Below are 72,089 nucleotides of genomic sequence, written 5' to 3'. Positions count from 1 at the left end.
AATTCAAGTTTTTCCTTCAACTCTCTCTCTAATCTTACCAACAAGAAGAATATCATCAACAAAAAGCATACAATAGGGTATATCGTCTTGCAAATCTCTACTAAGAATATCCATACTAAAGCAAAAAGATATGGGCTTAAAACTGATCTTGATGTAATCCAACGGAAATAGAAAAATACTTGGTCAAAGCCACTAAGATTCTAAGATTGACCTCCATCATTCAAGATGATATTTGACAAAAAAACTGTCTTAATCTGAAGAAAAAGATTGAGCATTTGATTCAACGAGGCTTCATAGTCTACTTCCTGTAAGACAATCTTAGGCCTCCAATCTCACAAGAAAATCATAAAATCCAAAGCAAATAAGTCTTCGAGACCATGGAGACTATCATAACAGGACCACCACAGCCTTTCCCTTCTCTTGCTCAAAAAGAGGCATAGAGGATAATAAAATTGCTTTTACAACTCCAACTTTGATAGGATATACCACCCACATTAAGTTTCTCTTATCATTTCTGCTGGACTTTAGGCTCCTTTCACAAATGCTATAAAGATTCTAATCAACATAGAGTCTATGAATATATAGCCGAAAGTTTGCATATGTTGCACAGTAAATGAGTCAAAAGTTTGCATATTATGTAAATGTTGTACAATTGGAATGTTGTCTGTGATTAAAGAATGATGTCAGAGCATAATGCATGTATCCTCGCAAAAGGCACACAATAGCATACCTTGGAGATAATATTTGCAACAAAATTCAAAACACTGGATGAACGCATAAAGCCTTCTTTGGAGCAGCATATCTTACTTGACAATGTCTTCAAACTAGTTCAAGAAGATAGCAAATGATATAATTGATCATTTCGAACAAATGAAATGCTCTCTATCATAATGCACACTTACTACTATGACCATGTGAAATAAGTAAGCTATCCATTTGGACAGCTCTTAAACTTGTATGACTCAATATCCTCTTTGACCAGACCACTTTTCTTCATTTGTTCCCGTAAATTCAAGATTGAACTAGTGTCATTCTGCTTAAGGTAGCCTCTAGCCAGGATTTCATAAACAACCACATCAGGAGCTATTCCACATCGCACCATATCATCAAAGACCTCTCTTGCTTCTATCATAAGTCCTTTGCAGGCCAGGCCCCAGATAAGAGTACTGTATGTAAGCAGGTCAGACTCTGCTCCTTTCAGATGCATTGTTTTGTGCAGTTTGAAAGCTTCGAAAACATCGCCATCTTTGCAAAATCGGGCAATCAGTGATGTGTAGCTGTACTTGTCTGGAACCAAACCAACCACTTCCATCTCTAAAAATGCCTTCTCAGCCTCACTTCTATCTCCTTTCTTGCACAGCCCATCAATGAGAATTGAGTAAGAAACCTCGTTGAATTCTCTAGCTTTCAAAAAATGCTCTTTTGCTTGCTCTAAAAGCCCATGCTTGCAGAGGCCATCCAATAGTGCTGCAACGGTAAACACATCGGGCTGTAACTTTCTCGCTAACATCTCTCCATACAAATTCAAAGCCTTCTTCAAATTCCTGGTCTTGAAACAAGCATCCATCAGAGCAGTCATTATAATATTATCTGGAAAAAGGCCGCTATCTTCCATCTCCTTTCTCATCTCAATCGCTTCATCCAACCTGCCACAACTACAAAGTCCCGATATAGCAACTCCATAACCCTTCATATCAAGCTTCAATCCAGTGACTCGCATTCTACTCAAATATCTCATTGCAGCTCCTGAATCACCTTTCTTGAAGTGCCCATCCATCATTGAAGTATAAATCACAGCATTTGCTTCAATCCCTTCCTTGTGCACCTTTCCAAAAACCTGCGCTGCTCTCTCCATCATTCCTTTTTTACAGAGCCCATCAATCAGAGCAGTACAAGTAACAACATTTGGAAACTGTGCCAGTTCCAGCATTCCGTCGAATAGCTTGAGTGCAGAATCCAAACAACCATTCTTGCAGTATCCGTCAATCAAACACGTAAAGATAACGACGTTTGGAGAAATTTCAGAAATTGTCATGTCATCCAGTGCAGATTGGGCAGAATCCAGATTGCCCAGCTTGCAGAACATGTCGATAAGGATCCCATACGTGACCACGTTGGTTAAACGGGACTTCCACATCAACCCCAAATATCCAAGCGCAAATCTTGGCATCCTATGCTTGAACACGGAGCCCATCATGGTGTTGTACGTGATGGCATCAGGCCGTGGGCCGAAGGACCGGAGGCTGAGCACTAAGAGAGACGCCCGGAAGAGATTTCCATCACGGCAGTGGCCGTCGATGAGGGAGTTGAGAGTGACGAGGTCGGGAGAACAACCGAGAGCGGGCAGGGAGGCGACGAAACGTTCGGCAGCGTGGGGCTGGCTGAGGCGGCATAGAAATGCGACGACGGAGTTGACGGAAGGAAGTTGAGGGCGGATACCATGGGCGATGAAAACTGGGAGGAGCTTTAGAGCGAGGACTCCGATGCCGGACCCAACGAGGCGGATGAGTTGGAGGTTGCAAGCTGCCGCGTTGGGAGGCTTGGTGGAGCTCAGAGCTGCGGCGAAAAACTCTAAGATTTCTGTCGCCATTGGACTTGAGGAGGAGGCAAGAAGGCATCTTCTTCACTGTCTTCCGTCTATGTTTTGGAGATTCGGAGGAAGAATGGACCTGCAAGACGGAGGTCTTTGCTTATAGTGAAGGGGTTTTCTGGGTTTTTGGTGGTTGCCGCCAGTTCTAAGATGAGAATAGGCGAATCAGACGGCCGAGACATCCCTTGAATGGTTAACGGTTCTCCAAAGCAACGCCTATTATAGTTTTAATTATAGGTTTGATTGTGAACTTTTTTTCCCCTTTCTAGTATATAGCCAAATTTCTTCATTGTAACTTGGTACTTTAATTTAGGGTTTTGAATAGAAACCTAGGGCTGTCAATATTTGACTCGACACGAAAACCCGATATGGAAAATCCGGGTTGGACCTGACCCGTTTGAAAAACGGGTCAGGTTCGGGTTCGCATATTCGACCCGTTTGAAATACGGGTCGGGTTCGGGTTCGCATATTAGATCCGTTTTCAAATGGGTCGCGTGCCGCGCTGCCGCCGTGCTGAACCTGCTTGTCGCGCCTGCCGTGCCGAACCCGCCGTACCGAACCCGCTGTCGTCACGCTCCCGCTGCCGAACCCATGTGCAGCGCCTGCTGCCAAACCCGCGTGCCGGCCGGGTCGGGTTCGGGTTGAAATGTCCGACCCGTTTGCAAAAACGGGTCGGGTTTGGGTTGACCCGTTTAAATCCGGGTCAACTCGGGTTCGACCGGAACCCGACCCGTCGACCTGAATTGACACCCTATAGAAACCCTTTGAATTTTTTTTTTTAAGTTTTTATGAATTTTCATCAATTCTTTTATGACATAATGTGTAAAAAAGTAAGATGAAGTTACTTTCATGTAATCTATTATTATGTCTATATATGTGATGGATTTTGGTACAATGATTTTTTTTTTAAGGAAAGGAAGCATGACAGTGTGATCTATCAAAATAGGTGAGCATAATGTTGTACTTTTCAAACACAATTTAGTTGATATTATTAATTGTGATTTTATATTTCATTGCACATTTATGCACATATTGTAAAGAAGCAAGCCGTTGTATTAAAAGTATGCACTGTGTTCTAATCATAATGTATGTGCAATACATGGCTATATACTTGTCATATGATTGTAAATAAACAATGATATTAAATTACATGTATTAGCATTTATGTTTACTGAGAATCATATTTTTATATTACAAGAACATAATTGTGCACTTAAATCAAACAAAATATAGTTGTCATAACACCTATGTACTTATGTTTTAATGAGAAATATTTAACAATGTTACAAAAGAACATGTATATGCTTTTGTTTAATATCTATTTGATATGCTCTAATGGGTTGGATTTATCTCTCAATTGGTTTTGAGGAATGAAAAATATAGGGAGAAAACAAAACATAACGATCCAATGAGAAATTGACCCATTTGGAGGAGACCTCAAGATGAATACGAGGACAACGATTATGATTCACTATCCTCCCATCTTTTGGAGTACATTAATGATTATAATGATGTTTATAATCTAACAAACACACAAATATTTTGAGAGCAAGGGGACAAAGGCACTAGTTTCATCGTAAGCACTCATCTATGATGGCTTTAGAATGTGTGTCAACAAATAGGGCATCAAAGAAGGAACATCTTTGGGAGAGCTAGTGGCAATTTGGTAAGAATTCGAAAAAATGGGTTGTGAAATATGGTTCATGTAATGTGATAGATAGGTAGATGGACTTGATACACCCATCAACAAATTTAATATGACTCGTGGAACAAGCTATAAACTGAGAGTATATATATAGACATGAGGAGGTGTACATATTAGATAGAGGAACATGTTGACTTGAAGAGTATGCTCTCTCTCCTTATGAACATTCATGCTTTAAAATGAAGGGTTCTTACCTTTAGTTAGTGTTAGTAAGACACCTTAAATGAAGCCAATTATGAGGGAAGTTGCATTGAAGGATCCAATTATGTCACGCCTTATAATTTAAACTAGAGCTATCTAATTTCTTTCAATAATAAAATACCATTGGAAATAAATCTATTGATCAAAACATCAATACACATTTATTTCCATTTATGCTAAAATCAAATACAATAGCCAAATCATACAAATACAACATATTGTTTATCCACCACAAAAGAAGAAGTAAAGAAATAAAATAATAGTCAACTTTGAAGAATCATATATATGACTAATCTCACTCTCAATCATCTTTCCTGATATGAAATCATTAAATCACATATAATGAGCTTAAAAATCCAAACAGGTCATCAAAATCTTATCACTGAACTCAAACCATGAAAAGAAAATAATATGCATTGAATCATTCGATTTATAACAATAGCGAGCAATATGATCATGAATCAATACATAAATAGTAAAACATAGGCTATAACTATAAAATTAGTAAAATAGTATAGTATGTATGTCGAAGCGGTAAAACAATAAACAGTCATTCTTAAATCATACATCGTAACAATATTATACAAATATTAAGGAAATCATATAAATTATCATCTTACTTTATTACACCAGTATTTGTATTATCATCTTAGGTTACATGTTCAATAATAAGAATCATGTGCTAAGAAATAGAAAATCAGTATAGTAAAAGTAAATGCGTATAATTAAAATAATTAGTGCAATACATCATTATCTTATATGTGCCTAGACGGGTAAGGAGTTCATGCTTATGTGGTATTTTTCTAGTAATTAATATATCAGTAAGCATTGTCTCAGCAAATATAGTCATCACTCCTACCTATCGACACATTAATTAATTGTTTATAACTCATAATCAATAAATCAATAGAGGATAACATCACAAACTATATTATTTAAAATAATGTTCGTCGATCCACCATCCTATACATGTATAAAACATTATCTAGCCAACATCAGTGAATAACCACCCTTTACTTTTTCTCACATACTCTATTATCACAATATTGTAAACATAATAACAACCAGGTATTACTCAGTCGCAAGTCCATATTTATTTTTCATGCTTGCATTAACAATATGGTTATATTAAAATACCAAAATTATTATTCCTATTCAAATAATACAAAATGCAATAATTTTTATTTCAACCTATGAAAATACGAAACCAACTAGTCAAAATAACTAAAATAATTGATACAAAGTTATACCTAAAGTTATGCAATGAAAATTCACTAAATAAAAAAAAAATGATTTGGGAGAAATCAAACAGTAAAAATTAAAATCTTCAAAAATAGAAATAGGATAGAAGTCATCGAGAATGATCTAAGGAATTAAAATGAACTAGCACCAAAAATCCTAATTTCTCTTCCCTCTCTCCTCCCCTCGCCTTCTTTGGTTCCGTTATGGGCAAGCCGTGCAAGTGAGTGAGGGAGAGTGGACCGAGTAGAGTATATATATATATAAACTCATTCAAGTGCGTGATGCCGCGGCGCCCACGTGACCTAACGTTGCTGCGCCCGAAAGCACTTCATCACTGTGCTACATGGAACTTTTTGGAAATTCATATTATTCAAAATTAGGGCTTTCTGGGGAAGAAAATCATGTAGGGAATACAAAACAAGGATAAAACACAATGAAAATAAAGAACAACAAAATAAATGTTTAAAAATTCAAAATTGAGAAAAAAATCACCACCACAAAGAAATTCACTATGAGAATTGAGAGAAAACTATATATATATATATATATATATATATATACTCTTTTTTTTTTCTCTTCACCCTTATGTCGTTCTATTACATGAATGAACAAACAAAAAAAAACTCACTAAAACCACCAAGTGACACAACCTTTCATAAAAAATCAAGAAAAGAACTACCAAGCCCACCTCGCAACGTCGCAGAGCCAAATTTGGAGCGTTGTAATGCTACACTCTTTGTCTCCAATTTTCCTAACAGTGACGTAGCACCGGGGTCTGGAGCACCGTAGCACTCTCTAATAGCACCACAACACCAAACTTTAGAGTGTCGCAATGCTCTGCTCTCTGTTTGCTTCTGAGCAAACTATACATTGCCGTATTGCTAAAGTACAACGATGTACGATTGTACAAAATTGAGATCCAAAACAACAGTACAACTCAGTTGATCAACACAATAAACACACGGAACAATTATTTTTAAATCAATAAAAGCTGGGCTAGAACATTCCAAAAGAAAGAACATTCTTTTGCCAGTCAATAATACTAATACTTTACAAGCAAGCTGATTGAATAAATAAAATTTAGGCCCCCTACATTAATAATTAATCAAAATTTCAATTAAACTTTGGTAGATAATTTAGCTAAAAATCAACTTGAATTTTCAACCCTATAAATCTTTCTAATATATATATATATATTCACATTTAAAACTGGCCGAAAACAAAACGCATCTAAAATGATCCCTACAAACATCTTAAATGCATTATCCTTTGACAAATGTCAGAAAACTTCGGAATCCATTACCATCAATGAGAAAATCCTGCTTCATTCCTCTTTTGGCTCAGCAAATCAAGAGATTATTTTATGCGGATATTGGAAGGAGAAAATCGTTCGGTTGTCTTTACGAACAGTAAAAGCTCAATAAACTAAGTAAAAGCTCAGTTCACTGCATTTTTATTGTTCACAGTGACAAATCGGACGATTCTCTCCGTTCGGTATCCGCACAGAATAATTTCTCCAGCAAATCACAGATAAAGCCAACATTTTGCCCAAAAAAAAAGCGTACCTTCATACAAGACTAAAATTAACAAAATTCATAGAGCACAATAGAGTGTACAAAGCAAAAAATGACAACGCAACTACATAAATTTCAATAGCAGACATAAAACAATAGCATTCACAAAATGATTCAATTGCTTAATAGCAGAAGCCTGTGATGTGCTTCCAGCAGGACCACTTGCAGGAGAAACGCCAGGTAAGCTGAAAGTTCCCGGAAATGAAGTCTTTGGTGTAGGCATGGCACCGCCCGGTTGCGATGGAATGGGAGATGGCGATGGAGCCAAGAACGAGTAAGGGCTCACAAAAGTTGGTGGAGGAACCACAGAAGGAAATTGTAGTGGCCCTGAATCAGTAAAAATAGACATGAAAATTAAGTCGATTGGGTTGGGGTACATATAATCTGTATTGTGAAAAAGTGACAGTAATAAACCTGGGCAGCGAGGTTGAAGAGAAGTAGATAACCTGCAAAGTAACTAAATGACTCAATTATTGTTCCTTGGCAAGTTGAAAGCAGCATTTAATATGTATAAATATATTCAATTGAAGAGAAGCTCACGTTGTGAGGATTGTTCCATTTACAAAACCACCATAAGAGCAGGAAGTGACGTTGCATCCAGCACTAGTGGCTTGAGCAGTAACATTTCCCAGTATTAGGTTGCTTCCTCTACATTGCATGCTTGAACAAGATACTGCCAGAGAAGCTGGGGTGCAGTATAAGCTACAAGGATAGAGATAGTCAGAAAAGTTTGTATTGATAAAACCAAACAAGATTTCAGAAGAGTAATATAATAGTTAACTTGAGGTTTCCTGGTCCACAGCTGCACTGGACACAATGACTGGCAGTTATAGCGTAGCTACCATTTGCTACTGTCAAGCCATGATCGGATGCATATCTTGGGAAACTAGATGCACAGGCTATAGCAGAAAAGAATCAGAATTAAGACAACCAGAGAGAAGTTCATAAACAATAGCGTTAAAAATGCAAGTTAAAGTACATATATCAGCCAATGTTTAAAATTGTGTATTCGGGTATTGAGGCGTTTTTCATTCATGAGGCGAGGCGTAAGCCTCAAGACGTTTTGAGGTGTAAGCCTCAAAATCAAAAGATTGCGTAAATATAAAATGATAAATTTTTTATATACTAATGAGTGAATAATATAAAACATAAAAAAACATAAGATATGAAGTGAAATCAAAATATCTCAATAATAAGACAACATGAAATATAGTTCAACTCAAAATTCTATCTTTCCCAAATCCCAGTATTCTTTTCATTAACATATAATTCCAATTTCCAAAAATAAATAGCAATAACATATCACATAAGAATTCATAAGTCATCAGCACTGTCATCACTAAGGGGTTCTTCATTTGAATCATCATTATGGTGAACTGCTCTCTGCCCTTCCTCCTCTCCTATAGAGTCCAATGTTGGGCATTTACTTCAAGATTTATGTAAGTTTTAGTATACATAGCGTGAGGCGAGGCGGGCCTCAACCAAGTTGAGGCGCAAGCCTCATAAAAAAACTCGAGGCGTAAGCATTGAGGCGTTTTTTACAGGAATTGCGCAAAGGCGGACCTCAAGGCGAGCCTCATATTGCGCAATTTTAAACCATGATATCAGCTATAATGAATACAAAAAGCAAATTAACTAACAACTTAGAAAAAAAATTATCTGTATTTCGATCAGGTCATTAAAATTAAGAACCTGCTAATTCCAAAGTAGGGGTAGGATATACAATAAAAAGTACAAAAAACACCCAGCTATGACTGTAAATGAAAACTTCAATGAAGTTCTATTTGACTTGCAAGAATTGTTACATCAATGAAAATGTTCCGTCTCTATGGAAATAAGATAAAATATTATGAAAGCAGATAAAAGGGTGGACAGATAGATACAAACGATAAAGCTTCAGTGGCTTATGCAAGTAGAATTCCCTTGGCTCTCATCTCTTCATTTGATTGTGCTTACTTGATGCATCTGTTTCATCCTCGAGAATTATATATGAAGCTCATCATAAAGCCAGAATTAGGAGGCAATACATCTTTCTTCTAGCAGCAATGGCAATAAATCATCATCACTAGGACAAGTTCACTTGGGTTTACTAAGTCAATCCTTCAATTCAAACTGCACATACAATCTTAAGCAATCCTAATACATGATAAATCTAGTGGTACACAAATTATTCATATTGCTTATTTTAAGTGCAACAAAAAAAAAATCATATAATCTTTGATTCCCCTCATAAAATTATGACTTCTGCAAGAATCTAATAAACTACCAAATCCTAATTATAAAAAACATTTAAAAAGTTGAGTATGATGAGATCCTTTCTGGTGATGATTTAAACACAAGAAAAAACAAAAAACTAACATCCTACATGATCTAGCATATATTCTTACAATGAATATGCACTAAAATAAATTAGAGTTTGAATATAAAATATAAACTAAAACTAAATGAACTTGTTTTCATATATATTAGCCATTAGATGCTTTGTAGTCGCTGTATTTCCTGGGCATGCTTTATATAATCTTGCTGCATTAAGTGCTGATCATTTGCCATGTTTTTAAAAGATTTTTTTTTAACACATAATGAAATGTGGGTTGCATGCAAGTTCATTATAAAATTTGAAAATATTTCATTAAGTGCTATGATTTAGCTCATATGTTGCTGGCACATGATCAACAATCCATGTATTTCTCTGTATCCCTACAATATATTTACATTGCAATCACTAGAAAGGAAGGATCTAATATTTTGGTGCATGATTTATCTTTAAACATTATTGTTAGTTCATCTTTAAATGATGCAACTTTTTTATTGAATTGAGGCACCTAAAGCCTCTAGTACTAGTTGTTTAGGTAGAGTTTATTTATGTTTCTACTAAGCTTGTACTAGTAGCCACAATAAATATCATAGATATTTTGAAAAGGAGATATGGTCGTTCTTCAAAAAATTCTACAATTCTTTCAATGGAATGCACTGTGATCCTTCAGCGATCTTGAGGGATTTCACCACTCTTATTCTTAAAACAAATGTTTTTTTTTAAAACATGAATATAATGTAGTAACATAACATCTGATCAAAATCCCTTTAATTTACTGCTAATTTAGCTTAGACATGCCAATCTCTAATAGGTCAATCACATTGAGTCAAACTAGGAAACAAGAGAGCTATATCAAAACGATTTTTATATTTTTCTAATCCATTCATCATTTATAGCCAAATTTGAATTATCTAGTTTATTTTTTGAAAATAATATGAACATAATAAGGAAAATGATAAGGATGCCTCCATTCTTCAAAGGATTTTATTTCCTTTATATATAGACCTTTGTGTGGAATTTCATTATCAATATTAATTATTGATATCGGAATGAACGCAAGGAAAAAAAATTTACTACAACCTTAGTTCATCCTAATTTTTTAGTATTGAGGATTCAAAAACTTGATGTATTGAGGATCTGGAACCTATAGTTTTCGATTCAATATTTTGACTTTATTGAGAAATTTTGTAATCAACAATATTAGTTTTCACTAGTCCACTGCATACCCAACATCACATTTCTACTTAATGTAGTTGTGATTCAAGTACTAGCAGAATGAAGGATGGCATGAGAGTTTCCAATCAAAACCATAGTGTAATAAAATGAATTTGGTATCCTGCAGGAAAACAAACACCCATATCATCTATATTTTCTTCATTATATAATAAAAGAAGCGCCACATTTACAATTACTATTCAATCAACTCAAACATAGTTCATATGGAAAGCTACAGTTCACGATCACACACCAATAACACTAACAATGGTATCCTACAAACCTAAGAGGTTGTTTGTCACACATAGCCCAATGCTAGTAAAGCAAGGCCATCGGGATATCATAGATACGGCATAAGAGGTGAACTAGAAAATCCACCATAATAGGATGCTAACACACAACCTATGATGCACCGACACTTCTCCTCAAAGAGGCGTGCAGTGTCCGACATGACACTCGTCCGACACGTGTCGGACACACCGAAAACGTGTCGGACACACCGAAAACGTGTCCGATTAAAAAATATTAAATGCAAATTGGACACGCATGTTGGACACGCGTATCTTAAATATTTAATGAATTTTTTAAAATATAATTTCTTGTATTTTGTGGGATTTAAACTAGATTTCTTATTTTCTATCCACAACATCAAATCAACGTCCGCACTTAATGCCCAATCATCGAATATTCTCATTTTAATTTCTTTTTGGCAGTGAAGGTATTTTTATCTCCACTCTCGGTGACTGATAAATGACATCGACGCCTGAAATATTAATTGTTGTTTTTTGAAATTTACCAAAAAAGCTAATGTACATACTCGGTACCGCTCTATACATGCTTGGTACCGCTAGGTACAAGCTCGGTACTGTTAGGTACATGCTCGGTACCGCTCAGTACATGCTCGTTACCGCTAGGTACATGCTCGGTACCGCTCGATATCTTTCCATACAAATAACTTATGAACTTTAAAAACAAGCAAAACTTCAAAATTACTCTTACCCTGGCAAGTCGAACCCCACTAGGGGAGAGCCCCATTGGACCCCGAAAGACCGATATATTGTTGTATTCATGTTGTCTCATTATTGAGATATTTTGATTTCACTTCATATCAATTATAATTTCTATGTTGAAGGATAGTAGTTCAAATAGAGAATATCCATTATGATTTATGAGGAATATAATCTTCGTCTTCTATCAAGGAAAATCTCACTTTATATGACATGAGATAATAAGATGTGGGATGTTATTGGAGATGAGTTCGAGTGCCTTGATGATATGAGATTATTGGAGGTTGCAAATCTTTCTCTAGATGAACCAAAGTTTGAAGCAATGATATTCAATGATGATGATGTTGCTGGTCAAAAATCAACATCTGAACATAATTCTATCATTCCCTCTATTGAGTAGTTGGACCTTCATGTTGTACTAAATAATTTTTTACTTATATTTTTGTGGTTGTACTGATATTTTATACTAAACATTTTTATGTTATAAGCTAAACAAGTTATCATGAAATTGATTTATTATTCCTTGTCATTTTTAATATAATGCAGTCTTAATTTCTATATATTATATTAAAAAATTATTATGTCGTGTCCACGTTGCACCCGTGTCCTATATTTTTAAAAAATGTCGTGTCCCGTGTCTGTGTCGTGTCGTGTCCGTGTCGACGTGTCCGTGCCGGTGCATCTTAGCACACAACGAACCCCTAATGCATATCCTCTAGAAGTAAATTTTAATCAAAAAATGATTTAATAAACTGAAAGTAATCAGAAATCTTTTCATAACTTCTTTAAAACTTTTGTGATGACAAATACCAAGTTAAAAAATAAATATATTTGCATAAATCATTTTATTTTACATTAATCAAGAACAAAAGAAACATATGGGACCATACAAGAAACATTAGAACCGGTGAATATCTCAATTCAAATTTGGGATAAAACGAAGCCGATAGGTTAGTTTGCGAAACTTGGGAAAGTAAATGTCATATAAGTATGGTTCTAAAATCATTTTGCCAAGAGAAGTAATTCAGCAACTCAACAATTCGTACACATTCTCCATAGATGAGAAAACAATCCCCTATTCTAGCCAAATAAAAAAATTCATTAAAGGGGTAAATTAAATTTTAATATACTTGAGCTACCACACTGTTATATGCTACCACTCTATAACGCGTTAAAAGAACAAATAAGTAAACCATCCTAACTGCTTTTGGAGAAAAATACTGCAATACCAAGACGAAAATTCTTAAAAAGGATCACAAAATGACGAATATCAAGCAGGAATCATCAGAAAAAAAAGGTCATCCTATAAATAAAAAAGCAAGAAAAAACCTGATAGCTGCAGCTTGCAGTAATAAGCATAAGAAAATAAAACTCTTTAATGTCCACTCTATGCAACAAACCAATCATCATTACCTGGCAATGGAATTGCAAGTATATCACCAGCCCTGACCACCGGACTCCCCATCGCATTCACGTTCATAATATCGGTAACCGTGGTGGAGTACCTTGCAGCAATGCCGGGGACGGTATCCCCAACCAACACAACGTAAGACAAGTAGATCGCAGGAAGGAAGTTATCACTGGAGTTGAAGCAGGTGCAAGGGAGAGGGATAACAAGTATCTGGCCGACCTCAAGCACAGAGGGGTCGGTGATGGAGTTAGCTTCACGGATCTGGTCGGCGGAGGCAAGACCCGCATAAACGGTGTCCGCAATAGAGGAAAGAGTGTCGGAGGGGCGGGTCCTGTAGCGAGTGGAAACGGACTTACGGATGCCGTCGGTGCAGGAGCAGATGGTGGGGATTTTGGTGAAGAGGCCGGCGGGAAGGATGTGATTCTCAACGTCGGGGATGGAAATGTCGATGGCATTGGCGTTCAGAAGCGCAACTGGGTCGACCTGGAAGAGAGCGGCGACTTCAGAAACCTTAAGCTCGGTGTAGAGTGTGTAGCCCACCAAGGCGTTGCAGGAGTCGGAGACGGAGCACGGCTCAATGGTCGATTTAGAGGGAACGAGAAGAGGGAGGGAGAGAAGATAGAAGAGAAGGGTGGGAATAAGTAACGCCATTAATGTAGGGAATAAGGAATGCAATGGGTTAGGGTTTAGGTAGGGGACGCAAAGCCGCAAAGGGGGCTGCTTTGCTCGCTGGCTCCCACTTTCTCTAACTTCTTCTGTGTGCAGATTCTCTACATCGAGCTTTGTGCGCGGCCAAAGGAGGTCGGAGCAGAATATAGCTGGCAAGGCCCCCAACGGTCGGAAAGTGAAAGGGACGATGGAAGAGTGAAGCAGGGAACTACGAACAGGGAAGCGTTATAGTATTAGTAAAGAAAAAGAACAAAAAAAATTTGCCACTAGCGGACGTTGATTCGGTATTGCTGAATATTTTTTTTTAGTACTCGATATTGCTCGGTATTATTCGATATTGATCTTTTCAGAGTGGTATTTCTCGTTATTATCAAACAATACATAGCAATACCGAGTAAAAATCGAGTAACAATCCTCTGACCCAACGTCAGAGGACGTAATAAAAGTTTCGTTGGTTCAGCAGTGGCTATTCGATAGGGAAAATTATTAGGTTCGGATATTCAATTAAATTTTGATACTTGGATTGCGTTTTGATTGTACTTTTTGAATGTGTCTTTACTACACTTTGACTGTTCTTTGACTATGCTTTTTGACTGCCCTTTCACTGTGTTTTGACTGCGCTTTACCTGCACTTTTGGCACGCTTGGCTTAAAATTTCGCAGACACGTGTACATTATACATGTCAATATTTTATTGGAGACCGAATCTATTTCTAGGTTCGGTGTCTGGACCTAATAATTTTCCGTTCGATGGCGAGCACCAATGCGAAATGGAAAAAGATAAAAAATTCAGTCGAACTTACCCACCAAATTTGGGTAAATTTTTAAAATAATTATCCTTAAGAATTTAATTAACTATTAAACTAACAAAATAAATAAATTTAGAACTAGGCAAAGTCGCTAATTCATTGGGAGACTTTGCCTAGTTCTAATTTTTTTATTTTATTGATTTAATAGTTAAATAAATTCTTAATGATATTTATTTTAAAAATTTACCCACCAAATTTTCATGAAAAAATAAATAAATAGATAATGTAACGTTATTATTATTAATTTTCACTAATTATTACTAAATTTATAAAATATTTATTTTAAAAATAGACTTCTGATATATGAATATATATAATAAATCGTTAAATATCTAAAAATATGAATAAGATTTAGTAAATCATGTAAATCCAATTTAATAAATTTGAGAAAATTTGAAATCTAAAAAAGCTCTATATAACAACAATTAATTTTGTTGAATATAAAAAAAACATATTTGACTATTTATTTAAGGATTTAAATTTTATTGAGAGAAATAAATACTGAAGTTCATTAAATCTTATGAAAGGTGAAATTTAACAAATCTTAAATTTAATAAACAATGGTGGTAAAATATGATTTGTTAAAATGATATGATTCAAATCTCCTAAAATACTATTTGGTAGGATTTAAGCTAAGTAGTTTTTTATATTGACATCCAAAATAACATAACAAACATGCTAGCAAGAAAACTTCAATGCTTAACCTTAAAAAAAAATAATGTATCTAGTTGTATGATAATAAATGAAGGAAATATAAAATGAGGTCCATTCCGACTTAGGCTTCATTTGAGACGATTTTCTTATTGCTTCTTAAAATATTGCTCTTTAATTTTTGTACCAGAACATTGTTTTAAGAATCAATAAAAAAGCCGTCCCAAACGAAGCTTTAAATTGCATTAAAAAAAATTTATTCAATTGAAGAAGGGTAATTCAAAAATACTTCTTTTTATAAAATAGTAAATAAGTTTGTTATATGTTATGCTTTGCATTTTAAATGGACATTGATCTACTTAGTAAATGAATAATCAACACAACATAATAAAAGTTAATTGTCAATAATCATGAATTGCATCATCTAAAGAGACATCATACATCTGAGGGAAGAGCTTGCTAAATGGAGCAAGTTTAAGCCCGCCTTTAGCTTGTAAAATGTTTTGCTTCCTATCATGTGTATATTATTGTTCAAAACTCATAGACTTAGGCAATGAATATAGAACAATGATGTTATCACAATCAACATATCCTCCCTATTAAGGAACTTGTCATTGTCATTACAAGCATGAAGTTTATGAGTGTGGTCATATGAATATATTTGATATGAAACTGGTTTTTTATGAACTTTCGTCGAACTTAAAATTTTCATCCTTCATAAATTGATGTCGATGATGGATCCATGGATACTTTAAGCATGTAGCAGCTAGTTAATACTAGAGCTTTTTAACTTTATATTTAAAAAAAAATTTAAAGGCCTAGATTTGAATAAACTTTCATTGATTTAGAATGATCATTCCCATCATTGTTAAAAAAATAGGAAGCGTATTTTTCTTGAAATTTAAAGGGCTTTTTTTACAATGATTGCCCTCTCTGATTATGATTGGTCATAAATATATCCCTTACTCCTTGGCCTATTGGTTGAGAGCTTAGGCTTCCAACTAAGAGGTCCAAAGTTCGAGTCCATGTGTATGCGTTGTGTGTGTGAGTTTGCCTTAAATGGCCTAAATGTCCAAAAAAAAAAAAAAGAAAGTTTCAAAGTATCTGCCTTTATGTTTGGGAGCTAAACTTTGCTAGCGAACCTCTCTGATTATGATATTATAATAATTGAACCCATCATTGAGATGGATATGACATGGTTTTTTGGATTCATAATGAGGTGGCATACATTGTCATGTCCAAAATCTAATTTAGACTAATTTTTTCCAGTATATTTTATTATAATTTTATCTATCAGTAATAAATAGCAGAAATAAATTCTATAATTTAAAACATCAGTGTACATCTATATTCAATTGACCAAAAAATAAATCATATACAACACTCATGAATCATATAATCATAATATATCATTTTATTCATGAGTACAAAAGAATAACTAAAAAAAAAGGAAACAGAGTCTGAGGAATCATGATTAGTCTCACACTAAAACCATTTAAATCACATATAATGAGCTAAAATATCCAGTAGGTCACTAAAATCCTATAACTGAATTCAAAACACAACAATGAAGCAGTATGCATGTCGTCAATCAATTCATAATAGTAACAATTTTATGATCAATAATCAATATAGAAATAGTAAAATACACATACAGTAGAAGTAGAATTTGTAAATAATAAAACAATACATTGGGGAAACCAATAAATCAATATGCGTGTTGAATATATAAAACAGTCATCGTAACAATACGATCAATCAGTAAAACAATCGTATAAAATAGTAAAACCAAAGCATTGATAAAGATTGTCGAAATCATATCCATGCAGTAAAACCTTTTAAAAATGTACACATGTTATCCAATTATTCTATACAAATATCAACTTAGTATCTTAATCACATGCTTAGTACATCATGCGCTTAGTATGTCACATAGTCAATGTTAATATAGTGAGTCGATAGTGGCAACAGTAACAGTTCAGTAATAATATCAGTGTTTATATCTATACCAATAAATTCAGTGGTCATAGCAATAAAATAATGCAATAATAGTAAATCCATATATTGACAATAAATCAATACAATATCAGAAAATATGTACAATAACAATGAATCTGTAATATGCATTTGAGTAGTCACACTAAACAAGTACGAAGTTCTAGTTATCATAATCTTTTTTTAGTAATTAGTAATCGGCATCGGTAATCATTAGCTTAGTATACATAGTTGTCACTCTTTGTCCATCGGCACATTAATAACTTCTTATAATTCACAATCATTGTATCAGTGGAGGATAACACTCAATTATAAGATTTAAATGAAAGTCCGTCAGCCCACCATCCTATATAGATCAATCAATCTTGAATAAACGTGTCAACCACTCTTTACTTGTATTTTACACACATTATTATCACAATATTATAATAGTAATAGTGATCAACTATTACTCAATCGCATATTCAATTTCATTTCCAAAGCATTGCAGTAAATAAAATATAATTGGGCATAATTCAGAAAATGTCAAAATGTTTTAACGGTGGGCAACAAAAAATCCTATTGAGAGAAAATTAATATTTTTCAGAAATGAATCAAATAACCAGAGATCGTGTATAACAATATTCTGAAGCTTTAATCGAGCTAAAACACTATTTTAGGTATCAAAATAAATTTTTTAATTTATAAAATTCATTGCTTTTTTGAAATCATCTGACAAAAATATTAAATAAATATTCGAAACGTTTATAATCTTAATCTCTACATTATATAAAAAAGTTATGAGGTGAAAGTTTTATTAATAGAAAATTATCCTCAATTTTTTATATCGAAAATGCAAATTTGACAAAACAATTAAAAAAAAATCAAAATATTGAAATAAAAAATAGGATAGTAGTTTCTTACAATGAAACAAACAAATCTACCAACATGATCGACTAACAAAAATTGCTCTACAGCCTCCAAATCATAAACTCTCTTTTCTCTCTCCTCTATTTTTCTCTTATCTTCCCTAACTCTTATGTTAGCCGATTTTAGGAATTATGATCAAGTGGCTTATTTATAAAGAAATAATAATTATATAATTTAATCTATTTTTAGTAAAAAATTCAAATATTTTTTTCTTTAAAAATTATAATAAAATATTCATAAAATAGTTTTTTTTTTTATAAAATCAATTTACAAAACAAACACCTAACGATTCCAAAATCTCCACTTATATTGACATGTGTCAATTTCTTAAGGATTTATACTAATATCTAAAAATTTTAAAAAATATTAATGTAATTAAATCACTATAATGCCTATGTTATGATGAAGACAATTTATGATTTATACTTATAATAACTCCTTAAAAAAATTTATTTAACCATGTCAAAATGCAGACTATTACCTATATGACATACTTTACTAAGTACCTCTTTAGTTATAAATATAATAACAATGCTCATTATCATAGAGAATGCTCTAAGCGTTTCACTTCTATTATAATGAGTTTTTTTTTTTTTTTTTTTTTTTTCGTTTTTTTTTTCTTATCGTGAATCTCTCTTATGATGATAACTTGACCCATTCCTAAGGTTATGCCCTGTTATGGTGACAGTATATTTCTTGAACTTTTGATAAATCTTATAGTTTGCATTATTAAGACTTGTTAAACTAGAGATGCTTTGAACACCAACTCAAAAGCTTATACCGTTTGCTCCTTTGCCCATCGAGAAAAAAAATCGAGACATCATAGTTCTTCATGACTACTTGGAACACAAAGATGATAGAAATTTGGACACCAATGTTGACAGATGTATCTACTTGGTTTGGCAAATGAAGGTTTTGAATATTCATTAAAGATATTGATATTGCTAGTTATTAATCAAACCAACATTTCTGTCCTGCACAAAAGAAAATTATTCTCAGTAGCTTTTGAAGTTCTACCTTGTTCAAACAATTTATACAGTTTTCTCATTACATAGAGGCCAAACTCAACAAAATATGAATGCATTGGCTACAACAATCATGAAAATTCTGAATAGCAATCGAAGCATTCAGCACAAACATACCCTTATTGCAGATAAAAGAATATACAATCATATCAGTGTACATAGGAAAGCAGAACGTTACAGTGTAGCTGAAGCACCAGCTCGACAGTAGCAGAAACCTCACAACTGTAAAACACAAATTGAACCACCAAATACTGGATGCACATTCAGAATCATCACATAAATATGTGGGGCAATTAAAGCGGAATGAACAGAACGCAAGAGTCCTCGACATCCCACCAACTTCCAGTTCAGTAAGAGAAAATAGATATAACCGATAGTGTGGTCAATGTTAATATAAATGCAGAGGATGAGTCCCGGTAAATTTTCCCTACGTTTATGAAATCCTAAAAATACATGCTTTATCTTATTCTTCAACTTACATCAAATGTTGATGAGCCCCTGCTTCTCCGGCGTCGTCTCCTACGTCGCCTATCGGATCTCAACATGCCCATATCTCGACCTCGGTTAAAAACTGTAGCTGCACTGCTATCATCTCCTCCTGAGGAATAAATGGCAGAAGCAGCAGGAATATTGGTGCCACCTAGTAAGTCATGGTCATAAGCACTGTCATCTTCCATTCCTTCATGAGCATCTTGATCCCTCTGAAACCTCATAAGCCGTGCACCTTCGCGCAAGAAAAAATAAAGGATGCTTCTGCTGATACCGCGGTTTCCTCGGAATTCTACATCACCAGTCTCGTCCTCGCTGTCGGCATCACTGTTGGTCATCTCTATGACATAATCTCCAAACACCACGGATCTGGGCATCGACGATGTTATCGTGCTGATGACATCCTGCCGCTCCCTCTCATGTTCAAGCACTCTCCATTTCTGCTCCATCTCAGGGTCCACCTCACGAGGCTTGACACAAGGGTGGTCAGACCTCACATGTTTTTTGAGTTCCTTGTAGCTCCCTACATAAGAGCAACTATCTTGCATGCAGTTCCTCATCTTATTATTTAGATATTTCCTTGCTGGTTCCACCACCGTCCAGCCCTTCACTTGCCCACGACAAAGAGGGCACGCAAGCTCCAATGCCTCAGACTTGCCGCTTGAGGACCAGGCAGGAACGATCAACCCAGAGTTGTTTGCGTTGTCCTCGACTTGGTCAAGTTGAGTAGACCTCACTTTTGTGTAAGCCTTCTTGAACTGATCAAGGCAGTTAGAGTGGCGGTAACTAGTTCCACACATATAAGGACGACACCCTTTCTCATGGGAAGAACACAGCAGAAGAACAGCATTGTGCGGGAATTCCATGCACACCGAGCATGTGGCTTCTTCCCAGTCCTTCCTCTCTAATGCCAATTTTTGTTTCAAGTTACCTGGTTCTGCAGTTACCCAACTGTATGATTGGGGAATCGGATAAGGAGTGGACCTAAACTGGCGAGAAGAAATCCTGCGCCGGCTCCTGGCACTTTTTGCCATGTTGCAAGCGAATTCTGCAAAATTTAGATAGCCAGATCATTAATCATTACCAACCAAAATGGAAATTCGTTTAGTCGTATAAGAGTGCAGGGAGGGGAATCAATAGAATTTACTCCATTGGCATAAAATTCCAGAGTAAAGTCCGTAGTGACAACTTATTTAAATTAACTTGATATGTGTCTTTCACACGCACGTGCGCGCGCGCATATATATATATATATATATATATATATATATTAGTCCAAATTTTTATTCGAATATGATTCGAACTTTGTTCAAGAAAGTTTTGAATCACATTTGAATAAGGATTGAACCATGCTTCTAACCTAATCGAGGAAGGTTTGAGAAATATTTTGGTAAGATTTTATCAAACTTCGAGCAGGGCTTTGAATTGGGATCGAACAAGATTAAAAAAAATGGAGGTTTAAGTAGGAATCTGTTAACCTCTATATGTGCCATACAATCAATTTGAGCACATGCAATGAGGATGACTAATTAATGCGACATCGCACGAAACAAGTCCAAAGACACCTCGACATTTTGTAAAACTACTCAAAATGTCATTCCTGCATTGACTCTATTTAAACACCAAAATTATCAAAGAAATACCCTTCGCACTCAACTCGTTCGAATGATGGTGAAAATGATTGTTTCTAGGCACGACGTTGTGCAAAAACGTCAAATATCATCCACTCATGAAATCGATCATGTCATTACATTTGGGACGCCATAATTACCAAGAAATGACCTCGCATTTGGTTCAAGAAGATGCGTCCAAAAATGACGGTCAATGGACGTGATGTTGCGCAAAATTGTCTGAATAAAGTAATAATAAATAAATAATAAAAAATATATATCCCATATCCCAATTTTCAAAGCCAAAATGAAAAAGAAAGAAATCAATCTATATCTTGTCCCATTAATCAAGCATAAGCGCAAAGGGCTCAGTCCAACGCATTGATTCTAATTTGATATAAGGCTGGTGAATCACTACCATTGAGGCACCTAGCCTATATATGAGGTCACAAGGCCTACCATTGGGTCAATTCCAAAATTTGAGTCGTAAGTCCCATATGTAGGCATGATGAAGTGTAGAATGTAAATTCCAACCTTTTGGGTAATTCTCAAATAAAGCAATAAATCCCATAATTTAAATCAAGTTAGCTCATTGCGGCCAACACAAGTCAAGAACCTAAATGATATATAATGGGCCTTCTTATTAAAGTAATCCCCATACCAATTAATTTGAGTTGTTATAATAACTGTCATGGTTGAGGCGAGGCTTACGCCTCGAGGCGGATCGAGGTGTAAGCCTCAAAATAGAAAAATAAAAAATACATGTACTTACAAATAATTGATAAAAAAGACAAAAATAAAATAAAACAACACACTTTTATTTGATTCGTCATTATAAAGATATAAACTACAAATCCCAATATTAAATTTTATTATAAAATAAAAATTTCAAATGAGATTCAAAATAAATACACATTTAAAACTTAAATACATCATAAAGTTTAGAATTCACATCGGCTTCATTCTTACTTTCATATTCTTCATAATAACCCTCGTATGTAATAATTATATCATCATTGAATTCTAGCTCATTGTCATCTTCTAAACATTCTTCAACTATAACTTTTTTAAACTCCCCATATTTATTAACATTGGATTCAATGTAATATAAAACTAAGAACATATTAATAACACAACAAAATAATCAATTATATTTAAATCAACACTTGATATTTTTCTAAAAGTTTGAACTCCACTTTACTACTTTTTTAAATTGTTTGTGAAGTAGAAGTTATTATCAATTCAGTAATCATTTTAATATGACATTGATATTTTATTTCTTCTCATCATCAAACGCATTCCTTCATTTTCAATTTTAAATCTTTTACTATTTTTTGTTATTATACATTCATCATTAAAAAAATATATCATTAACAATCAAAAGATTTATTTCATCATCACCAGTTGTTCGCCTCAATAATTTAAAGTGTTTATCTTTCAATTTTTTATTAAACATAATACAACCACTCAATCTTGTTCATTCGCCCAAAGCTAATTGGTTCCTTCCCTTTGTATAATAGAATAAAGTATATATATATATATATATATTTATAAAATTGACTATAATGAGGCGTTGCCTTGAAACGCCTCAAGGTTGCGCCTTATTTAAAAAAGGTGTAAACTTAACTGGCACTAGTGAGGCTTAAGCCTTGAGGCGTGCTCCTCTAATAAGTTTTTAAACCATGATAATTGCCGCTACAGAAACAAGTCGACGTGATTCAAACCTAGCAAAAAAAGTTTATGCACGCCCTTATATATATTAAGTGTTTATGAAATTTCAAGTTATTAAGTGCTTATGAAAGTCTAGAAGAATCTAGGTTTAAGTTAGGAAAGAGTAGAAAAGTCAAGTAGAGAAAGCCTCTTGGGAGTGCTACGGCACTGTGCGTGGAGACATTGCGGCGTTTCCCTCTCTATATGAGTGTAATGCTCTGGGGAGAGCTGCTATGCTGGTGAGGGCGTTGTGACACTGTGCTCTCTATCTAGAAGCATCTCGAATATTCGATAGAGCGTTGCAGAATGGGAAAAAGGAGGGCTGCTGTTCTACATTAAAAATGAGGATTTCATATATAAAATTTTAAAACAATTTTCTAAATCTCATTCCCCCACCCTAGCTGCTGAAGAAGGAAGTGAAAGGAGAGAAGATAGAAGAAGAAAAAGAAAAAAGCTAGCTTTCAAAGGCAGCAGTGAGGGATTAGCCCATTAGGATTGTTAAGAAAAACGCTATGCTCGAGATAGGCTCCCAATATTCTATTTCTGATTCAATTTCAACGTTTGTATAAGTAAAAATGAAATAAAATGTGATTTTCTAAAGTTTAAAACACTTTCTACCATATAATTTCTAGTATATTGTAGAATACTCTATTCAATACATTTTAAAAGTAAAACAGTAAATTAAAATTTTATCAATTAATTATGATGTATGTGCATTTCTACCATTGACTACAATTTACATAATTTTTCAAAATGATATTTTAAACATCCGCTATAAATAATTTTCAAAATGGCAAAGGTTGAGTATGTATGAAAATTTCACAAATGTTATCTCTTAGAATATTGTATATATGACAGATCATGTATGTTCATGTTTATGTTAAATATTGCAAATATATATTAAACATGTAAGCTCTGCATGTGCGTGTCACTTCATATGACAAAAGTTATGAGGAAGATGTTCAAGTGCACTGCAAGAAATGTTACAAAAACCCTCTCTATTTTTGTTATGTTTATGTTTTTGTTCCTCCATCTTCCTTGTGCAGATGTGAGATGAACAAGAGAGTTATAAATTGAAGTGAACTTATAAGGGGAATAAGGCATGAGACTACTCTATTTGCCTTGTGCATGTGAGCTGACCAAAGGAGGCATAAGTGGAAGTGGAGTTATAAATAGACACCAATAAGCATATCATAATGCACAATTTGTATTGCAAGTTTATCAAGTAATATATGTTTATACACATGCGTAAGTTAAAGTTTTAACTAATGTTTTTGATGTTAACAAACAAGTTCAAGTGATGCTCAAGTTATGCTCAAATTTACATTTCTGATACATGTTTAAGTTCAAGTAATATATATGTCACATTTTTTTATAAAGTTAAATGTTTAAGTACCAGTAAATCCAATATTATTGTTTTATAATTATTAAAACTATTCTCTATTACCTTTAAAATGTTATCTGAGTAATATATAAAATATTTTATTTATATAACTGTCAAATTGGATTTTGATTTTATTGATAGGATTTGAGATAGCCTAATAAACAAGTACTTTCTCAATCTAAAATTTCAATGTTATTTCAGGAAAAGGAAAAAGTCCAACTAAATAATTGATAAGGTTGGAGTCCATTAGGAGCTAGTTCAGAAAAAGTATTTATTTAATAGTCCAGTATTCATTTATATATTTTGATGATTTACTAGTATTCTGGACTGTTATAACTAATTTTTTTGAGAAGAAATATGAATTTTGATTTTATATCTTTTATTTTATTATAACTTTAGAGGTTTAACAGCACTAGTATATTAAGTATTGAGGATGACATAATTAGGATTATATTTTAATTCTTTCATTACACCACGGAGAATGACAAAAAGATATCAAAGCAAATGATTTGTAAGAATTAAATTGTAATCAAAGCCATACGAAGTGATCTATAATTACATGAGTAAAAACCTAAATTTTTTTTTGTGTTTTGTGTTATATATGTGTATATAGTTAAACCATGAGTTTTCGTTTTAAATAAAAGTGTTGTTGAATATGGACGCCTAAGCCTTAGAAGCAGCTGAAGGACAGAATTTTAGTATTGCAACAACTATATAGAGTACTACAGGGTAATGACTTTCGACTTTATGATACTGTCTGCTTGTCTAGTAGTCCAGCTTACTGAAGAGGCATAGAGTTGGATGACTGGAATAAAAAGATCAGAAATTGATAGGCACTTACAATTATTCTTGAGGTTGAAGCCGCCTTGTTTCAGGGCACAGTAGAAACTTGAGTAGTTATTCGCTCAAGAAAAATGATGCAAGAACCCCGCCTTTAGGTTTAGGATTTCATTTTTCATAATTTAGATTAAGTTTTAATTACCTAGATTTCCTCCGATATTTATGTCAGGATATATTTAGATCTAAGGTTTTAACTTTTTTTTTATGAGCGTAAACTCTCATTGTTAATAACCTCTCCCACTTATGGGAGAGCACTCTCGATTAAGGATGTGTTACTGATATGGTTTTAAATTTAAGTTTAGTACTCTTAATTTTTTTCTAATTAATGTGCGATATTTGTGGGGATGAAGATAAACCTGATCAAGATCTCATGATTCCATTATCCCGAGAATACTGATGATCTAAGTCTACCAACGTTAACAAACCATAAGTCGTAACGTCCAAGGAATCTGATTAACAACCATAAATTACTTCCTTTCAAGAATTTCGAGTAGACTAAGTGATTGTGCATAGATTTTATCTTGTCATGATTTTAGGGTTTAATTGATTTAGTGGGCTTGTTAGCATAAAAGATGGCCCGAATATGATTTAAGGTTGATTTATATCCATTGGAGGCCCAAATTTGATAAATTTAAGGCTTATATTCATTGGAATGCTCAATTTTAATTACTTTGGGCTTATATCCATTAAAATGCTCAAATTTAATTGGGTTGAGGATTATTGCTCTATTTGTGAGTTGCCCGTATTGTGGGTCTTATAACCTAGCCTTATAGGCGAGATTGTCAGATAGATTTGATTGAGGTGAGGCTTACATCCCTTAGAATGCCCAATTTTAGATTATGATATAACTAATTTTAAATTAGGGTGGGTTTAATATTCATTGGAAGGCCCAGCTTTTTAATTGGGATAGGGCTTACATCCATTGGAAAACCTTTTTTTTTTTTTAGTTGAGCTTACTATTCTATTTAGGAGTTGCCCAAATATGATTTGAAGTAGGCCTTACGTCCATTGGAATGCTCAATCTATGAATGACTTACTTTGCCTGGTCACTTTGAGTTTGAATAATGGTGTTTAAATTTGACAGCCCATTATGTCAAGAAATATCAAATGAGTTAGAATTTATCATTTTTGGATTGTGGTTCTAGATTTAGATGATTTTTTTTTTCTTTTTTTAATTAGTACAAGGCTTTTGACCTTACATCATGAGTAAGGTGACCCACATAGCAACATTTCATTATGACCCTGAGGTTGTGATGAGGACATCGACAGATGCTACCGACATGTTTATCGATGAAGGAATCGCAGATCTTCGGCTACGATTCAGCGCCTCTACTTTTGATACATTTTCATGTTATGTTTATTTAGTTATTTATTGTTTTTCGTATTTACCCCGTTGGGGAATTGTCTTGTTATTGTAGCCCAGAGGGCAATTTCGTACTTTTCCTTTTCATGATTGGAGACCTATATATAGTGGTCTAATGTGTTGTAATGTTTTGATGAATGATAAATGAATTTTTTCTTTTGGCTTCTTCTTCTTCTGGTGTGAGCACTAGAGAGAAGGGAAAGAGAGAGAGCTCAAGGTGAGCAAGTGCAATACCCACCAGTTATTGAAAGAGTCCGTGACTCGTGGTTTTCATCTTCCCTCCCCACCTTCCTCTCCATACCCGCCGGCCAACAACCACCCTCCTACCGAGCTCCACCATTGCATTCACCCCGACTCAAATCCTACCTTCTAGAAGCACCAAATTCCCCTCTCCAACCGGCAATTCAACCCTCCCCTCCTCACACCCGACGTCATCCCCCCAAGCCCCCATTGCCGCCAGCCTCCCCATTAGATTCACCTCAATTATGACGATTTCAATCATCATAATTCCCTTCCTAAATTAGCTCCATGGGAAAAAGGAAAGTAATTACCCTTATTTGAAATTTGAAATTCAAATTTCAAATACTTTCCTTATTTGCCAATCCTAATTAGGAAAGTTTTTAGTCATGAGTTCAATTTAAATTCAAATATATTGGATTTATTACTAGCTTTCCTAATTCACAAACCTTGTTTAGAAACTCCCCAAATCTCCTCCCCAATTCCCTCCCTCCCGCTCAATGCGTCGACCACCCATTGATGGCTCCCCCTTTAATTCCCATTAAAGCCCCCCTACCCCTCATTAATTTGAATTCAAATTTCAAATTAAATCCCTCCAAATCTACTTAAAATTTGAGACTAATTTTAGATTTGGATTAAAGCTCTTCCTCTCCCGCCCTAACCTAACCTAATTCTCCCTCATCCCAAACAGCCCCCTCTCTCCACCCTTGGCCGCCCCTTTTCCTTGTGCCTTCCCCCTTGTGAAACCTTAGTTGCTCATAATACTTGAAGCCAAGAGAAGAAGACGATCTCTCCCAATCTCATCAATGATGCATGGCCAATCCTGAGATCGACCACAGATTCGTATTCGACGAGCAAGGAAGGACGGATATTCTTGGATCCCCGTTCTTTGATGTCTTCTTTGGTAACGACGAAACTGTTGAAGGGTACATCGACCGCATCTTGTACCAAATGACATTGTCGATTGAAGAGCACCTTCCACCAAGTCGTTGGACCATCATCGGCCATCCACCGCCTCTTCCACCGCCGGCTACCTTTCCATCGACGAAGATCCTTGGTGCAGTCTTCTTCATAGTAATATCTTTCATCATTTGGTTCGTTTTTCTCTGTTAAAACTCATAGAGTGCATGAGTGCGACGGTACTCAAGGTGAATCTCTCATTATTAAATGGTGGATTATGTTATGAGCACTTAGTACTTGCTATTTGTCTTGAATTTTGATTGGATTATTCGGTTCATATCAAAAGCACTTCTTTGTCTAAGCAAATATACACTTTAAATACCTAATTCTTCTCTTTTTGGAAGCAATAAGTTTTTCATTAGTAAGTTCTAATCAATTACTCTTTAATTTCTCAAGTAACTCCATGTAGTTTCACATCAGGCTGATTAGGAGTTAGTGAGCTTGGATTTGGGGCCTTGGTTGGTAAGCCTAGTCAAGTTAGTAGTTGTCGTGCATTATATTTTGTAGCACTATATTCTTCTTAAAATTTAGAATTAATCCTCAATTATTTACATTTTCTATTTTTTTTAGAAATCAAGCCAATTTTTTATGATTTAATTATAATTTTTGATGCGCTTACGGTTATATTATTTAAATTGAAATATCTTCGCACAAATTTTTTTGTGCATGCAATTTTTTTATAACATCTCTTTTATAAATTTATAGTTTTACAAAGATTATCTCTATTATTCTTTTTATGCTTGCATCACTTCAAAATACTTGAATAAGTCGAAAATGTGACTTTAAACTACATAACTTGGCCAATTATCAAGCTTTGCCCTTTCTCTTTTCTTTTTTTCTTCTTTTCCTATTTGGCTTCTTTTAATTTTAATTGAAAGAACTTGTTGTATGTATATTGTGACTTTTAATTGAGGCTCATATGAAATTCTATTAGATTGAGTCATACAAATATATTTCTATGACGCAAATGCTGGTGAACTCCCATCTAGCAACCATTTGTAAGAAATTATTTCATTCATATCAATGATATGATCATAGATAAGATGTAAGAATATACTCTGAACAACTTATTAGGAATGTTTACTTAATATTATCCGTGATTTTCATAGTTATATGCCTATTTTAATTAGCCATAATTTTCATATCATATGCAAATTATTTATAAGGTTACTTAACAAGTTGAGTAATATTATTCATTGCTCTGCAGCTGAGAGAGTGTTTAAATGGAACATCACTTTGATTTTTAGAGGTGCATGATCATAAACATCTTGGTTTATGAGCATAAGCTTAATACATATAAGCTTTTATATAATAATGAAATGAATAAAATTACTTGGCAACTAAGTCCAATATATTAATAGAAACTATATACATTTATTGATTATACTAATATTCTTATGGAAACAACTATGTTTTGCAGCCTTCTTTTTGGATTTTTTTTATTAATTTTATTTGCCTTGCTTGAATAAGCATTTTATGTTAGTTAAGCTCATGAAAACTTGAGGCATACAAATGAAATTATGTTGACTTGATGGAAAGAAGAAAAGCATTAAACTTTCTACACCACACTCGATTTTAACCAAAGTGAAGAACAATACATTCAAATGGATAATTTTATATATGACTCTCAATTATCGAGATTTTTTTTTAATGGTGTAATTGATTGGAAAAGTGAAGCGTAATATTAAGTTAAGTGTTGAAGAGAAGGGGATGCTTAGGTGGATGAGTGACTTTGCTCTTAGAGACAAGATACGAAATACGTGAAAAGGTTGGAGTAGCTCCTATGGAAGATAAGATTAGAGATAGTCACCTTAAATGGTTTGGTCACATAAAATGGCAGCCTTCCAATGAATCGATTAGGAAAGTATATATATTGGATTTTGCTAATGTTGAGAAAAGTAGAAGTAGACCTAAACAGACCTAAAAAAGATTTGGATAGAAAATATTAGAAATGATTTTTCTTTATTAGATTTAAATAAGAATTTGACTCTTAACAAGAGACAATGGAGAAAAAAGATTCATGTAGCCGACCCCACATAGTGGGATCAAGGCTTGATGTTGTTGTTGTTGGTGGTGGTGGTGGTGGTGGTGGTGGTGGTGATGGTGGTGTATTTAACTAGAAAATTTAACATTAATATAAAAAAAAAAATTGTTTGAGTTTTTGTAATAAATTAAAGAACATGTGAGGATGCGATCTTGGGTGACGATAACCACATTGGGGAGGAATTTTGAATGTGCCAGTGATGTTAATCTTGTAAGAGCATTGCAACAGCTGATGATCGATGGTAGTCGACCTACCTTCATCGAACATTAGTCTTGCATAGCCTTTGCATTCTTCTTCCTTAACTCAACTCAAAGAACAACGAAGAGAGGCACTCCTTTTGACTTAAATTGTTAATTTAAATATATAATTATAAATTTAACTTAAAGAATGACATATTGTCATTCAAAAATCTACTTTAATCTTGTCATATGAGGGTCCCTTGTTGGTCAAAATTTCGACAGTCTTCCAAAGTCTCCATCGCAGGATAGCATTTTTGGGTAGACTAAAGTCTTTCATTCTTCCCAATCAGATAAACGATACAGCGAAAGCAGGATATTCATATAATATTATTATTTCCATACGGAACAAAAATTCAACGAACGCGGCCTTCTCATATTACATTTTTCATGGCCAGATCTAAGATTAATGGAACACAAGGTCTTAATCATTTTCTATTGAGGCGAGAAAAAGAGAAATATACTTGTTGTTCCTTCAATTTTCTTGTGTAGTTAGCTCACTATTGTCGATGGGAACAAATGTGATGTCAATAGGATGGGCGTAGAGGCTGCTTGGTGTAAAAAAAATTGTCAAGTTGGTGTGTATAAGAAGACTATACCAGATGCTGGTAGAATAACTCTACTTAGGGGATGTTTGGTTGCTTGAATAAGGAATACAGTGTAAAATGAATATTTTGGAGTTGTTTAGATGAGTGTAAAAGGAATGCATGACTTTATCTTTTTTTTTTTTAGTTTGAAGTAAAGTGAATGCAATGTAAAAAAGTAAAATAATTGTGCTTGTAGCGGTCAAAAGTAGGCGTCGGTGGTTAGCGGCAATGTACGACAACTGATGGTGTTCGTCAGTGGTGGCGGTGGATGGAAGATGAAGGTGGGTGTGGACTGCGGTGGCCGGCTGTGCTAGGTGGCGGCGACAACAGTCTGTGCTGTGTGGCGACCGACAGCTTGTTGGCGATGGAAACGATGGTCATTAGCAGTGGTCAAGCAAGCTTTGGAGCGGTTTAAAAAGTTCTCCCTCAAAATTGGGTGAAAACGGTTTACCTCAAAAATGAACTATAATATAACACACTGCATTAACATTACTTTATCTTGGATTTTCTTTTCATCCAACCAAACACCAAGCTTTCCAAAACCCATATATTTACTTTACTTTACACCTTAAAATATTGTAACCAAATAGCCCTTTAATGTGGCCTGCAATAGATAGAAAAGTTTGAGCTTTTCCCCTTTTTTTTTTTTGTAAAGGCTTTTCCACTTTTTAAATGAAGTGGTGGGGAGTTCTTTAAGGAGGAAATGGGAATGCCAAATTAAGGGAGTTGATGAGAAAGTAGGTTTATGGATATTTTCCATTGCATGAATTTCATCCGGCAATAATTATACACACACACACCAATATGTATAGAAATGCATTAATTTAAGTATTTTAATTTTATCAAAATTTTCAAAGGAATTGTCATGTACAAAATGGTCTAGTCAAAACAAGTTGAAACTACCAATGTATAAGGTTATAAATGTAGATCATGATCGCAAGGAGGCACAAAGAATCAAATAAAAGTCATGAATATATATTAGATAAAAATTATACTTTGGCTAAATAAATAAATGTATATATGTATATATTTTAGTTAAAATTTTTAAAAAAAATTGTCATGTGCAAAATGGCCTAATCGAATCGAGTTCAACTAATCAAAATATAATGTGATCAATGTAGATCGTGATCGTGATGTGCACACAATCAAACAAAGGTCATGATATATATATATATATATATATATATATCTTAAAATTATATTTTAGTTAAATAAATAAATGTATAGCTAATAAAATAAATTTTTTATTGAGTTGGTCGAAAGAAGCCAACTTGGCTCTAATAATTCAAATTTAATTAGGTTCAACATGTAATATATTAGGCGAGTTGATTTGTCTAAAGTCAAATATTAATCGAGCTCAAATAAGTTAAATTATATGTTGAACTAAACTTTTAGTGATAATAATTATAATAATAGTAATAATTAATTACCAATAATAGCTAAAGACTGATTGATGAAGTTAATATGCAGTGTCTTGAGGATATGAAGGTCTAATTAGCAATATTTCTGTTAGATGGAAAGGTTGAGCGTTGGTGGATGGTCCAGCAGAGGGTGTAATTTCATGATAAACCAAATGTTGAGATTTCTTGGGAAGAATTTTTAAAGACATTTAGGAGTTGGTTCATGCCACCATCTGCCAGACAGGAGATGCATGAGTCATTCTTAAGGCTAGCTCAAGGAAGCATAACAGCGATACAGTACGATTTGATAATTTAGAGATGTTTGATGTTGTCTTTGGCGACATTCAACCCATTCAAGGTTATCTTTCATGATGTCCGATTCTTTTGATGTACTTTGACAAAATTCGACTTCTTCACGATTAATTTTAACAATATTTAATGCAAAAATATGTTATTTTGAACTGTAAAATAATTAAGCTATTGAGCCGAGAAAAAAATACTGGAAGCTGGCAAAAATTCTCGATGAGAGTTTAAGCAAAAGTCAATTATGTTAATGGAGATTTAATTTGAAGTTAATGAAGATATAATTTTAAAATATCTTAGATTTTGAAATGGGAACACTAATTTGTTGATTTGGAAGGTTATGTGTACAAAAGAAGATGTTCAACTAAAAATAAGAACAATTTTATTTGTATATTAAACTATTTTTTTTAGTGAACTTCACTTAAAATTTAGATATTACTTTATTTGAGTATTTAGTATTAAAAGATTTTGTGAATCCATCCGACTGTGTGTTCCCATTTCATTAACATGATCCTTCGGGTCAGATCGTCACAGCACTGTTGGGGCTGGGGAAGACACGAGATAAAAAAATCAATATTGATGGGGCCTTGTTATCTTCTTGTTTGGCTGGAATTGGTGTTATCATTCGTAGTGACAATGGTGAGCTAATTTTGGTAGTCGGAAGGCAATTGGAACACTAGGATGGTATTCAAGTTGAAAAGCAAGCTATTTTTCTTTAAAAGACTTGATCTATCCATGGATGCTTGAGGTCAAAGGTGTGGTCATTGAAGGAGATAACATGAATGTTATCAATTGGCTACAACAATCTATGAAAGATATTTTATGGAAACAAAATCAGATGATTGGAGCAGACATTGCTTTCCTCTTTAGTTTCCATCAAGAGATTTTTCATTTTGTTCTTAGAAATTGTAATAACCCAGTTGATTATTGTGCTAGGCTTCCTAGAGAGAATTCTTTTGTTTGTAAGGCCACTTATGCTTTAAACATTCCTCAAGCTTTCTTAGATTTATTAAGTGTTGATAGTAGTGGTCACAATCATACTTATTGCTTGTACTATTTTCTTCTATATTGATTAATGCAATTGCAAATATTCAAGGGAAGACACGAGATCATGATCCACTTATGGGAGAAAAAAAGAGGGCGAGTAGACGGAGAGGCTAAAAGACATGTGTAAAGGCTTTAACCATAAAAGAGTTAAGTGGAAGTTGAGTTGTGCAATTTTAGGGATTGTACTAACTTGGGAATATCAGTCGTGTGGCTGAGTGAGAACAAAGTATGATGGTTTTTTTTAATAAAGATGGTTCATGTTTAAACCTCACAAGTCAATATCTTGTAGACTCGTTAATATTCCAAAATACTAGATTAAAAGGATCATAATAACTATTTGGCTAACTTGTACTAATTGGGTTGGCTTTATAATACTCTAGACGGGTTTAAAGCAATATAGACAGGTCCAGAGCAATAATGCATAGTTTTCATTTGATAGCCATGACATTGGTTTGAATCACAAAAACTCTCTCTAAATTATAAAGGTACACCTTGCATTGGGATCCTAATGCTTTTAATATGGACATTTTTCTTAAGGAAAACATCTGCCTCCTAAACGAAAAGTGCTTAAGAGGTGCAAATTCTAGTTTTGCCACCTCTGCTCTAAAAGAATTGAAACAATAATACTATAGACCTTCCCAACCTATCAAACAAACTTTTCAATCCCCCATTACAAAAATTCAAAAGTCAAATACAAGCCCTGAACTAACTAAATAGAATATTTTGGCAGTCAATATGAATGAAAATTTTACTAAAACCAGAATAGAAATTGGATGATAGGAACCCACGAAAGTGGCAAGTTTAGGGTGCCGCAGCATTCTGGTGAAACTGCACCATGTAAACATTTACTTCCAAAAGCCCAATCAGACAGGACAACTCTAAGCCTATTAACACACAGCACATGCACAGAATGCCCGCTAAGTTTGGCATTTCAATTAGATAAATAAAATTTAGAAGTGTGAAATTCCAAGTCAACAATAGTGCCTGATTCATAACTAGGTTAGCCATTGAATATTTTCTTTTTCTTTTTCTTCCATCCACACACAGCCTAATGGTTTGAACCAAGTTACAATTTTATTATCTCATTGAAACTCCAACCCCTGTAGAGCTAACTAACTCTAAACCACTATGAAAACGAATTAGGGAAAATTTAACGCAATAGCATTGAACTGAACCAGTAGGTCAATTAAATGCAAAGAATGCTCAACCAACTAAGCAGGCTTCCTAAGAGAACTGCGGTATCTCCTCCTAAACTACTACCAACGAAGAACCATAGTTACCTACTTCTACAGAGGCATCTAAAGTGCAGTGTTAAAAGCACCGGCATGGGAATGAATAGCCAAGCTCGTTCAGCTGGTTGCCTAAAAAAACTTACCCAAGCACCATTTCTTAAGTCTTTCGCAGTAAACCTTAGGAGTGTCTTCAATAGAAATGCTACCATACTAAGGAAAAAAAAAAAAGTAAAGTGGAGAAATAGGTTGATTGAGAAGTTTACTCATTTTATGCTTGTGATTACTAAGCAACATTTGAAGACATTTAAATTTGTAGGATTACAATGCAACATTTGAAGACATTTCAATTTCCAAGTATCAAGCATTCAGTAGATGCGTATAAGAGATGGCAATTCTAAGGGATGAACTGTATTTCCAGTTTAAGTTGTAATATATTTGCTTACTGCTACATACAACTACTTGATTACAAACTAAGCATTCAATATCTTAAAAACTAAACTTGGCACTCAGACATCTTGATAACTAAGCCTGGCAATCGGCAGAATGTCACACAAAAGATATGCTGCATGCCAAAGCTAGAGAATACCAAGTTCTAGTGAGCAAGTAGAAATCCATATGCTTAACCATGTATAAACTCAGTTTAAAGCAAACATATTTGATATATTTAACATAGCTAAATATTACTGATATTAGAAAAAAAAATACGGAAGGGTGATTTAATAGAACTGCAGTTCCTCTGAGGCTTCATCAACATTATATCCATATGATCTAATATTAATCATCAAAGTCTCTACTAGCATTTAGTCCTTAATCACTGGCCATAATTTGATTATATGGATTGAAATAAAGAAAAATTTAGATGACCAAAATTAATTATCTGCAGTATATTGTATGTAATTTTCATTAGTATAAACATGAGCTATAATGGCTTGAATATGTTAAAATAGTTTAATAATCCAAAAAGTTTGGCAAATTACATCAATCCCAAATTAGAACATGGTAAGACAAAAGAAATAGGTTGGTAAGTGTTGAGTTAATTAAAGCGGCGCTTCAAAGGTGCTGAGCAATGAGAAAACATCAAGTTAACTCTTTGGAAAGCTTCTCTTTTGATGAAACAAGTATAAGCCAAAAAGAAAGATAGAGTATACAAGGACACTAATTGAAATGGGGAAGAAGTACTACGGAAAGGTATGCTTATCAAGATTGTTAGGCGTGCATTATGGAGAGAATATGCAAAAGCAGTAAGCAAGGGGATACGCTAACACAATACGCCCAGGTAGAAAGTAGAAATCAAGATTTAGAGAAAATAATAGTGCAAGATGTTATTGAAAAGAATCTAGCAAAATATTATTTACCCAGCAAATGAGGCTATAAAAAAAATGAATGGAAGACGGATGACACAAAAGGCTAACCAAAAAAGGTTAATCTTAATAAAACCCAGAGCTCGATTTAATGATTTAAAAAAAAAGATTTTGCTTTGAGATTTTCAGAGATCAGTAGAGAACAAATGGAATTTTCAGTGCAAGGCCTTCATTACTTGATGCAGGACTACTTTAGATGCTAATGCATAAATAAAATAAAATACAATCATGACTCAGAAATACAAGGACTCGATCGTGGCCGTAGATCGGCGAATACGTCACTGATAAACCTTGCACGCTGATCTGATGTCCCCATCATTACTATTTACAGTTTGTAACACAACATTCCTTTTCCATGATGATTCTTATACCAGATAACACATTGTTAGGAAATACATGAAGATCTCATGTAAACCCTAACTTGACGAAACAGCGAGAAAACCCCACAAATTTGATGGAAAACCAGAGAAAAACAATATTTTTATTGCAAGAATCAAACTAACGGAAGAAGAAAAAGCAAGATACAATTGATCCTCATTTCGAGATGAGGATCGAGCTCTCCCAATCCCTAGACGAAGCTAGAGCCCAAGACACCAAATCAGCCACAATAATCATGCATACCCCTAACCCTAATCCTCTTTCCTATTTAAAGCAAACAATTAAACAACATATAACCAAACATCCCTCCCCTAATTCTCCATATTTCCTTAATTATTTTTCTCCCAAATCAGCCCTCAAATCATCCCATAAATTTGCCCTCTTCAATTAGGAAACATTTCCTAATTAATCCCCCACCCAAAAAAAAAAACAGCTCCTAAATATGTCCTTTTCAATTATGAAATATTTCCTTATTAATCCCCTCTACATCAGCTCCCATATATGCTCTCTTTAATTATGAAACATCTCCTAATTCATTCCTTTTGATTAAGAACATTCCTAAAAAATTCCCTCTTGATTAGAAAATTTCCTAATTCCCTCCCAATCAAATTTGGACGGTCTATCAATACTCCCCTCCCAAAGTGTCACATTGTCCTCAAGATGGAACAAAGGAAACTACTGCTAAAGCACTTGACTATTAACAGTGGACTGTCACTGGGTCAAATGATCCCTACCTCCAGCATCTTCCTGATCAATCTCTCGATTGTATCATTCTGGATTTGAGGATAACGATATGGATGAACAGTGATATGTGAGACTATTTCCTTCAAGATGATAGCATGCTCGTGTTCCCGCAGAGGTGGAAATCCTTAAGGTGGCTAAAATATCTCATTGAATTGTTGAATTAAGGGCTGCACTGAAAGAGGAACATCCCCTCCCTCCTCCAATCTGATCCCCTCCAGCCTGTGTAGTTCCACCAGATAACCTTCCCCCACCTCTTGTATGCTCCTCACCATGGTTTTGAGTGATACCATTGCTTTGGATAGCCCTGCATCTCCCCCTATCACTAATCTTCTCTCTTCCACCACCAACTACACCCTAACACCAATGAGAGAAAATCCTCCCTCACCTGAACCCCCTGTATGGTCAAAACTACTCATCTACAAATCCCCTGGCCCATCTCCACCTTCTATGTACCCATCATCACTCCATGACATCCTGTATCCACCAATTTCACCCCTAATTGGTTCACGAACTAGTTGGAGATGAAATTTTGGGTAGCCCCACTGTCAATCAACACCATCACCTCCTTGCATGCTATTTCCCGCTTCACCTTAATGGTAAGATTCAGAGTGAATCCTACTATTGAATTCAGGGAGACCTCCGCCATATCCAGATGCAGCTTGTCCTCCATCTCTCTTTACCTGACTCTCACCTCCCTCAGTTTCCTCGTCATTACAGACGGTGAGAACCTGAAGAGTTTGTCCCTACACCTGTGCCCTGGATCTGGAGTATACTTCTCATCACATCTGAAACATAATTATTTCGCCCTCTTCTCCTGCATCTCCCTCTCCATCAGTCTTTTGAAGTTCCTCCCACTTCCTCCTCCTACTGGCTTCTCCCAAGGAGTCTCATGAATGTTGTCTGTTGCAGGTCCCTTAGGTGCTAAAAAAGTGGTAATCATCCTATAAGAGCCACCTGAATTGCTGCCCCTAGCTCCCATCTCTCGGTTCTTCTGATCCTCCACTAATTGTGCCAGCTCTATTGCCTCCCCCAAGTCACAAAATCTCATGACTCTCGCTGCGGACCTGATTTCTGATTTGAGTCCCTTTATGAAATTACCCTTCAAAACAGTATCCGATTATCGATCTAATAAATTGGCCTAGTACTCAAATCTCTCGCAATAATCTGTCACTAATCCTTCATGTACTAGTGCAAAGAACTGCTCATAGAAATCCCCTCCCCTGCCGGTTCGAAAATGTTCCAATAAGCATTCCTTGAACTCCCTCCAACTATGCATTGGAATCCCCATGTCTCTCCACTAGTACCAAGACAATGCCTTCCCCTCCAAACATAAGCCCGGTGCCATCAATTTTTCCTCCCCCGTCAACTCATTGACAGTGAAATACCTCTTCACCTTGTAAATCTACCAATGTGCATCCTCCCCTTCAAAAATGGGCAACAGTTCATCTCCCCTTCAAACGTAAGCTAACTCTCCCGATCTTTAGCTTAAGTACCTTCGAATCTCCCCCGTTTCCTTGAATTCCTCCATAATTTCTCCTTTCCCAAGTTTTGGCCCTTCCCAACTCTCCCGATCTTCCCATCCACGCTCATACCCAAACTCTTCTTCACTTTCTCCCCTCCTTCCTTCAAAATCAGTAATCCTCCTACCATAATCCCCCTCTTTTCTCTCCCAATCAGCACCCCTTGCTTCATGCCCCTCATAATCATGCCTCTCTCCATACCTTCCACCTTTACCCTCCATGATCTCCACGTCGTTTTCCCTCCTACAACATTCAGTATTCATAGTTCTTCCTACCAGCCCCTTTGTCTCCGATGCCACCATTTGAATTTGATTTTCTAATATCTTCTTCACAATATCATGATGATCGGAAACTTTTTCTTCCACGGATGAAATTCTATCTTTCACCGTTGCTTTCATTTGGCTCATCTCCCCTTGAGGCATTCCTCCAATGCATCCACTTTTTTGTCCGTCATCAATACGCTAATTTTTGTTGGACTCAAAAATCTGAATATTGATTCCAAAACAGCAAAACAGCCCCTTTCCGTTTAAAAATCAGTCGTTGATTTTATCAGAAAAGTCCCCCAAACAGTCCCAAAATCTGCTATGATATCAATTTGTTAGGAAATTCTTAAATAACAATATTGACGAAACAGCAAGAAAACTCCACAAATTTGATGGAAAACTAGAGAAAAACAGTAGTTCTATTGCAAGATCAAACTAACGAAAGAAGAAAAAGCAAGATACAATTGATCCTCAATCCCTAGACGATGCTAGGGCCCAAGACACCAAGAACCAAAGACACTAAATCAGACATAATAATCATGCATACCCCTAACCCTAATCCTCTCTTCCTATTTAAAGCAAATAATTAAACAACAAATACTCAAACAGCCCTCCCCTAATTCCCTCATATTTTCGCTTAATTATCAACCCCCCCCCCCCAAAAAAAAAAAATCAGCCCTCAAATCATCCCATAAATTTGCCCTCTTCAATTAGGAAAAATTTCCTAATTACCGCCCCACCCCAACCCAAATCAGCCCCTAAATATGTCATCTTCAATTAGAAAACATTTCATAATTAATCCCCTCTAAATCAGCTCCCATATATGCTCTCTTCAATAAGGAAACATCTCCGAACTCATTCCTTTTGATTAAGAACCTTCCTAAACAACTCCCTCTTGATTAGGAAATTTCTTAATTCCCTCTCAATCAAATTTGGCCGATCTATTACACATAATGTGGAAATTAATCTCAGCAGTAATCAACATAATATCCCAAATGACACACATTAATCATTGGTATTTCTTTCTCATTCAGTTTTATGCATTATCTTTTACACAAATAAATTTCTATCAGCTATCTTTAACTGAGCTCGAAAATCACTGTTTTCATTAGTTTTGCTCCATGCTTTGAATCTTTGAGCTCATGATTCAACAAATATAACTGAAATAGTTCATGCACGCAGAGCCTGGAGAACAGTACCCCAAAAACTAGCTTAAAAAAACAATAATTCCTAGCCAATCAAGAAATAACTAAAATAACACCCAAGAGTAAGGTGGCTTAAATAGGAGCTTAACCAACAATGATATTGGGCACTCAAGCTCTCTTGTCACTATCTTTGGATGTGTTGAAACATAATAGATAGATAGTTTTATGCACAATTGAGAACAGGCATCCTTTCACAGTTACTATGACTAATGTAATTGAGGCCAAAAATGTTAACAGTAAACAACAGGCTCAGGTGCCTAACATAAAATATAATATGGAGGCAGGCATGTTTAGTATTGAAAATGCTCGGCACACACTGTACAAGACATACACATATATAATCACATACGAATGAAATTGCCCCATCCATTGAAGCATACACACAAATCAACGCATGCATGATTAAAGCACAAATAATGCAGCAAAGCACAACAAATAGTAAATCCGCTCACATACCAATTAAAGTGGATAAGAAAAGGTCAAATGTAGAAAGCTCAAATATCATCATTTATGAAAAGCAATGAAGCACTAATTGAACATATCTCAACCCAAAAACACATTAACCTGATCATACAAATCTATAGATACAAACCAAATTGTGTAGGGGTACCTAAACATATAAGCATTCCTATCACGATCTCACTCTGTACCCCTAAGGCCTCTTCATTCCTAATTGCCATCACAGCTCTCCTGCTCTCAAAGTTCTATTAACCTTCTTTCCTCATCCTCAGCTAGCAGCAATTGCCATGCATCAAAGACTTCTAGGGCTGCAAATGAACCTCCGTTTGACAAGCAACTTGTAGCTCGACTCATTTACAGCTCGTTCATAATCATTTTTTTAAATAATCAAATAAGTCTGAACAATTTTTGAAATACTCGACTATTAAATAATCAAACTTGAACAATTATGTGTTCAGCTCGTTTATGTTCGTGAACATGCTTGATATAAAGCTCATTAAGAAGCTTGATTAAATCTTTATTTTATATGTTTTAACATAATTTTTAATTTTAATATAATAAATTATTCTTATTTAAAAAAAATAATTTTATTTTTTATGTTATACTCTTTTAATATAATGGATTTGTTCATGAACAATAGATATTTATTCATGTTTGTTGGTTGTTTGTTTAAAGTATTTATGAACAAGCTTGTTTATAAGAAAAATTATTTTTTGAGCTTTATACGTGAACAGACTCATATATATTAAAAACATGCTAATTATTTGTGAAATCTGATTGTTTTGATCAATTGGGTTGTAATATGTCTCTGACCTCAATTCAATCTATTGAGCTTGCTGGGGGTTACAGAGGGTTTTGCCCCTGCTTGGGTTCATGTGCAAAGCCATCCGAATTTTTTTTCCATACAACACCCCAATGTTGTGTACCCAAGCGAGTCGGCATAGCAAAAAAGACATAGTGGAGTGATACGACGCTCCAAACCTCGTTACTACCGTGCTTCCAAGGTGCATTGCAGCATTCCCAACCCCAGTGTTGTGGCGCTATCATGCAAACAAGAGAGAGAATTGAGCGCCATAATGATGTGACGCAGACAGAGCATTTTTATTAATGATTGCATCCCTTGGTTGTTGTTATTGATCTCTTTGTTTATTCTTGTGTAAGAATAGTGCTAAAGAGAAGAGAAATAAAGAGTGAGTGAGAGATAAGAGATATGTACTGTTTCTCCTAATTTTCATAGTGAATTTTCTTGATATAGTGTGGCTCCATGGTTTTTTTCCCAGTTTTGAGTTTTTCCACATTAAATCTTGGTGTTCTTTTAATTCTGTTTCTTCTATCTTTCTTGTTAGTTTCATTGAGTGATTTTCTTCTCCCCAACAAAATACTCACTAGATGTGTTCGTAAACAAGCTTTAAGTAATTTTTTTTTAGTATGCTTGATAAGGCTCATTTGTTTAAAGCTCAATAAGTACAAAATGAATTAAATATGAACCTCTATCATTTTAAATGAACTAAACTTGAACACAAATAAAAAAGCTCGAATCGAGCTCGAACAAAACTTGAACAAGTTGATAATACATGAGCTCAAATATGAACAAGCACTTACTCGACTCGGCTTGATTTGTTTGCAACCCTAGAGACAAGAGACACAGGGATGAAGTCAGAGTAAGCGGGAGTAGGATATGAGAACTAGAAGGAAGAGACTAAAAAAGAGAAAATGGAGGGAAAGCAAAAAAATAAAGAGATAAGAAAAAATGGGGAAAAAATTCTAGAAAAGTGTGGGATAAGGAGATGGAGGGATTGATAGAAAAAAGAGAAACAACTTGGATAAAAGATATCACATCATAGTTAGTTCATGATTAGAACTTGGCCACACGAAAATGAGGATCTCCCTTTGTTGTCATTAATATGGAACAGCTACAATGGGAGACTGTTACGCCGGCCCAGGAGGGGCCGGCCGGTCCATGTCTACTCGCGACGGAACCGCGAACAGCAGGCGGAACCGAGCGGGCGAAGCGAAGCCGACGGGGGCCAGGGAAGATTTTTGGGAGGGAAATTTTGAATGCGAGGGGCTGTTTAGACATTTTGTAAAACTCCTTTATGGTTAATTAGGAGTTTTGGGTGTGAATGAGAGATTATCTTGCATTTTGAATATTGTTGAGATCTAGGTTTTCTTGTTCTTGGGCTCTAGACTACGGCTAGAGATTTAGAGAGTTTTTCCTTCCTCTCGAATCGAAGGAAAATTGTATCTTACTTGTCTCTTGCATCTACTAGTGGAATACAACCATTTGCTATTGATTTCCTACGTTTTCTCTCAGTTTTTCCCCACTTTTCCGCTGTTTTCACTGCTTTCTTGTGCGGGACAGCATTTGGCGAGGAGATTTGCACTAGAGACGCATAGAAAATACTTGATCCCAAGTATTTCCTATCAGAGACCTACAATAGAGAATGGGAAAATTTACCTTCAACAACATCTCTAGTCATATTAACAAGAAGAATATTATCAACAAAAAGCATACACCAGGGTAAAACCTCTTGCAAATGTCTGGTGAGAACATCCATGAGAAAAAAGATATGGGCTTAAGGCTGATCCTTGATGTAATCCAACTGAAATAGGAAAATACTTGGTCAAACCACTTTGTGTTTGAACAGAAGCCACAACTCCTGCATACATATACTTAATGACTTGAATATAAGCATTATTAACCACTTTCTTTTCTAAAACTCTCCATAGCACTTCTCTTGGAACTTTATCATATGTTTTCTCTAAATCAATAAATATCATATGTAGATCCTCCTTATTCTCTCTATACTTCTCCATCAAACCTCTCAATAAATGTATAGTTTCCATAGTAGGCCTACCCTGCATGAATTGAGAAACATTAGTAACCTATGCTCCATAACTCTCTCCCAAAGTTTTAAAGTATGAAACATCAACTTAATTCCTCTATAATTCGCACAATCTTGTGCATCACCTTTATTCTTAAAATTAGGAATCAACACACTCATTTGGCATCTTTTATCTTCAAAATAATATTAAAAAGTTTAGTAAATCAAGAAATTCCTTCATCTCCTAAGCATTTTCACACCTCTATTGGAATATCATCAGGTCCACCAGCTTTTCACACATCATTCTCTTTAAAACCTCTCTAATTTCGACTTTACTAATACGCCGATAAAAATAAAAATCTTAATTTTCATTTAGGGTTTTAAGGCCACTAAAATCAATCGTATTCTCACAATCTTCATTGAAAAGTTTAGCAAAATAACTCATCAACCTTTGCTTATTTTCTTTGTTTATTGTAGATCTATAATCTTTCCATAGATCAACGTATTTTGTTCTTCATATGCATCAAATAATACTAGATAAATCATCTCATATGGTCTCTTGAAAGAATTTAGAAATAGTTTTTTCCATGAAAAATGGAAGAAAATAAAAGTCACTTTTTGATTTCATCCTTAATGTACTTCACTAGAAATGAATCCTACATAACTCTCCAACAATGCCAACAATATTCATAAAATAGATGCACATATATGTCCATTACCTACAGATTGTTACATAAACGAATAGAAGAAAGATGACCAAGAGCTTTGCAAAAGACACCTTCCACTTGTTCTGACCAGCAACATGAGTAATAATTTCCTTGAGAAGAAAAACAACCCGTATAAAAAAACAATCTACTCCAATATGTTTAGTTCATTTATAGAAAATAAGAATACTAGCAAATTAGATGGGATGCAAATGCCATGATAAAGAGTCACATGGAGAGAAATTTGAATGCCATAATAAAGAGTCATATGCTGCATAGCAAGAAAACAAAAATCTTTTAAAAGAAAATTTACCTATACCTTTTCACATGCATAATGAGTTATAGCTTTGTACTAACATTAGCTATGGGTACAATAATATGTTTCTTGCTTTTCCATGTGACCAAAGTTCCCCAAATAAAGATGCATATCACAAGGTTGACTTTCAATCTTAAATTGAGCCATAACATATTCAGTATCGGAGAATGCTTCAAAGTTCAAATGGTTAATTTTAGCATACAAAAACCCTTGTGATGTATCTAACAATTCAAGGTACATCTTCCTAATGATTTTCTTTTTTCAAATTTTAAACGTAATTTTTCACATATCCAATGGTGAATAAAATATCAATCCCGGTAACAATTAGATAAACAACTTAACAACTAACATTCGATATTTAGATGAATCATCAACAGCTGCTTCATCATTAGTACGGTTTGAGTTTCTATATAGGTATGAATATGCTTACAACCAAGAAGGCACGTTTCTTTAAAAGGATTATGATACGCCCTAGGGTTCCACAATTTCGGTTTTGCCCTAATTTCCCCGAAAAATGAGGAATTTCTCCACCAAAAGCAAAGAGAAACAATCACAAGAGGGTTGAGATGAAAAGCAAGAACCTTTGCATTACAAAGCCAAGAGAAAACAAGATAAGTTTGTCCACTTCGAGAAGGACAAGATCTCCCACAAGAAAACCCTAGAAAAGAACAAGAAGGAAACTAGAAGAAGAAAACTAGAAAGAGAATACACTTTTCATAATGCCTCCAACTAAACCCTAATGGCCCCCTTCATACAATCCAAAAGTCCCTCACATCCCCAAATTACCCCCACTTAAGTGGGTGGGCCATGCCTCCAACTAAACCCTAATGGCCCCCCTTCATACAATCCAAAAGTCCCTCACATCCCCAAATTACCCCCACTTAAGTGGGTGGGCCCCTTTTTGTCCAGCCGGTCCGCCCGCCTCCCATAGACCCGCACGGGTCTAGGATGGACCGGGTGAACCGGTCCATCAGATTAATGGAACATTTTCTTGAGGAAAGTGATACTCCTTTTTGTACAATAGGAAAAATTCAATTTCAAAGAAATATTTTGGTTGTCTAAGAACTTCGGAGACAAACCAAGTTTGTAAGTAATCTTTTACCTTAGAGGTTGTTAGATCACTTCTAATGAGTAAGATATTGTCAACGTAAATAGCTACTATGGCGGAGCTTGCAAGTGTATGCTTCATGAAGATTAAGTGATCGGCAGTGTTGTTGCAATAACTAAACTTAACCAGAACTTTGAAAAGTTTGTCAAATCAGGTTCGTAAACTTTGTTTAAGACCATAGAAAGCCTCCTAAGTGGACATGTACTAGTCTTCCCCTACGTAACATACCTAAGGGTTGCTCCATATAAACTATTTCTAGCAACTCACCATAAAGGAAGGCATTACTTACGTTCATTTGAAGTATAATCCAACTTTGATTTATTGATATTGACAAAAGAATTATGATGATGTTTTAGGATGCACCTGGGGAGAAAGTGTCTGATGAGGACATCCGACATTGGAGAGTCTATCAGAGGCGTGGTCGGCGATTTATGACCACGATCGCACCACTTTATTTTTTATTATCATTGCATTAGAATCATTGTATTATAATTAGTTTATTTTTGTTATTATTGCATTTTCCATTTATACCCTCACTTGAGGGCCTAATCATGTGTAAGCCATAGGGGCATGTTGATCTTTTATTCTCTTTCATTGTGTGAGGCTATTTAAAAGCCACTTCCTCCTATTTTGAGGTTAATGATGATTATTACAAGAAATTTTTGCACTTGTGTGTTTTGGGAGAGCTTGAGAGTTCTTGCCTTCTTGGAGAGATTGAAGTCCCTAGGTGAGGGCATCGCAATACCCACCAACCGCAAGAAGCGTCCGGGTTTGTGGTCGATTTCCTCTTTTCCCTTCCTTCCCTCTTCCCCACAAACCGCCGGCCACATCCCCTCCTTAATTAATTAATTCCTCAATTGGGCTTCCAATTAGGGGAATTAATTAACAAACCTCTCTCCTCGTTCCCTCTCTCCTATCTAATTAATACATCCAATTAAATACCAACCAATAAAGTTTGATTTGGTCGGCCCCCCTTCCCTCCCTTCTCCAATAAATTAGGAAATTTAAAACTCAAATTTTCCTCCCCTTTTCTCCACCAATTCTCAACCAAAATTCCCTAATTTCCCCAAGCTTGGCCGGCCCCTTCCTCCCTCCTTGGAGTAAACTCTTTTTCCCCTCCACCGATATTGATCCCAAAGGGATTTCCACTTAGTCCATTGCTGTCCAGATTTCCTGGATATACCAGAATTGTTGTCTTGAAAGTCCAACCTCGGTTTCTTGCTATTCCAACATCCGGGGATCCGTTGTGTGTTGTTCAGAATGTCCCGGTTGCTGTCCTGAAGATTCCTAATTGTTGTCCAAAGGTTCCAGCAAGTTTCTATTGTTGTCATGCCGTCCGGAAGGTTCCTGTTTGCTACCCGGAAGGCTCCGTACGGCTGTCCTCACGCAGAACTTCCTCGAAATCGACCACCAAGACTCCGGATCTTCCTCCTCGTACTTCAAACCAAGCCTAATAACTTGACGAAAGTGAACACTTCCTCCAAATTTTATATCTTCCTAATTGCTCTCGATTGTGGTCATAATTTATTCATAAAGATTGTGTTAACTCCCTCCGCTAAGCCTAGTAATCTAGAGAGTGAGTGAGTTGACTCACATGGTACCTAATCTCATTGTTAATTTCGGGATTTCTCGTTGAAAATCCTTTGTGTATGCTATGCTTGAATAATTGATTATTTTGTGATCTTAACTTCTAGTTGTGTGACTTTGCGTAAGCTAGTTTCACCCATCTCTCGTTTTCTTTTATTTTTTAAATCGCTACAAGTTTAATATTTAATATTGCTATCATCTAAAAGCGTGCAACTTCTTATTTAACATTACCTAAGCATTTAAGTCCTACATCAATGTCAAAATAGTATATCCCATGGAGTTAGAAGAACCGTTTAGCTGCCAACCATACTTTATAATGACCAATCGATCCATGTAGATGAAACCTGATAGTGAATGCTTGCTAACAAACAATCATTTTGAACTTAAGGGAACAACCAAATCCCCCTTTTGATTACTGAGAAGAGAATCGATTTCAATAACCATAGAGCATTTTCATAAAGTATTTTGCAACATAATTTGACATGCCCTGGGAATGATATAAAATTTTGAGTTAAGGCATATGTACAGAATGAAGTGGATAAATGATCCAATGGAATATATCTGAATAAGATAACCAACACAGAACTTTTTTTACCTCTATGAAGGGCAATAGATAAATCCGTAAATGTAAGTCAAATGGCTTATTAGCTGTTGAACATTCCATTGAATCTAAATGTGGTTGGGATGTATCATCTTGGATGGAGGTTGAGGCCAATGTGAGCATATCTATAGAGGTATAAAGACATGAAGAGGACTTGATAAGGAGGGCTTTGGGGTGGACAAAGGAGAAAAGAAAGTCTAATAAGAGATTATATCAATGAAAGTAAATAGTTGTCATGCGAACGGGACTCATAGCATCAATAACTTTTCCGGCTATAAGACTACCCAATGAAGATACACCAAATAGCACGAAGAGAGTTTGTCTGGCAAGAAAAACACATTACCAAAGCATGCACAGCCAAAGATCCAAAATGTATGGGGAAAGTAAGTTGATTGAAATAAAGAGTAGATATGGTGAGTTGTGGCCTAGAAGTGGAGAAGGGATTTAATTAAATAGAGAGTAGGCAGTCAAGACAACATCCCTCTGTAACTCACAAGGAACAGTAAAACAAAATACCAATACCTTGGCAACATCAAATAGTTTATGATTTTTGGATTAAGTAACACCATTATGTTGAGAGAAATAGGGTAATATCATTGGGGAAGCAGAAGGGGAGAAACTAAAATTACATGAAATCTAAAGAATTATTAGTAAGGTTTTAATGAAGGAAAAAAATTGAATTTTCATTTATTGATAAAAATTTTAAAATACAGAACAGACCTCAAAGAGATGCTTGAGTAAGTAGACCTAAGTAGCTTGTAATATCTTGTGAAAAAAAAAAAATTAATGAAAGTAACAAAATATCGAATGCCTTGATAATTAAGGACCCTAATTGACCAAGTAAATTAACTCAAAAAGATGGGGAGTAGAAGGTAGAGGATGGAAAGGACACAGTGCCATTTACAAAGTCATATGCATGATATTCAATATTCTAGTGTAGTGTAAATCCGGTTCGGTCCGGCCGGTTCAGCCAGACCTATTAAAAAGCATCGGAGTCTTTTCGCAAAATAGAAGTATCCGCGAACAGGCAGAGGGAGGACGTCTGAGGAGGAACCGAACGCATGCGTAGGAGGTTTTTGGAGTTTTCGATTCGCCATTTTTAGCAATCCATCGTGTTTGGGGATAAGAAACAACAACTCCTCTTCATTTCTATCGCCAAAGAAGTAGAGCTTAGGAAGAAACGAAAGGAATGACCGAAAGAAAGAGGGAAAAAGGTTTGTTTTTCATTTTTGTATAAATTGTTTCCTAATTCTTTATCTAATTAATGGAAACATTAAATTGAAGATAAGAAAGACATTTGGAAGCGAGAAGAGGGATTTGTGAGGGAGAAAGAGAAAGATTTTGGGATTTGGAAAATCCCCTCGTTGTAAGTAAAAATTCATTTCATATAAATTTTTCTTAGATTTATTGTTAAAGCATATTTGTTTTATGAAAATTTTATTGTTTAAATTTTAGGAATTTTGGAAGGAAAGAAAGCAAGTTGTAGGAGGAATTCTTTAAGAATTCAACAAAAAAAGGAAGTTGAAGCTGAGGTTGTGACAAGGATCGAAGATTTGAAAGATTAAAGTGGGTAATTATAGTTGTGAACTTTTTAATATTTTTATATTTTCTTTCGAACAAGACATAAATTTTAAATCATGGTTTTACTTCTTTTTTGAAACTATCATGTGTGAAACGATGTAAGTTCAAATGCATAAATAAATATAGATATTGTTACGCAGAAAATAAATGAATGAAATGTCATGAATGAAATTGTATGTATATGTGAAAAGGATATAGAAAGATATAGAAATATATATATGATACATATATGTATAAAGAAAGTATGCATACGAATGAATGATATATGAAAATAAATGAAAATAAATAAATAAATGAATGAAAAGGGAAAATGATATGCATGCAAAATTTACAGTAGTTCACTCCCGTATGGTACTAGCTGGGGAAGCAACGTACCCATGAACGTAAAAGGAAAAGGTTATGGAAAAGGAAATGGAAATGGAAATGGAAAAATGAACAATTATAATGATTATACCTTTGGTATATTTAGACGGTGCTCATGTACTAATTAAATGGAAAAATGAACATATTATAAAGTATTATAAATGTTATAAATGAGTATGATACAACATGTATAAGTGCATGAATAGTATAAAATGAACAAAGAAAGGAAATGTATGTCAATGTTATATGAATAGACTTATATTAAAGGTTAATTGTATTGTACTTATACATATTAATTGTTATAGAAATTACCTACTAAGTTTACTTTGTAAACTCATTCCATTAAATAAATGTTTTAGGTAAGATTCCAAAGATTAGAAATGGCCGGAAGGGAAGAATTTATTTATAGAAGACGACGCAATAATGAAAATAAGTAAATTATAATTGTTGTAATTATTAGCTTTGAAAATTGAAATGAAAAGAATTTATGGAATATCTTCGTTTTAGTGGCTCTTCAGTTGTTTTGAGAGATTTTATATTAATGTTATCATTTAAAAGAATGGAATGTTAATAAAGTCTGACTCTTAGTTCCCACCTCATTAAGTCGAGCATCTGGGTCAAGTCGTGACATGTAGAGACAAATCAAATGATAAAATCTCAAAGTCTGTAGAGAAGATGTGATGATACTATCGACAATGCTAATGACAAGTGGCAATAGTGGATGAAAGAATCAGACATCAAGAAGTAGATTGCACCGGCTTCAACATCTCCAACAATCATTTCTTTGAGTTGAGATCTTGAAAGACACAATAAAAGGGATAAAAGGTTACCAAATAATTATGAGATTTACTAAGAATATGAATAAATAATAAATTTAAAATAAGTTATATATATATATATATATTAGAGAGAGAGAGAGAGAGAGAGAGAGAGAGAGAGTCCTAAGGAATCACAATATCATTTCTAGATATAAGAGAGGGAACCCATCAACCATAATCACAAGAGGAAGGCAAGTCATGTAAAGGGAGGGAATCCATAAACACATAATATGAGAAGAGCCACAAAGCTAAAATCTAGGACATACCTAAGAAGGTAGATGATCTTTATAGGCCAACCAAAAAGGAACAATTTTTTTCTCTTATATAATTATTTAATCATGTTAAGGAAAAAAAAATCTTTTTGATATTTTTTTTATAAACCTATTCCAAATAATTATTAATAGATAGTAGGTACAATACCACTTTGAGATAAGTAGATTTGAAGCTATTTATAGCTAAGGAGGGCACAAAGTGAGTTATAAATCGAGCAAATTGGGCTAAAAACCAGGAATCATATCGCTTTTGTTACAGTTAAGGAGGGCACAAAGTGAGTCATAATTATTTAGTTTAAAAGTATTAGGTCAGGCTCAAATATGTGACCTCAACCTTAGAAACTAGGGAGCATATTGCTTGGGCTGGAGCTTATTAATACAACAACAACAACATCAAGCCTTTGTCCCACTACGTATACATGAATCCTTTTTACCATTGTGTCCTGTTAAAAGTCAAATTCACATTAAATCTAATAAAGAAAGATCACTTCTAATATTTTCTAAACAAATATTTTTAGGTCTACCTCTGCCTTTCTTAACATAAGACAAATCTAAAACCTCAACTTTCCTAACCGGATCATCGGAAGACCTCCGTTTAATGTGACCAAACCATCTAAGGCGACTCTCTCTAATCTTATCTTCCACTGGAGCTACTCCAACATTTTCACGTATATGCTCATTTCGTATCCTATCTCTAAGAGTAAAGCCACTCATCCACCTAAGCATCCTCACTTTGTAACACTTAACTTAGTATTATGCTTCTCTTTTAATGACCAACATTCGGCGCCATAAAGCATTGCAGGTCTCACCACCATCTTATAGATTTTTTCCTTAAGTTTGAGGGGGACTTTTCTATCGCACAACAAGCCCGATGCATTCCTCCACTTCAATCATCCAACATGAATTCTACTGATAATATCCCCATCTCTTAAACCATCACTCTGAACAATAGATTCAAGATATCTAAAATATGTACTCTTATTAATGACTTGATCGCCCAAAGTCACAATCCCCTCACTAGGTCTATTGCTACTAAAATTACAATCAATTTATTCAGTTTTAGATCTACTCAAGCGAAAACCTTTGGACTCTCAGGTTGACCTCCATAATTCAAGTTTACCTTCAACTCTCTCTTTAGTTTTATCAACAAGAAGAATATCATCAGCAAAAAGTATACACCAAGGTACATCCTTTTGCAAATGTCTAGTGAGAACATCCATCACTAAAGCAAACAGATATGGGCTTAAGGCTGATCCTAGGGGTGTCAATTTCGGGTCACGGGTCGGGTTCGGGTCGAACCCGGAACTGACCCGGGCTCAAACGGGTCAACCCTAACCCGACCCGGGTAGACAAACGGGTCGGAAAACCGAACCCGGACCCGACCCGGCCCGGGTCAACCCAAACCCGACCCGTTTTTTAAACGGGTCGATTTCTGGAACCCGAACCCGACCCGTTTTGAAATCGGGTCGGGTTCAACACGGATTTTCCGGGTCGGGTCCGGGTCGGGTTTTCGTGTCGTGTCAAATATTGACACCCCTAGCTGATCCTTGATGTCATCCAACTGAAATAGGAAAATACTTGGTCAAACCACCTTGTGTTTGAACACAAGTAATAGCTCCTGCATACATATCTTTAATGATTTAAATATAAGCATTATTAACTCCTATCTTTTCAAAAACTCTCCACAACACTTCTCTTGGAACTTTATCATATGCTTTCTCTATATCAATAAATATCATATGTAGATCATCATTATTCTCTCTATATTTCTCCAACAAACCTCTCAATAAATGTATGGCTTCCATAGTAGACCTACTCGGCATGAATCCAATTTGATTTTGAGAAACATTAGTTATCACGCCGTAACCTATGCTCTATAACTCGCTCTCATAGTTTTAATGTATGACACATTAACTTAATTCCTCTATAATTCGCACACTCTTGTGCATCAACTTTATTCTTAAAAATAGGAATTAACACACTCATTCTCCACTCATCTGAGATCTTTTTAGTTTTCAAAATAATATTAAAAAGTTTAGTAAGCCAAGAAATTCCTTCATCTCCTAAGCATTTCTACATCTCTATTGGAATATCATTAGGTCCAACAGCTTTTCCACACTTCATTTTCTTTAAAGCATCTCTAACTTCAATTTTACTAATACGTCGATAAAAAAAAATCTTTATTTTCATTTAGGGTGCTAAAGTTACTAAAGTCAATCGTATTTTCACATTTTTCATTAAAAAGTTTAGCAAAATATCTCATTCACCTTTGTTGAATATCATCATCTAAAAAAAGTACTTTTTGATATTCATCCTTGATACACTTCACTTGAACTAAATCCTTACTACTCATATCTCTTTGTTTGGCTAACTTATACATATATCTTTCTTCCTCCTCAGTATTTAATTTATTATATAAATAATTAAAAGCTAAGCTCTTTGCATCACAAATAACTTTCTTAGATTTTTTACGTGCCTCTTTATAGTTTTCTCAATTATCAGAATTTTTACATCTAAACTAATTTTTATAATAAATCTTCTTATTTTTTATCTTTTCTTGCACATTTGGATTCCACCACCAACTATTTTTATTATTATGAGATTTTTCCTTCAAAACTCCAAGCATATCTTTTGTAATATTCTTAATATCACTAGCCACTTTTTCCCATATAACTGATGCGGAAAACTAGATAGAAAGAACTAAGAGGGGAGAACACCATAACAAGTAGAACATTACTCAATTCAATATTTAGAATGCCAACATCCAAACAAACTTCAAAACAAACGAAAACCAAATAATCGAAACAAAATTAAAAATAAAAACAACTATCCTTAGAACAACCGACAAACGATTTCCTCACATGCAACGAAATAGTAGGCAATATAAAAGATGTACTTAAGGGCATGCAAACCAAGGGTCCACCACAGCTACTTGGACCAACGTCCACCAAAACTCCTCCAGCAAATGCTACCAAACCCGGCCAACCAACACTTCCAAGAGCTCAAGAAGAAAGATACAAGTTGAGTGGAACTTGCGGAGAAAAGAAAGAGGTAAGAAGCCCAAGAAGAAAGTGTAGAGAGGAAGAGAGAAATGGAACAAGCTCTCAAGCTTTTCCAAAGAAGAAACCCTCAGGTTTTTTAGAGACTTTGCTCAAATAATCAACAACCTTTCATGTTTTAGAACACCTCAAATTTATAAGAGAAAAGGGGGCAAGAGGATAGCCAAAACCACCTCCAATGAAACCAATCAGGTAAGGGGAAATGGAAGGCCAGCAGGCGGTCCAGCAACAGCACCCGAAGAGCCACACAGGGAACCGGAAAGGCAACCACGGGAGACCGGAACGGGCACCACAAGGAACCAGAACAGGCAGCCACGGGAAAAGGAGCCAGCAAAGGGAAATCGAAGGGCCACAGAGAAGGGGAAAGAGCAAGATTTCACTCCACATAATGAGCTAAAAAGTAGGAGAACTATCCATCATAATGAGCTGAAAATAGCAACTCAACATTAATGAGTTGAAACATAGAAGCTCCCCAAAAACACTGCCAAAAACCAAGCAGTCAAGCCCAAACCGAGAACCAACTAGCAACCCAAGAGCCAAGGCACCAAGATAGCTAGCACACCCAAAGATTGTCAAGCCCAAGCACTACCTACACATGATCATTGGATGTCTTCCATCATAGTGTAGCATAAAAAAAAAACTATAGCATTCAAATTACAAAAAAAATTAAATTTGCATGCATCAATAACATTAGCATCCTCGTGCACAGATAAAATCTTAAAATCTAAAATCTTACTCTCAAAAATACTTTTGTTAATATTCTTTAAAAGCCCCTATCTAATCCTAGAATATCCTTTTACTTTATTTTTTATTTTCTTCCATTTTATCTTAAAGTCCAAAACTAATAATCGATGTTGAGTATATAAATTTTCACTCAAAATAAATTTATAATTTTTGCAATTTAAACGATCTAATTTTCTTATAAGAAAATAATCAATATGTGTTTCATTGTATCCATTTTTATAAGTGATAAAATACTCATCTCTTTTGTTAAATAAGGTATAAGCTATTAAAAAATCATAAGCTAAAGAAAAATATAATATGATCTTACCACCTTCATTAGTTGTTTTAAACCCATGACCACCATGAATGCTTTTAAAATCATCTACCTCTCTACTAACATGTTCATTTAAATCTCCTCCAATAAAAACTCTTTCTTCAAGAGGTATCTTTTGTATTAATTTTTCTAAGTCATTCCAAAATTTTAATTTTGAACTCATATCCAAACCTACTTGAGCTAGAGCTTGTTAATAAAAATATATTTTTCCCTTGATGTTTCTGACACTTAGAATTTTCAAGCATAACTATCTTTAAAGATCAAGTTTCTATAGTTACAAGGCATCATGATTTAGAGAACTTGTTCTCTTCTTATTAAAAATTACCAAGAAATTAAAAAATCCTTATGTTGATTTTTGCAACTAATCATATTATCATTTTCAAATTTAGCTTCAGGAGTATTTGCGCTAAAGTTGTCATCACATCATGTGCAATTGGATCAACTATTTTTAAAGATACCATAGTGAAGATGAGATTGTGAGGGAATTTACACTGCAATACATGAGAAATCTTTATAAGAGCATGATGTGTTAGGCATCTTTATGGTTTGCATGCAAAAGGCTTCATTTTTCAACATTTATGATATTCTTAAATCAGTTGGTCTATAAAAAAATACTTTTTGGAGGAGCAGGTGAAAATGTTTCTATATATACTAGGCTAGAGTGCACACAGAAAAATAATTAGCTTTCGGGTGCTCATATGAATTTTTTTAGTTTACTTCAAAATAGTATTAAAAGTCAATTACTATTTAAAAACAGAACTTATTACACTGAAATTTAGGATTTAAGTTACTTTAGGCTTATTCCATGACTCAAGGTAAGGCAATATCAAACCATATATCTTAGGTGATCCATACAAGATCATATGATTAAGCATATAGTGTTATAAATTTCTCATAGGATAGTATTAGAGCATTAGATGGAATGCTCATTAAGGTTTTTTACTATTCAAAATAAGTCATTATTTTTTTAAGGAGAAAAGCCAATTTTACACAATGATTTCAAAGAAGGGGATTTTAATCTGAGAATTGCTTGTGGTTGCAAAGGGCGTGCATATGATGCCAAATGTTTTAAGGGTTACTTTCAGTTTGCTGCTTTGAACTTACATAAGACATCATAGTTTTCTATGCTTATGGATTTATTAAATAAAATATGGATTAAAGTTCTAGTTTTCAATCTTCATTTGTTTGATAAATTTATAATCACATGATTTTACCAGCAATTCCATAACAAAATAATTTATGAACTATTGAACATGGTAATAGTAAGAAGGTAATATGATTACAAATGTACAAGACTCTCTAAAAATAACATTGAACTAGGAATGTCAATTTGGGTCGACGGTTTGGGTTCAACTCTAACTCGAAGTTGCCCCAACTCCAATTTGCTTGGCTCAAACCCAACCCATTATTATATGAGTCAAAATGTTTAACCTGAACCTAACCGGTTTATCATGTTTATTATATGGATCATGCATTCTTTTTTTTAATCAATACAACCCAATTAACTTGAACCGACTTGTTTAATCCAAATATAAAAGTAATCGAGTCAATTTCGAGTTTTGACTTAAACCAAACTCAACCAAAATTTTGATAAGTTGATAATTTCATACCCAAACATGACATTAAATTTAATATCAACCCTAACTCGTATTTTTTAAGTCAAATTTGTGTTGGGCCACTAATTAACACCCCTATACTGAACAAAATAATTATAATATTAGAAATACTTATAGTTTTAAAAACAATAATGTTCAATCAAATGTGTGGTATTTGATAGATAGAACTAGCATCTAATAACATTGATATCTCATTGGCATCTAACACAAAAAATAGGATGAGCAAAAATAACTAATTATGAAACAAGTAACCTCTAGGGTTCCGTCTGAAAAAATCAATATCATATTGATCTCTTGGGTATGAATAATATAATAATATTTCATCTTAAATATTAAGATAATTGAAAATCCATGAATTAAGTTAAGAATTTCACTGTGTCACAAACTTATCATCAATAAAGGGCATCTCCAAACCCTTTTAGACTCCATGAATGGAAATTATTTACAAAGCAACAAACTAAAGGTTGGTAGGGACCTTGTTGTAGTAATTTAAACTTTATTCGCATCATCAAGACTTTCAATAAAGCATGAAAATTCGCTCTTTCACCATCATTACTATCATCATTATCATTAGACTTATGTTGCTTATCAAAATTCCCAAGTAATTTAAGTAGGCTATAAGAATCATCCTCCTTTGTTTTACCCATAGAGACCGATAATTTTATTTTGAACATATCTTTTTGCACAATTTCTTGCCTTAGTGCATGTTCTAGTTTCCATTATATAAGCTCAAACCTATGAAGTTTATTTCTACTACTTTATCTTCAAAGGATAATACTCTAGCTTTTTTTATGATAAATCATCACACACTTTGTCCTTCCAAGTTATATTATATACCTTTTGTAAGATTTTCATTTCAATCACACCCAACTTTACTATTAGCTGTCATCCTTTATTCAAGTATTTATATCAGCATTATAGATAGTTCTTCATTCCTTCATACGACTGTTCTATGTAGTACTAATTTTAATTTACAAATATTTTTACAATGTCTAAAGATCTTAAACCATGGAATTTCTTTCTTTAATTCCTTTAAACAGAGAAAAGCAGGTTTGCTTCACAAATAAACTTAAATGCCAGGATTAAAATTTGATTCTTCTTCTGTTTTGTGTTAAAAAATCACACTTTCATTTAAGTTAACAGAAACCTGTAGTACAGTCTGTATGGGACACATCCATGTTAAAAGTTCTCCCAATTTTTTTTTTTTTTTAAGTTTATCTTTCAGAGCATCACCAAGCATGCGAGTCATTCCAACAGTATCCAGCAATTCAAGTATTACAGTGGGAGCAGAAGAAAAAAACTATGAATTTTTATCCAAGCATTCACTTCATGAAATGCTTTCGTTCATAGATATCAGATGGATTACCACCATCTTGTCAGTGATTCAACTATAAACCAACAATTGAGGGAATTCTCCGGACACAACAGAATAGTTTAAGACATTGAGATGATTGATAGTGCTTAGACTATGATGAAGGCATTTCCAAGTACAAATCACCAGTTAATCTGAAAATAAAAACAATTAATAATAGTATAGAAGAACACCAATAAAAGTAGTCAAGTACAATTTCCTATCCCTAGAAAAACAAGATTAGAGAAAACTAATAACAAACATTCTTAAATTATTCTAGAAAGTCACATAGATCCATAGCCTGCACTTGGAAATTAGCAAGTCAACTAACAAGGCATAAAATATCTTAACACAAGTTTTCATTGCATTAAGGTTAAAAAGGTTCTCATGCTCCTTGTGCCTTGTATATAAACATCCATGCATATAGATATACACACACACTCATAATGCATCACACTTTTATGAACATTTGAACAATCAAATTCAGTTGAAATTCATTGAAAAGTAGCAAAAGGATTGAATTGAATCCATTTCCTTGCCAAAACAGAATAAGAAATTCAATCGTTAAAGGGTTTTGTAATCTCATTTCAGAATATCTTCTGAATAACCTTTCTAGCTCTTCTTACACCCACAGCAGTCCCCCAAAACAAACACTTTTACAGACATAGACATGAAAAAGCACAAAGCGCATAAGATAAGGAGGAATGGCTTCACATACGATTATAGTCATGTGATAAAAGTGATCAAGTCTTCTGAAACCAAAATACAACAGGCTAATCAAGTATTTGATAAACTCAAGTTAACTGTCTAAAAGCTCTTGCTAACTATAGGGCTGCATACATAGATCAGTCGTCACAGGAGGAGGCAGTCACTGAACTAGATGTACACACCTGCTAATATCAAAAAACAAATCCCTTTACTTATCCTTCAAATATTCTTCATCACAGCAAGCATCACTAGCAGAATAATTCTTCACTTAACACGATTAAAATTAAAACTCCCATTACCATCTCCATCCAACTCTTAGAACCTAAAATCAATCACACTACAGTAGTTGAATGACAGAATAGTGAGATATCCTGTAAAGAATGCGACTTTAACTGTTTCTAGGAAGCAATGACGCGAAAGTGTAGATCTTTAGCAGTTGCAAGCTCCAACAGCAACCAGTAAGCACATACGTATGAGAATTGAGAATTTATGAAAGAAACAGCGTAGAGAAGAGACTCGGTTTCCAGACAAAGAAGAAGGAATGGGTTAACAAACACAGCAAATAAGCTCAATATCAATTGCAGCCACTGGGACTAACGCGAGATTGAGCGAAATATTCGCTGGACTCTCGCAAAGTTCCAGACCAAAACCTAAGCTTGATAAGACATATCAAGCAAACCCATCAAGTAATCGAATAAAGGCGCGCGCACATGCTAACATGCAATCTCGATCTTCGATCTTAACGAGACATGGAAGGGTTCGATGCTGATATTTTCGGAGAAATTGCGATAATTAGGATAAGAAATGGAGGGTAAAGAAGCGGGGAAAGCTACGTACCTGCTAGAGTGTGGATTGAGGGATAGCTAGGGTTGTCGGGGCCGGAATTGTGCTCGCTCGATCGCTTCCCTCCTCCTGGTGCCCGCTTCGCAATCGGGATCGGAGCAATAAAGGACAGCAAGCGAACAAGCCAGGGAGGGTGTCGGGGTGGTGAGGCGTGGGCACGCCTCGCAACAATGGAAGACGCGACCGTTTTTTGCTTTGGAGTGATTTGGTTTTCTTGAAAGGAGAGAGAAGGGTAACAGGTGAGGAGAGGGACGACCGATTGCTGCGTCGGAAAGAATGGGCAGCTTGGTTGTTACGCAGCTGTGGCACCTGTGCAGCGGTGAAGTGGCATTTTCTTTTTATTATTATTATTATTATTATTTTCTTATCTTTAGCTTTTTTCATTACTAAAAATTAGGGGATTTACCTACATAATGCCTAAAACTCATATATTTTCATATCAAACACCTAAAATTTAAAATATACACTTCTCATCCCCTAAAAGTCTTATTCCCTCGCATCACACACTGTTCGTCTTCTTCACCCACGCGTGTGCTAGCTCCCAGTCATTTTCAGATTTGCCTCCTTATTTGTTTGTTCTCTATTGATTTAGTGCATTAGAATGTCCTCTAATGATTGTGAACTCTCATTTATCAGCCCTTAGTACTCCTACTTCTCCTTCGTCCTATTGATCTCATGAGTTTTGAGTGATGCATGTATATATATATATATATATATATATATATATATATATATATATTCTTGTCATGAGATATCCATATTACCTTTTTATTTGCAGGTTTTTTAGTTAATTGGAATAACATTAAGTGAAAGCAATGATAAATGATGGTGAATGCATCTGTGTTATATTTAAATTTGGGAGATATTGGAGTGAAGTTAAAGGTGATCAACGAAGAAGTTATGGAGGTGAAAAACAAAAAAATGATGAAATTAGAGAACTATTTTATTAATTACTTTATCCTCCAAAAGAAGGTTGAAATGACATGTCCATGGCTAATTGGGCATGAGTTTAAGTTACACTATCATGTAAATCCTACTTCTCCCAAAGTCTACGAGACCATTTTGAGTGATGCTGATGTGATGCAAATGATAGGACTGTGTAATGATAGTCAGCAGGTTAAAGTTATGGCTATGTTACAAGAAGATGCAGAGGCTGATATGATCTTAGAAGGTTCAGAGCATTGTCCTAGCACCCGGTAGAGCTATTAATGTTGCTTCAAACAACATTGACTTTGAAAGCTTAAGTTATAATCAGCTTATGCCACCACTTAGTGATGTAAAATATTAGAAATTGGTGCTTGCTTTCATGATGCTAGTAGTTCCAAGTAGTTCCTACGATTCACCACGATTACTAATAACTTTGGGGTCAAGATAAAGGCTAGCAATAAGTCAAGAGTTATAGCAACATGCTCGCATTGAGAGTGCCCTTAGAGGGTACGTGCATCGCCATGCAAAATGGTCAAGCCTTTGAAGTTAGGAAGTCAGAAGATACACATTTTTGTCATGGTGTTAACAGAGTTGGAAATAAACTTGCTACATAGACTTACGATGCTGATGATTACTCGTTCAAGAGGTTTTATGTGAGCTTCAACGTATGCATTGAAGGCTTCATTGTAGGCTGTAGAACATTAGTTGGCCTCCTAAAATCGAAGTACTTGTGTGTTCTATTGTCTACTAATTTACTTGATGATTGCAACATTTAATTTACTCTTGCTTTTGTAGTTGTTGAGACATAATCAAAGGATACATGGCACTGGTTTCTTTTAAATTTGAAACAATCTTTTAGATGTGAATTATACCCACTTGCTTTTATTTCAGGTAAGGAGAAAGGTTTGGAAAAAATAATTAGAGATGTGTATCCTGACACAGAATATAGGGTGTACATGCATCATTTATGTAAGAACATAAGAAGCTGTTTTGTTGTTATGATAGTCCAAGGTTGCTAAACTTAGTGTGGACAGCTGCAAATGCCAACAAAAAGGCTGATTTTGAGTTAAAGTTGCTGAAAATCTATAATGTTAGTCCAGTTGTTCACTCATATTTAACTTCTTTTCCATATAAGTGGACAAGATTTATATTTTCAATTGAAATTTAAAAATTCCTCTAACGCTAACAATATAAATGAATCTTTTAATGCTTGGATTGAAGAAGCAATATGCAAACCTATGGTTGATCTTGTTGATATGATCAAGGGCCACTACGGGAAAACACGCGATTACCGTCGAAATTTCCGGCGGATATTTTTGCGCCGGCATTGACGGCGCAGGTTCCGGCGGAAGAACATGCGCCGGAAACTAACGGTTCCGTCGGATTGTGCATTGTTTCCGGCGGATTACGTCCGCCGGTAATAACAGGTTTTCCTGTAGTGGGCATGTTAATGGAGCAAAGGTCTGAGAGAAGGCTTACCACATGTGGTTGGAGAGTAGAGTTGGTCCCTTATGTTGAGGGGTGTGTTAGAGAAGTTACAACACAAAAAGAGCTCTTCGTTATTAGGCAATCTTAATCTTCGAAGTTCAAAGTGGAAGGTCAAAATGAGAGATGGGAGGTGAACAGTGGTACTAGGGAATGTTTATGTAACCTTTGGCAAATGACTGTGTTATTGTGCATTCATGCAGTCGCAATAATTGGGAACAAGGAACATCCACTTTGGCATGTATATATTTGTCAATACTACCATGTTAACTGTTATGAAAGCTTCTTTTTGAAAATTATGACATTCAAGTTTTGTGTTATGTAATCTTTTTCAAGTTTCAATTTTTGCAGGTACAAACAAGCTTATGAATGTGCAATAGCAACACTGCCTCTCAAAAGTCATTGGTGTATTGTTGATGATCATGCTAAGTTGGTGGGCCCAAAACTCAAAGACCTAGGGGTCGCCTAAAGAAAAAAAAAATCAATTTTTTTTTGGAAAAAAAAAACAAACAGAAAAGGAAGTGAACATAAGTGTGGGAGGTGTGGCTTACTTCGCACCTCAAAATAACTTAACAAGAATCCTATATAAAGATCATTGAGGAATATATATTTTTTGGTTAAAATTTTTTGGGTCATTCAATCATGTAATTATTGTATTGTTCAAATGAAGAGAACAAGTAATATAATAGTTTCTTGACAAAGATCAATGAATTCATTTTGTACTATTTCAAAAAGTTTACATAAGGGTTCACATTATAATGACGCTTACAACTTAGAACATTACGAAATCTTCATATGTACAACAAAATTAACTATAATGGCACAACCAAAGCTACTAATAACAACTTGATTTGAAATAAGTAAAGCTGCATAGACTTTAAATTCTCCAAAGTTATCTCATCCATTGGTCTTAGTATCAGATAATGACTTGTGTTTGATGATGTTTGATCGGCTTCATCAATCCATCTAAAGAAATTGCAATCGTCTTTTATCTTGTTGCAAGGGTTAAAATCTTTGGCCATGATTTCACTTCGATATGTTTTAAATATAACATAATGTCAGTTGCAATAACAAAGGATTTGTGGCATGTGGATGCTTTTAGAACCTGTTAAATCTCTAGAATTCTTTATATAAAGGGGAATACTTGAAGAAATGCAACTTTAGAACATTAACTAACAAAGAAATAAAACAAGTGAAAGTCCAAATAAGCTATTTACACTAACTCATGAATCCAACAAATTATCATTGGACTTAGACTTCAGCAGATTCACCTATGGAGATGAGTAAGGACTATAGAAACAGCAACATCACAGATTGCTTCTCCAGTGGTTGATCCCATGGCCCTCCAATGATCCCACGTCACCTTTCATCTTTGGTATACGTGAGAAAATTATGTGATTTTAGTCTTGGTAGCAATATAGATCATCCAAATAGGGTGTCATCCAACATAAACAACGTAGTACGAATCTCTCCCATTTTTCATCATTGTCCGAATTTACAAAACGTACTCGCATTTTTTTACTAACTTCATAATACTTAGGTTAGCATTGAAATCCTCCATTCCAAGAAGAAAACAACCTATTCACTGCACTGTAATCCTCCATTCATAATACTTAGTTGATAAGAACAAACATTACATAAGCTAAAGATAACCTCTTCATTGCATTATAGAAACAATCGCAAAACTTCTTGTTCCCTCATAACTCCAGCACGATGATTTAATCATCATCCCTCACAAACAATTACAAAACTTCTAATTCCCTCATAACTCCAACACAACACGTAATAACACTTAATTTTCTTAAAGAGTTTTTTTTTCCCTACAACAGTAAAAAATTATTTCAAGAAACATTATAAATTCAAATCATAAACTATTTTCGTTATAACATATATATTCTTGTATTTTTTTTTTATAATTTTTGAGCTTCTGTGAAATTCCTTAAGAAATTGGTACTTATTGGTACAAGTGATGTGTGGTGTGTGAATTTGCCTTAATTGACCTGAATGTCCCAAAAAAAAAAAAAAAATTAAACAACATGTTACTAAAATTAGGCTAAATATACTGCTAGTCAAATTTATTTTTAACTCAAAAGCTCAACTATATGAGCAATTAGTACAAATGTTGTTCTTCTCCTAATTCTGGAGATTGGAAGATCTCAATCATGGATTATACCTACGTTGCGACACGAAGCAAAAATTAAATATATCATTCAGAATATTAGATAACGAAAAACATGAAAAGAGAGCAACTGAATGATATTTTTATTTCAATTATTTTAAATAATGAAACATTGGCATTAATTAATGGACTAATTCAATAATTAAATTAAAACTGTTATAAAGAAGATCTTACATTGCTATATTGGACGCCTGTAGGATTATTATTGAGCCAATTGCCATAGCAGCTGGCCTCCATTGCCTTCCTTGGGACAATAGCAACGTTCCACCTCATTCAGAAGATGAAAGAAAGAATTAATTAATGAAATAAGATCTTTCTGTAGTTGAACCAAGTCAGATAGAGAAGCCACTAATCACGATACAAAAATGAACGGCCGTCCATGAACTCATAAACCAAAAATAGCTACATAAAACGCCGATATGAAGGGTAAGGAGGAGGGGGTGAGGAAGAAAGATTGGGAGATTGTGATTGCTATGTTAAATGATTTTTTAATAATAATATTTTTTTTAATAAACTTGTATCAATTTATTTTGGTTTATTTTCGGCGTTTATATTTTTTGGGGGTTAAATTTCATAATGGTATCTGATTATTTATATAATATAAGAGTATAATGTTGCTCCAATTTAATTCCGTAAATATACAAATTTGATGCAAAATTATCATTTGAGACTAAATTGGTCATACATGAATATTTTGGGGTATATTTTGAGTTTTTTTTATACTTTTTCGATAGAATAAAAAAACTAGCAAAAAAAAAAATTTTTAAGAAAAGCACAATTATATATGTAAAAGCATAAATAATATCAATAGACATTTAATAAATTTGTTAAGAGTGAAGCAGTGTATTATATAATCTACAATGGACTTCTCAATATTTAGAACAAAAAAAAAATGTATGGCTTAACTTGCCATAGAGTTGCTATGACCTTGCCATCTCAAATTTTTGCAATCGGAAACATGCTAATATATTTTTACAATGAATGATTATATGTCTGACTATATGATGATCCAATCATCTCCATAGTTAATCTCAGAGAACAGTAAAGCTTCATAGGGTATTTCTATCAGAGCCCTACACAGGGTCCTGGTCGAGTACCCATTGGGTACCCATGGATCTCCTTGAGGGTTTATCCACCATATTGAATACCCACCCATACCCACCCATAAGTCTATGAGCATACCCATACCCACCCATACCCATTGGGTATTGGTGGGTAGTTGGGTGGGTTTGGGTATGGGTGCCCAATGCAGGGCTCTGATTTCTATCTAGGTGCAGATGATTTATATCTTCACAGGCATGTCTACTGCACCGACACTCTCTCTCGAAGAAGCAATGACGATATCTGAGAAATAAGCATCGGCTAATTCTGTGCCAGAAGCTACAGTAAGATAGAGAATACAAGTGTTATCTGGAAAAAAGCTTATTTATTTTAGATTATCCAAATATATGTTTCTAAATGCAGTTAATAACTATTTTATTTTTAAAATATTTTTGTTAAAAATTATGCTATGCTCTATTTATTAATTGAACAAATGACTTGATTTATTTAACTTTGATTGAGAAATGGATTACTTTAATAATAATATATGAAAATTATTTTATCCCACATGGTAGGATGAGATCTTATTGCTGTTGTTTTGTTGTGATATTATATGGAAATTAACTCCATATAAAAGAAATGTTTGAAAGCAAAGTTTTGATTAGATGAGAAGAAATATTTTATATAGGAACTAGGAAGTGTTTCTTAATATGTTGGTGAGTAGACGTGGATTGGCTCTTTATTTGTTTTCTTTCTTTTTTTCTGGAATATTGAGAGCTGGAGCACAAATTTAATTGACGTAAAAGAAAGTCGTTATCGGAGAGCCAAAAAAATTTTTTTTTAAAGGAGGAGCAGATGTAGCTCTTCAATTGTATCCGTTCAGAAAAGATATTACTAAGATGTTTCAGAAGGTGAAGCCTTATGCAGCCATGGTGTTTCAGCAGTTCAGCTTTGCTGTTATGTCAATTATTTTTTTGGCAATTGTGAAGGATGGCATGAGCCAATCTGTGTTGTTTGTATACCGTAATGCTGTTGCTGCCATCTTTATTGCTCCATTTGCGCTCTATTTTGAGAGGTACTTCCCTTTCCACCTTGTTACTACAGATTTATATATACTATACAGTTTATGAAAATTTTACTGTAAATGTTCTTGATTAAACAAGAACATTAACATTTTGAAATTAGTTATAATCATTTCCAAAACTTAGGTTTCATTTGGAATTGCTTTCTTACTGCTTCCTAAAATAGTTTTGAGTACAAAAATTTTTTAAACTAGAAATTTTTATACTAAAAAGTTGTTTTAGAAAGCAATAAGAAAGTTATATCAAAAAAACCTTTAGTGGCTGTTTGGCAGCACCCAAGATTTGATTTAAGTAGGATATCTTAAATATGCTAAATCAGGATTTTGGAAATCTTGAGAAGCCTAAATCCTTAATGCTGTTTGGTAACATTCATGATAAATCCTATTAAATCCCGTGTAACTGTTTGGCTATAAAATGGATTTAGCGAGCGGTCTCTTCCTCTCAAGTCAATGGATTTAGTAAATCCGACCAAAAACAGGATTTCGGAAATTCGGGATTTAGCACGAAAAGGTGGAGTTTTCCGTCTACGGCAGCTTTCATTTGCCGTGAGATTTGGTTTTGTATTTTAGACTATTTGGCTGGATTTTGCTCAAATCCACCTTAGATCCGTCCTAAATCCTGCTACAAAATAGCCCCTTAGTATTTCTTATGAAAGTTATGCTCTAAATTTTATTTTTTTGTTTGTTTCTCATGTTCTAAATAATTTTACCTTAGCAGAGTAAAAAGGCCTATGATGACAAAACTTATTTTCCTCAAGATAATGGGACTCGCATTGTTTCAGTAATATGCCTTTCTCGCTCTCTGTTTTTTGGTTTTTTATTTTAGTTAATATATTAGGAGCCATTGAGAATTGATGCTCTTCATCTCTTTATGTAATTAGGACTGTACTGGAGCAGAACTTATATTTCATGGGAACCAAGTTGACCTCTGCGACCTACGGTGCTGCTCTTAAAAATTTAATTCCATCAATTACGTTCTTTTTATCCCTGGCGTTGAGGTAAGGCCCAAAATTTTAGCGATGCACAAACAACTGCGCACGCTATATGAACATCAAGTTTGTCCATTCTCAAAGTTTGTTCTCATTGATACCTAAGATTATATTGTTGGCAAATAAAGATTTGTTTCTCCAAGGCTGAAAAAGAACTAAAGGCCAAAATGTAGGAGCATGTGTAAACAGCTTTGGAGGTCGTCACCCATCACTTCTCTAACAGAACAGGATAAATTATTAGGTGCGAACACCGAACGGAGAGAATCGTTCGGTTTTCTCTGTCTACAGTGAAAACGCATTCAAAGCACAGTTACTATAGTATCTGCACTTTGACTGTGCTTTCACTATAGACAGAGAGAAAATAGGATGGTTCTCTCTGTTAGGTGTCCGCACCTAATAATTTACCCTCTAACAGGATCATTATATTGTCATCTATTTCGATGCAACATCAAAATGATATGAGTTTATTTTATCAAAAAAAAAAAAGGGAAAAAATATTTTAAACTTTTGTATACTAGCTTATATAAATATTAAAAACTATTATGTAAATTAGAAGATTTGTATAGAGAAACTAATCCTAGGAACTCCATAATAAATTTAAATATTTAAGAGGATGAATAAAATCTCAATGAAATGCAAGTAATATGAGAATACATGGAAGCCTTCTATTGAATTTATTGATAAAATTTAAGCTTTGTGAGAAGCCTGGACAAACACTAAAGTATGCATCTACATTTGAAGGTTTTTAGTTTTGTACATATGTGTATGTCAAGCAGATAATGAGAGGTAAGCTTGGTCCTAAATCTAGGAATAGTTTTTTCATAGGATATGTGAAATATAAATTCAATTATAAATTTTGGGACATTCAAATTAACATAATTATCAACATTAAAAATATTATCTCCAATAACTTAGTATTATTTAAACATAGGCCAACCTCCACTGCAAGAAAAATCTCCATTCTAGAACATGTTGAGCCATTTATGTTATAATTGAAACAGAAAATACTATAGAAAATTTGATTAATCTCAACCTAATACAAATGTGACCCAAGTTAGAAAGTCATAAAGAATTCACAAACTTACTTTCATTTTTTCTTCTTCAATTTATTACTTATTGGTTACAAATGTAGAAGAGGTCGAGTGCTACAAAGAAACTATAAATTTAAAGTATTCTATCAAGCTTGAGCTCGCCATTAAAGAAGAGATGGAGTCACTTCATAAGAATAACATATTGACATCAACCAAGCCATCCAAAGATAAGAAGTTTTTTATAAACTATTTTAACTTCATAATGTTAAGAATCAATGTAATGCAAGACAAATTTACATGCTAGAAGGAAATAGGTCTTATGACCTTGCCTTGTAGGCAAGATGACACATTTACCTGGGTTAGATATGTTCAATGGACTAACTCATTTTCAATTGAAAATTCGAAGGTCAAACACATTTATCGGTAGTGACCTTGATATATTTTTTCATTATTAAATGTTTGACTAAATTCCTCAACCTACAATCTTGTCCTCAGAATTTTGATCTTGACTACATCAAATGTAACTTGGTCAATGTTTTAGTTAACTTTGGTTTACTAATCAAAATCAGGGTTGAGAAGCTGAACATACATCAGGTAACTGGCAAAGCTAAGGTCATTGGAGCTCTATTGACCTTAACTGGTACACTTCTCTTGGTTTTATACGAAGGACCAGTTGAAGAGTTTCCATGGTCCAAAGGACCAGAACGTTATAACACTACAGAGAACTCTAATGGCAATGGCAGCTTGAGGAGGATTAAGGGAACATTAATGATATTAGCAAGCAGCACCAGTTGGAGTATCTTCTTAATCCTGCAGGTAATAATGATTTTTTAGTTCTGTGAATTTGCTCATCTCATGTTAATGTAACAATATTACATTCATTTGAGACAGTCCAATACATTAAAATCATATGGGGCTAATCTTCACCTCACCACCTTCATTTGTTCATTGGGTGCTGTAATGAACATTGTACTTGCCCTAGTTATGGAGCATGGAAGACCACAATTTTTTATTATAAGTTGGGACATGAAACTCTTTGCCATAATCTATTCAGTAAGTTCTTCCTCAGCCAAAAATTAAGGGGGATTTACATACATTCCACTTTATTTCATACTATTTATATATCTAACATCTAAAATATTAATATTACATGTTTATCACTCATAGAACAAATTTGAGTATATAGAATGAAATATTAAAGTTTATAGGATGGTATGAATGATAGAAACGAATTATAGGAGTGGTATATTTGATATTAAATTTGTATATGGGTGGTAGGCATGTAATATTAATATTTTGGATGTTAGATATATAAATAGAATGAATAAAATGGTATGTATGTAAATTTCCCAAAGATTAAATATATTAATTAGAGACTATTAGGTAAGGATAAAAGATGGTATTTTGTACAGGGCGTGGTATGTACAGGGATCACTAATTATTTGCTGGAGATGGTTTTGAAGGACAAGGGACCGGTTTTTGCTGGAGCTTTCAGTCCTTTCTGTATGATTATTACTGCTATCATGGGCTCCTTCATTCTTGCAGAGAAAATACACCTTGGAACGTAAGAATTTTTATTTAATTTTTTTAAAATAAATAAGTATTTAATTTCATGAAAGTTTTAATTCAATAATTAAATTAAAACTTAAAAATTATGCTTTGCTTTGCTATATTGAACGTTTGCAGGATTCTTGGGGCAATTGTTATAGTAACTGGCCTCTATTCCCTTCTTTGGGGCAAGCGCAAGGATCAAACAATTCAATCAGGAGATGATCAAAGCAAGGATTATTTCATGAAATCAGAGTTATCTGTAGTTGAATCTGGTCTTGTAGAACAACATTCTATCACCATTGATCATGGCACAAAAGAAGAAAAGCCATCCACATTGCCTTGATCGGTTGTTTTGCTTAAATTTTCTATCAATTAGTTTTGTTTATTCTATGTTTTTATTTTATTTCTATAGAAAATATGTGAGGTGTTGGTCCAGTTTTAGAATAAGTTGATCTTGCAAGTTACCACAGTAATGTAAATGTCTATATATAAGCATTGTTGGCTAATGTATAATTTGGAAAAATTTAAACAAAGATTTAGGTTAGTTTTCCTCCAAATTTTGCTCTCTTCCCTCTTCCCCCTCTCTCTCAAGAAGAGCTCAAGAGCTCTCAAGTTTCCTCCAAGAATTTCTAACAAATGGTATCAGAGTCTTGTTGAGGTGATCGAGGAGGAAGAAGCTTATGGACTTATCAAGAAACGCAATTTCATTCGTGTAAGGTGGATGAGAGAGAAGAGATGTCACACTGCAGGCTGATCGGGGAGGTATTGAGCAGGGAAGTGACCTTCACAAGATTCACCGCAAGGAAGAAGAAGCTGGCCACATAGGACATGGATTGCATGGACATGCAAGGTCGAGCGGCCTGCCACGATCGGGAGAAGGCTCGGGAACTAGTGGGTCTACAAACGGGCCAAGAAGAGCGGACGCCGGAGGAAGGCCACGCAAGCCTATTGTCGCAATTGGGAGCTCGAGGATTGCATGAGGGGCGGACGCACGTGCATGGAGCTAGTGAATCGTGCATTAGCGCGGAGCCTTGTGCAGGAGTTCGGACTCCGCAGGTGGAGCCGCATGTAGATGGAGGTGTCGCTGGTTGGTGTCGTGGATAGGCGTAGTTGCTCGCATGAGGATCTAGATGCCCTGTTTTGTGCGAGATCGGGTCTAGTGGAGGTGCGACAAGTGCCGCAGGCAGATTTTACACGATAGGACAGAGCGGCATTAATCAGCCAGCTGGGTTCACATGGGCTTATGCAAGAGTTCAAACACGTACAGGGCTTGGTTGCAGACCTAAGGCGGACCGAACAACTATGTTCAAGAATCTTGTGGAAAGAATTGTTGCGAAAGCAGTGCGAGTAAAGACAAGCCGCAGATTTGCGGTTGGATTGCCCTATAGTGGCGTGGAGTTCGGGAGGCTTGGCATGGATATTATTCTTGTTAAAAGATCTGATTAGTTCTTTGAGGTGGAGCTTCCGGGTAATATTACGAGCTGATCGACAAGAAAGGTTATTTGGTTGTTGTGTGTTAGAGTAGTGGATCAAAACAAGAATGATTAAGAACCTTGGGGTGACTGATTGGTCGCGGAGTTGGAATCAGATAGGTGTAGTGCGGGGTTGCAGGTTGGAGAACGTGTCTGAGGAAGATTGGCGAGTCGGTTCTGGATCGTAAGCTGAAGCCATAGATTGAAAATGGTGGATGTCGTTCTCAAGCAGGATTGGGCTCAGTTCGACGACGAAATTGCTCATGAAGTTAGTGCAGGAAGCTAGTTAGATCGCAGTAGGTGCACATGTGGATCTTTGATTATAAAGATTGAACCAATGTGTAAGTTGTGAGGTGTTGGTCTAGTTATAGGATAGGTTGATCCTGCAAGTTATCACAACAATATAAATACTTCTATATAGGCATTGTAGGCTGGTGTATATTTTAGGGAAAATTGAATAAATCTTTAGGTTAGTTTTCCTCCTCCAAATTCTACTCTCTTCTCTCTTCTCCCTCTCTCTTGCAAGAAGAGCTCAAAAAGCTCTCAAGATTTATCCTATAATTTCTAACAAAATACCTAGCAGAAAATATGAATAATTTGAAAGAAAAAATGGGAAATTTTTCTTATTATTTAAAAATGTTAGTTTTCCTCCTCCAAATTCTACTCTCTTCTCTCTTCTCCCTCTCTCTTGCAAGAAGAGCTCAAAAAGCTCTCAAGATTTATCCTATAATTTCTAACAAAATACCTAGCAGAAAATATGAATAATTTGAAAGAAAAAATGGGCAATTTTTCTTATTATTTAAAGAATTTCATTTATAGATTGTTCTTAAAAGAAA

The 72,089-nt window shown here is 34.7% G+C and overlaps 4 protein-coding genes across 7 annotated transcripts; 1 reads left to right on the top strand and 3 right to left on the bottom strand.

The window, feature by feature from the left end:
- Nucleotides 1–610: 610 nt before the first annotated feature.
- Nucleotides 611–2,763, bottom strand: LOC110111233 (pentatricopeptide repeat-containing protein At2g01740). The gene has a single exon (XM_020843003.2). It carries the CDS (start codon nucleotides 2,588–2,590, stop codon nucleotides 929–931), a length of 1,662 nt encoding a protein of 553 aa, XP_020698662.1. The 5' UTR covers nucleotides 2,591–2,763; the 3' UTR covers nucleotides 611–928.
- A 4,550-nt stretch (nucleotides 2,764–7,313) lies between these two features.
- LOC110111247 (lysM domain-containing GPI-anchored protein 1) lies at nucleotides 7,314–14,181 on the bottom strand. Its single transcript, XM_020843022.2, has 5 exons — nucleotides 13,262–14,181; nucleotides 8,094–8,211; nucleotides 7,853–8,014; nucleotides 7,727–7,758; nucleotides 7,314–7,639 (listed from the first exon to the last, which is right to left on the bottom strand). The coding sequence occupies exons 1-5, from the start codon at nucleotides 13,908–13,910 to the stop codon at nucleotides 7,377–7,379; spliced, it is 1,224 nt and encodes a 407-aa protein (XP_020698681.1). The 5' UTR covers nucleotides 13,911–14,181; the 3' UTR covers nucleotides 7,314–7,376.
- A 5,099-nt stretch (nucleotides 14,182–19,280) lies between these two features.
- Nucleotides 19,281–59,818, bottom strand: LOC110111234. 4 transcript variants are annotated; one of them, XM_028698482.1, is made up of 3 exons: nucleotides 59,492–59,818; nucleotides 44,233–44,330; nucleotides 19,281–20,853 (listed from the first exon to the last, which is right to left on the bottom strand). In XM_028698482.1, the coding sequence occupies exon 3, from the start codon at nucleotides 20,837–20,839 to the stop codon at nucleotides 19,787–19,789; it is 1,053 nt and encodes a 350-aa protein (XP_028554315.1). In that variant the 5' UTR covers nucleotides 20,840–20,853; nucleotides 44,233–44,330; nucleotides 59,492–59,818; the 3' UTR covers nucleotides 19,281–19,786. The 4 variants fall into 4 exon arrangements, with proteins under 4 accessions (XP_028554315.1, XP_028554316.1, XP_020698663.1 ...); XM_028698483.1 differs by having other exon boundaries at nucleotides 44,292–44,330; XM_020843004.2 differs by lacking the exon at nucleotides 44,233–44,330.
- Nucleotides 59,819–66,028: 6,210 nt separating this feature from the next.
- LOC110111226 (WAT1-related protein At5g07050-like) lies at nucleotides 66,029–70,124 on the top strand. Its single transcript, XM_020842996.1, has 4 exons — nucleotides 66,029–66,204; nucleotides 68,800–69,046; nucleotides 69,643–69,794; nucleotides 69,917–70,124. The coding sequence occupies exons 1-4, from the start codon at nucleotides 66,029–66,031 to the stop codon at nucleotides 70,122–70,124; spliced, it is 783 nt and encodes a 260-aa protein (XP_020698655.1).
- The last annotated feature ends 1,965 nt before the right edge of the window (nucleotides 70,125–72,089 follow it).

Source organism: Dendrobium catenatum, unplaced genomic scaffold (assembly GCF_001605985.2).
Source record: "Dendrobium catenatum unplaced genomic scaffold, ASM160598v2 fragScaff_scaffold_1090, whole genome shotgun sequence".
Lineage (NCBI taxonomy): Eukaryota > Viridiplantae > Streptophyta > Magnoliopsida > Asparagales > Orchidaceae > Dendrobium > Dendrobium catenatum.
Note: the sequence above shows the minus strand (reverse complement) of the source record. Positions and strands in the feature narration are given on the sequence as shown.

Excerpts from the sequence above, each read along its gene's own strand:
- LOC110111233 (XM_020843003.2), bottom strand. The coding sequence starts at position 2,590 with ATGGCGACAGAAATCTTAGAGTTTTTCGCCGCAGCTCTGAGCTCCACC.
- LOC110111247 (XM_020843022.2), bottom strand. The coding sequence starts at position 13,910 with ATGGCGTTACTTATTCCCACCCTTCTCTTCTATCTTCTCTCCCTCCCT. Across the intron at positions 8,015-8,093 it reads TGTGGACCAGGAAACCTCAA|CTTATACTGCACCCCAGCTT; the intron begins GTTAACTATTAT and ends CTATCCTTGTAG. Across the intron at positions 7,759-7,852 it reads AATGGAACAATCCTCACAAC|GTTATCTACTTCTCTTCAAC; the intron begins GTGAGCTTCTCT and ends GTTACTTTGCAG.
- LOC110111234 (XM_028698482.1), bottom strand. The coding sequence starts at position 20,839 with ATGGCAAAAAGTGCCAGGAGCCGGCGCAGGATTTCTTCTCGCCAGTTT.
- LOC110111226 (XM_020842996.1), top strand. The coding sequence starts at position 66,029 with ATGTTTCAGAAGGTGAAGCCTTATGCAGCCATGGTGTTTCAGCAGTTC. Across the intron at positions 66,205-68,799 it reads TTTGCGCTCTATTTTGAGAG|GGTTGAGAAGCTGAACATAC; the intron begins GTACTTCCCTTT and ends AATCAAAATCAG. Across the intron at positions 69,795-69,916 it reads GAGAAAATACACCTTGGAAC|GATTCTTGGGGCAATTGTTA; the intron begins GTAAGAATTTTT and ends GAACGTTTGCAG.